General features: G+C 37.3%; 1 protein-coding gene and 1 long non-coding RNA gene across 14 annotated transcripts; both read left to right on the top strand.

Moving 5' to 3' along the window:
- Positions 1 to 41,724: 41,724 nt before the first annotated feature.
- On the top strand, positions 41,725 to 46,835 carry LOC136224046 (uncharacterized). Of its 2 annotated transcripts, XR_010686263.1 has the most exons (6): positions 41,725 to 41,896; positions 42,319 to 42,423; positions 42,870 to 43,343; positions 43,518 to 44,155; positions 44,965 to 45,020; positions 46,164 to 46,835. It is a non-coding gene; the product is annotated as an uncharacterized lncRNA (long non-coding RNA). The 2 variants fall into 2 exon arrangements; XR_010686262.1 differs by having other exon boundaries at positions 42,870 to 44,155.
- A 16,417-nt stretch (positions 46,836 to 63,252) lies between these two features.
- LOC136223755 (uncharacterized) lies at positions 63,253 to 67,291 on the top strand. 12 transcript variants are annotated; one of them, XM_066011910.1, is made up of 10 exons: positions 63,253 to 63,513; positions 64,714 to 64,792; positions 64,881 to 64,966; positions 65,106 to 65,159; positions 65,490 to 65,617; positions 65,884 to 65,983; positions 66,280 to 66,342; positions 66,433 to 66,520; positions 66,607 to 66,666; positions 66,922 to 67,291. In XM_066011910.1, the coding sequence occupies exons 8-10, from the start codon at positions 66,467 to 66,469 to the stop codon at positions 67,123 to 67,125; spliced, it is 318 nt and encodes a 105-aa protein (XP_065867982.1). In that variant the 5' UTR covers positions 63,253 to 63,513; positions 64,714 to 64,792; positions 64,881 to 64,966; positions 65,106 to 65,159; positions 65,490 to 65,617; positions 65,884 to 65,983; positions 66,280 to 66,342; positions 66,433 to 66,466; the 3' UTR covers positions 67,126 to 67,291. The 12 variants fall into 12 exon arrangements, 11 of the variants coding, with proteins under 11 accessions (XP_065867982.1, XP_065867981.1, XP_065867979.1 ...); XM_066011909.1 differs by having other exon boundaries at positions 65,884 to 66,138; XR_010686122.1 differs by having other exon boundaries at positions 65,884 to 66,342; positions 66,607 to 66,835.
- The last annotated feature ends 4,798 nt before the right edge of the window (positions 67,292 to 72,089 follow it).

Raw genomic sequence — 72,089 nt, 5'->3', positions numbered from 1 at the left:
ATTTCTTTATGTCGTTACATAGGTTCCATATTTCTCGGTACGTTATCTATGTTTTCTTTTTTATTTCATTTTTTTTTTCAAAATGACTAAAATAAAGATTTTGTACATTTGTATTTTTTTCTAATATATGTTACTAGGTGTAATCGTTTTGATTGTCAACTCTAACTAAAATTTAGATTTTTGGTTTTATATGAACTTAAAAATTCAGAACCTAGTGAAGTAAACTAATTTTTTTAAATTTGGTTTATATAACTGATATGGATTGTATTTTTTTTTATTTTCATGTATTTTGGTACGAATAGATATAAAATTTCACACAATAGTGGTTCATTGAAGTTGGAGTCATATTGAACAAACTAATTAAAGAGATATCGAAACATTATACTTATAGTGAAGTTTATTTCAATTATAAACTATATTATATCATTATTACTATTCTAAGTTCATTTCTCATTTTTTAATTCTGGATTCTACATTATTATTATTATTATTATTATTATTATTATTATCATCATCATCATCAACAATAAGTTAAGTTTTTTTGCCCACTCCTCTAGACAGAGAGATTGTAAGCCTCTTTTATGACAAAATACTAGACATAACTAATTAGAATACCTTAGCTAGACATGTATATAAAAAGGGGTGACTTGAAATTTATCACAAAATCTCGATCTCAATCTCGCTCAACCCGTCCTTATATTATTAGCAAATAATATTTATTGGACAAAAATACCCTCCGAAATTAACATTAATAAAAATAATTAATTACATACTTCAAATGTTAAAAGAAAAAGTGATTTCGTTCTTTGACACTAATTGTAAAATTTATTGTGACAGAATAATGCTTATTGCTTTTTTTATGTTAAATTAAAAAAAATATTTTTGCTAAAAAGAGCATATAATGCTTATTGAAAAATTACAATTAAACTTAACCAGTGATTAACGAATTACTATATAAAACTCTATTAAATTCATTAAAAATGTTTTCTTAGATATTGAATTACTTGGTGTACAGAAACCTAGCCCATAAAATTTAATTACAAATCTAACCTTAGAAGATAAAGATTATTGGACAGAAATACCCTTCCAAATCTCATTTATGATTCTTCTACACAAACCCTAGCCTCCCAAATCTTGTATACGTGCAGCCATTGGATTCAGGTTGGAGTTAGGATTTCACTGGTAAGAAAACAAAAGCGGCACCCTCATCTTCAGACATCAAATGAACAAGAGCGGCACCCTTTGCGTCAGGTCTGGCCGCTATAGCTTTCACTTCCAGAAGACCCATTGCTCTGCCTGTGCTTTTCCTAAAAAGGTATGTATTCTTTATCTCTCATTACATGTATATATGTTCATTTGATGTCATACAAAACTGTATCTACAAATTCCTTGTAGTTATTTTAAGTTTGTTTTTCTAATCTCCTAATTTTAATGTGCCTATTTTTATATATAAATATGGCTTTTCAATTTGAACATATAATACCTGTCAATCAAAATTTGTTTTGGTTAGGGACTTTGTTCTTTTTCCTTCTGAAATTTGTATTTGACAGAGAGGGAGAGATACTTAAGGTTATAGATATTGAGTTCTCTTTTTTTTTCCATATCAAAACCCATGGAGAAATCTCAAGAGATCTACCTGGTAGTTCAAAAGAAAATTTGAACACGTCAAGAATGATGGGGAAAAATTTGAATCCATCTAGCCAACATATGATTTTAAGAGGAAAACTGATGATTTAACTTAGTTAATTTTGTCCAGGAAAAATGATGGTAAAGAAACAGGAAGAAAATCCATCTCAAGATCGGAGCTTCAGCAGACCATTTAGCACTCATACCAAATCAGAAGAAAGAAAAAAAGATATTCTATCACCGATTGCAAAATGTTGCCGGCGAAAACCATCATGTTTGGGTGATGGTTGTTAAAAGAAAGATTGTGGACCTATGTTTCGATGGAGGAAACAGAAGAAGATAGAGATAAAAGCAAGAAAGTTTGGGCTAATGTGACAATAACACGTGAAGAGGATAAAGAAAAGACATTGAACAAAGGAAGTTCAAATTTATCATGCCTCTCACCAAGAAAGTTGTGTGCATGTGTCATGTGAACCTTTCTTGCTTTTGTATTTGGATGTGTCAATGAGGCTGTTTAGAAATTGCCATTGGTTTGAGCCTATACTTTTTTCGGGTGGCAATGAAAGACATATCAGTATCTGCACATCCTTCTTTTCAAGTATTAAAGTCTGCTAGGCATATCAGCTAACTCATTATTTGATGATGGATTGAATTTACACATTCATTTAGATTTAGATAAAAGTGACAAAAGTAATTATAGTTGGAAGAGAAACAAGAGGTTGAATTCATTCTTTGAATAGTCATAAATGTTAGAAAAGCAATTACAGTAGGAGCATAAACAAGGGTTCATTTCATTCTTTGAAAATTTGTAATTTTAATTTTAATTTTAATTTTTGCATATTTCGTGTAAAGGAATTATTGAAGAAATATGAATTATTTTCCACTAAGATGGTTTCCAGAATTTGAATTCTTTTCATGTATGATTGATTTATAAAGTTTGTTGTAAATTAATCCAATTCTCAAATATCTTCCACTAATTTCTTTCTTTCTTTCTTTCTTTCTAGTTTTGTCAAAGTTATTATTTGTGTGCTAATGGCGTACAACTTCTGTACCACCTTCCAATATTTTCTATGAAGCATTCAATAAGCTGAGATGGTCTTATACAATATTATTCAAATACAAAACATGGCCAGCTAAAACCATCCCTTATGACACTAAGGATGATAAGAGACTGCAAGTAAATTGAATTTGATATCTAATGGTTGTTTCTGGTGAGTCTAAACTCTATATCTCAAAAAAAAAAAATGTAGGGTTGTTCATTTTTTATCCATTGCAAATAATGGAAATTATGCTACTTATAAATCAGTTTCACTAGGTTTAGAGATGATTGAACAATTGGATTTCTCAGATGAAGATATTGCTATTTTTGGTTCAGGAAAACTACTAAGAATCAGTTATGCATATAAGCAGAAACCAATTATTCATTGTTCTTCGAATTTGGATTGCAGGCAATTCCTGCAGAGAAACATGGTGGTGTTCTCATTGTAAGTGCAAATATTGTCGTAGTGAAGGGTCTAATTATCAAAAGAAGTGGGAATCTGAATTCAACTTTGTTGTTGATTTATTGATTCCATGTATTTGACGGAGATGGTGGAATTGTTTCCTTGTATTTGATTTGGACTTTGTAGAGGCATGTGAAGTCAAATGAGATCAACTGAAAAATTCCACTCACCATAGGAAAGAGACTAGTCTTTCGATACATGAAGGAAGTTCAACCAAATCTTCAGCATCTATCCTTGATCAAACATTGACATTTAGCAAGCAAATATACAATTAATCATTTTCTTAGAATATATTGTGCAGAAATCTGTCCAAATCACATGCACTATATTCGAAATTAATCATTGTTTTATGCTGATATGTATAGATGTTAAAGTAAAAATTACACGCTGGAAAGTTTGTTAGGGTGTTAGTGTGAAATTACTTTTAAGCCCTTCCTTATTTGTATATATATCACAGATAAACATCTTCTTAATTCAATGACAAATCGATCTCTTTTTCTTCTATCATTTCTGTTCTAGTTTTCATGGTATCAGAGCAGGCTGAGATAAGCCTGGGAATTTACTGATCGATTTTCTCATCGGAATGCGTCCAAAGAAAACGCGAGCAAAATTATATTCTGAATTTTTGCGTGATTCAGCATCGACTCCAGATCTAGAAGACTCCGACAACAACTCCGGTGATTCTTCTTCTTACCCCGACGATTCATCATACAACCGCGAGCGAAATTCTTCATCTAATTCTGTGAAGATGACTACAAATCAGCAGGTAACAAATGTTACTGATAATCCTAACATGATTTTAGTTTGTACTGTGTTAAATGGAACTAATTTCATCGCATGGAAGAGAACTATGATTTTAGCCCTAAGTGCCAAACGCAAGTTGATTTTAGCCCCGGGAGAATGTAACCCATTCCAAAGAATTCCTTTATTGCACGACAGACATCTCTGCCGATTACTCCCCAATAAGCCTGAAAAAAGCTGCCCTGAACACTATCTTTGTCCATCCCAAACACAAGATCGTGAATTTGAGAGTCAGAAGGGCAGGGCGTTAACATACTGTTGTCAACCCCAGTGACCAAGTGCGGGATAACCGAGCGAATAGGATCCAAATTGCCATGAACCCCCGGGCAGTGAAATAGCTCTAAATAAAAATCCACCACATGATTCGTGATAGAAGTAGGATCCGATACCAAATCCTCTCCAATTAACAAAGCATGTAATCATGTCTGTAGTTTTTTGCCCTTTAGTCGCCCTCTGAAAGTAAGTTGTGTTGCGATCCCCCGCCTCTAACCACTTCGATCTACTCTTATCCCGAGCCATCACTTTCTGTCAGTAAAGCTGCAGATCCAACTCTCCTTGAACCTCAATTTCCTACGCGTGGAGCATCTCAGAAAGCCCAGAGGCGCTAATTTCCGCCTGAACTGCCTCTAGGTTGCTTTGTGCAAGCTTGATGTTTGCTTCCACCCTACTGAAGACACGGGTGTTCCTCTCCTTAAGGATCGGCCTCAGCATTTTAAACTTATGGCATAACAGTTGCATGTGCGATAATGAGATGTTCGCAGAGACCCAGTGATCGGATATGACTTGCTTGAGAGAATGATGCGATATCCACATCGGGAGAAACCGGAACCTAAAGACCCTGTGGAGATTCTGGGAGCAATGCAAGAGTAGTGCGCAGTGGTCGGAGCAATGTCTTGGATGAGCAGTGCAGAGCAAGCTGCCGCAATTATCCGTGAAGCTCGGGCTAACCAAAACTCTGTCAAGGCGGCTTTCCACATGTGCAGTCCCCCGTCTGCTATTAGACCAAGTAAGTTGAGGGCATGTGTTTTCGAGCTCCATCAGACCATAGTGACTAATGAAGGAGCGGAAGTCTGTACAAGAGGTAACCGGAGGTGGGGAGCCAGTTTTCTCGCGAGCCCTCATCACTGTGTGAAAATCACCAATTACTACCTAATTCTGAACCGAACGGATCCCGTCAGACATCAGATCCTCCCAGAGAGCTAATCGACCCCTAGCCTTCGTGCAACCATAAATGAAGGAGAGCCTGGTTTGCACCCCGCTAGCAAGAATATCAAGAGTTATGGTTGCTCGTGACAAGAAACCACTGCCGTGTTACTAGCATCCCGAGCCAAAATCCAAAGGGAGGGGACTGTTCTGTCATTAGTAGAAACCATCGACAAACCCATGGAGGACCAAAACTGAGGGGTTAAACTATTCACGCAGATCATTGGTTCAGCAATCCCCATAAAATCCGGACGGTGTAAAAAGCAAAGCCTCTTAAGGCTCTTTGCGTTTTTGGGTTAACAATCCTGTGACAGTTCCAGAAGAGAACCTTCATCGGTATGTCTTTGGGGGTCTGCTGAGTCTCTTGGCTCTTGGTTCCAACGGTATCACCTGCTTACCCGTGTTTCTTCTTCGAACTGTGGACCATTCTGGTTCATTTTCTTTATTTTCCTCTACCACTAACCCTTGCCCCATATCTGCAACAGCCAAGCTTGAATTCTGAATATTAACTGTATCCCATCCTGGGATATTTGTCGTCGGGGGTCTTAGTATACTCACTGGCATTGTGAAGGCCCAACCTGGTTCTGAAGTGGATCCCGTGTATAATTGCAGAGCCTTGTTTGCCCCTGAGTCCTCCGATTCCGCCTGGCTGCCATCTTCAAAGGCGCTATAATTAGCCCATCTTTTAGGGGGTGATTCTGGGGCAGGAGCTTTTGTGTCCGTGGGCTGCTGTGGAATGTTAATAGTGATTTTCAAAGTTTTCTTAAAATTAATCTACCCTTGTATAAACAACTTAAAGCATTTATAAGAGTCATTATTTACAAATGCAGATCTCAGGTCTCTTAAAATCAAATACACCAGCGCCATCAATTAAGATAAAACATGTATCTCCAATTTCAGTTCTGAAATCAAACACAACAAATCTGAATCGAAACTTAATTTGAATTAAAACATTGAGCTATTATTCTATTTTTCCCTTTGATGAAAAGATCAATTACAATTAATGATGTATAATATGAAAAATTGGAGACAACCGCTCTAGTGTACAAACACAAAGGACTGACACACAAAACAAATAGATTATAAATTACATTAATGCATAAACAACAAATAAATACCAACAATTTGTATACATCATTTTATTGGCATTTATTAATTGGCTTAGAAATTGACAATTGTTTACTAAAAGCTATTGGAGTGTTAGTGTATTTTTGACCCACTCTGGCACTTGTCTAAGATTACAACAAGATAGCCATGTTTCAATATTAAGATAGTCACTTTTCAATATACTTTTGGTAGGAATTTCATTGATTTGAGATGAATTACACACATGGTCCTTAGACTTTAGACTCACTTTCTTTACATGCCTTAAATTTCAAAACCAACATAAAATTACCTAAATTTTAACCCTTGCTAACATAAAATTATCTTATTATAGTAAACGATCCAAATATAAAAAGAATTAAAATATAATGAGACATTGTACATATAGTTTATTAACAATAATAATAAGAAAATAATCCAATTCTTCATACTTGAGATTCCGTCTTGCATTCTTTTTGAAGTATATAGACAAATCGTTGTGCTTTTTTGGTTTGAGGACAATATTCTAATAAATAGTGGTCACTCAAGCCCCTAGAGTCATTACTGCTCTTATATTTTACATATCCAAGTCCAAAGCAACATCAAGTAAATAGAAAACATATATTTTAGTAGTACTAATAATGTAATTTCGAAGATAATAATGCGCGAAACTCATTCACCAGAGATTTAAAGAGAAAAGATTCAAATTGTCATTCTTCAGATTCCCTCTAGCATTCCATCAGTGAAGTTATCCATAAAATGGTTGTGCTTTTTTGTTTGAGGGCAACTCCCTCTATCATTCAATTAAAGAAGGTACCTCTAAAATGCTGAGCATCAATAGGACCATGCAGGTTAAGTGCGAGAGAACTACGCATGAAGGGATAAAAATTTTGGACAACATTATGAATATTTTCCAATACAACTCTACAGACTTCTTGCCTGTTGTGGTCAGGCCTTTTATATGAACTCTACCATCAATGTCCACAACACAAGTGAAATCATCTGCAGTAAATGAACAATAATCTACACCATAAGCTTATGTTTTAAATTTTCCCTCTAGGCTTGTAATAGAATTAAGGAATTGTTTATACATTCCTCAAATGTCTCGCAACATTATTTCTATTAGCCGTCTTGTTGACAACGGTTTTCATATTTCAATAAAAGACAAGAGTTGCAATTTTTATAAAGATTCGATCTTTTATTTTTCAGGAATTTCACAAAATGGGATTTATGTGTTAGATAACAAATTTCCTGCTTTTGCAATTGATACCAAAAGACATAAGCTAGATAATTCAACTTACTTGTGGCATTGTAGTTTAGGCCACATAAACAAGAGACGCATGCTAAAGCTACATTCAGATGGGCTTATAGATCCAATCGATCCCGAATCATTGGAAACATGCGAATCATGTTTAAAAGGTAAAATGACAAAGACACACTTTAGCAATAAAGGTGAGCGTGTATCAAACACTCTAGGACTCATTCATTCAGATGTATGTGGTCCTATGTCAATCCAAGCAAGAGGAGGATTCAGATTCTTCATAAGCTTCATAGATGACCATACCCGATATGGTTACATCTACTTGATGAAGCATAAGTCAGAAGCTTTTGAGAAATTCAAATGCTTCAAGAATGAAGTAGAAAATCAGTTAGGAAAGAAAATAAAGACGCTTCGATCTGATCAAGGTGGCGAATATCTTTCAGATGATTTTCTGAATTATCTAACTGAATATGGGATATGCCCAAAATGGACACCTCTCTATACACCACAACACAATGGTGTGTCCGAGAGGAGAAACCGTACCCTATTAGATATGGTACGATCCATGATGAGCATGGTCTTGCTTCCAAAGACGTTCTGGGGCTATGCCTTAGAAACTGCCCTCTTCACCCTAAATCGAGTACCAACTAAATCCGCTAGTTCCACACCATATGAATTGTTCGTTGGTAGGAAACCCGTGTTTTCATTTATGAGAATATGGGGTTGTTCAGCCTTTGTCAAACGCATTGCGTCCGACAAACTAGATTCGAAATCTGATAAATGTTTCTTCATTGGATACCCTAAGGAAACTATGTGATATTACATCTATCATCCAGATGATCAGAAAGTAATCGTATCCAAGCACGCAACCTTCTTAGAGAAAGAGTTTCTCGAAGAAACACAAAAAGGAAGCATGATTGAACTTGACGAAGTTCAAGAAGAAGAAACACCGACTGAAACAACAGAGGCGGTTGAGGTACCCGAAGGAGTCCCATTAGATGAGACTCTAGTGCCACTTATTCGTAGATCACAAAGAGTTCGTGAACTCCTAGTTAGATATGGTTTTCTAGTGGGAGATGATAATGAGGTTCCCGTGTTAGACGACGAACCCGAAAAAGACGAAGAGGCTCTTACTAGTCCAGATTCTAAAGCATGGCTTGAGGCCATGGATTCTGAAATGGATTCCATGTATACTAACCAAGTGTGGACTTTGGTTGATCCACCCGAAGGGATAATACCCATTGGGTGCATGTGGATCTTCAAAAAGAAGACAGACATGGATGGAAAGGTTAGCACCTACAAAGCTAGGTTAGTAGCGAAAGGATATCGTCAGAAGCAAGGAATTGATTATGACGAAACTTTCTCTCCTGTGGCTATGTCCAAATCAATCAGAATCATGCTTGCAATTGCCGCTCACTACGATTATAAGATTTGGCAAATGGATGTGAAAACTGCTTTCCTAAACGGAAACCTGCTTGAGGATGTATATATGATGCAGCCTGAAGGTTTCATATCGAAGGATGCAAATAAAGTTTGCAAACTTCAGAGATCCATTTATGGACTCAAGCAAGCATCTAGAAGCTGGAATAAGCGTTTTGACGAAACCATAAAACAATTTGGTTTTGAACAAAATTGCAAAGAAGCTTGCATTTACAAGAAAGCAAGTGGGAGCTCTATAGCATTTCTCATGCTATATGTGGACGATATATTATTAATGGGAAATGACGTTGCTCTCTTACAGTCAGTGAAAGTATGGTTATCAGGTAACTTCTCAATGAAAGACCTTGGTGAAGCAGCTTATATACTTGGTATAAAGATCTATAGAGATAGATCGAGAAGACTGCTTGGTCTTTCATAGGCTACATACATTGAAAAGGTGCTAAATCGGTTTAGCATGCTTGAATCGAAACGAGGTAACTTACCCATGTTACATGGAGTAAAGTTAAACAATCATCAATGTCCTAGAACCGATGATGATAAACGACGCATGGCTATAGTCCCGTACGCCAGCGCAATCGGTTCGATTATGTATGCTATGCTATGCACTAGACCTGACGTAGCGTTCGCGTTATCTGTAACGGGTCGTTAACAAGGGAATCCGGGAGACGAGCATTGGATTGCCGTCAAGAACATTCTTAAGTACTTGAGAATAACTAAAGATATGTTCCTAGTGTACGGAGAAGGTGATCTGAAAATAGAAGGATTTTCAGACGCAAGTCATCTCACAGATGAGAATGATTATAAATCCCAATCAGGATACCTGTTTATCTTGAATGGGGGCGCGGTCAGTTGGAAGAGTTCCAAGCAGGGAAGCGTAGCTTTCTCTACGACCGAGTCAGAGTATATCGCAGCTGCGGAAGCAGCAAAGGAAGCGGTTTGGATTAGAAAGTTCATTACAGAACTAGGTGTGGTGCCTGACATTGTCAATCCCATTACACTGTACTGTGATAACAATGGATCCATTGCGCAAGCAAAGGAACCACGATCTCATAATGCATCCAAGCATTACCTTAAGCGATACCACATCATTAGAGAGATTGTGGCTAGAGGAGATGTGAGATCCGTTGACAAAGCCTTTAACCCAGAGAATACATGATCGTCATTTAACTTCTACTGGGATAAGTTTTAGAAACAATTGGCTTTAGTCCAAGTGGGAGTATGTTGGGGTTTAGTGTCCTATAGACAATTGTTCTAGGATACAAACTTAATGTAAATGAATTGTTCTTTATATCATTTTTTTAATGAGATATATGTTTTATAACTATATAAAGGCAATCCCTTTTAAGCACTAAATAAAGTCTGATAAAAGGAAATCCGTAAGTTTCTTTAAAGTGATTATAAAGTGTTCATACAAGCATGAAGTGAGACAAAACTTTATAGTAAACTGATAAACTTAAAATCACCCCAAGTCAAGTGATATGTTTGGGATTGACATATCACCGTTGAGACTTGTATGTGACAATGTCTTTTGTCCGACAGAAAGCTGATCTCACAAGCTTCATATATATACAGATATCTGGACAGTTACATAGATCCGATGAAACGTTGTTCATTAGGATTGGGGATCCGATTTGAGATAACAGGATGGGTAGATTCATCTTTGTCATCTGTTCATCTCATTGGTATTAATAGGTATAACTAATCCTCAGACTCAAAGGAATATTAATTGGTATTCTGGATTACGGAATATGATGTTTTGACTCTGGTGTAACACGATCCTTAACAGAGATGACTGTGGGGTGTGAACAGTAGACGTTGGGTATCATAGGAAGTAATTGCGGAGTCGTTATATATTGGATTGAGCATTTATCACTTCCAATAAATGGGAGATACATCCATGGATCGCTTGTGGAAGACTCGACTCTAAATCCTTGCAAGGTGATAGCTTAAGAGTAAGAAATACAGATTTCACTTAACCTATCTTTTTGAGTTGACTCGGCCTGTACAAGTAAAACGAACGTCTCGCTATATGTGACTTGACATCACCCATAGTCATAAGATTCAGTTCAAGGATGTAGTTGATAATGGATCGAATTATACTGTAACTAATACGGAAAGGTTAACGACAGAATCAACCTGTCTTCTTATAGCTCTGGGAGAATGATTACGGACTTGCTAATCACATACTCTATACATCATTCCGTTATGCAAAGATTAAATATAATTCTTTGAAAATTAATTTAATAACGTTGCATATGGCTAGAAGCAATAAGAACCTAATGGATCACACAAAAGACTTGGAACCTAAAAGAAAGATAGATGTTAATTAATTGATAGAAGCCCAATTGAGCCCAATAAGGCCCATGGATATAAGGGGGTCGAAATTCATGTAGTGATATACATGAATAATTAATTTGATTTTGTTAATCCTAATTAGATTAGGAATATGAATTAAATTAATTAAGAGATAATTAAGTTAGGAGTTTTAATTAGATTAATATACTCCTATTATTATCCAATAAGGTTATTATTATTATTCTTAATATATTAGATATATAGTGAGATAATAATTAGGAATTCTATTCCGAATGGAATTCGTATTCAGTAACCTAATTCTATCTAACTAGGGATTAGATACAAGAGATTATAAATACCCATTCCCTTGAGATTTTCGAAGTCCAAGCAAGCCATACCCTACTTGTGATTTTAGAAATTCACCTAGTTCAAGAGAGAGAAAATTCGACACCCCTAGTTCGAGGATGAGATTTCTCTACGGCTTCGTTTGATCAATTGATTTTCATCTATTTCTTTTATCCTTGATCTTGTGTTGATTAGTTAGAGGCAATCTACTTTGGTTTCTATTCAACGGTTGATACTAAATTAATCTTCCCGTGTTTTATTTCGTGTTTGGGAACTCGAAGAAGAAAAACAAACAAAAGGGGAGAAATTCGTTTTACTACTCCTACATCAGGTCAGTTCACGATTTCGTGGATTCCTGGAGATTGAACCGTAGGATCCTCGCGATGTTTGGACAGGAGCTTCTAGATATATTCTTCCATGTTTCCACCGAAGGGATTGTCGTTCGGAGGTCTGGAAGGTCTGTTTCGGATAGGGGCAGATTGGTAGACAGTTTCTATCTCTTTTGAAGTTGTGGGCACTTCGTTTGCAACGGTAGATAGACCTTTTAAAAGGTATTTCTTCTTATCCTTCTTTATATGAAATAACGGTTAACGGATCTTGTGGTTAAATGGAAATAGGTTAAAAATTTTATATTTCCGCTGCTATACCTTAGCCTAATTTCCAACAGTTAGCTGGGAGAAATCTGCAGTATATTTTGGAGCACATGTCTCGCCCACCAGAGGCACGCATTTGGCGGCAATCTTAGGTATTCAAAGAGAAACTCTGTCGTTTAATTATCTTGGGATCCCTTTATTTGCCGAGGCTCCCCGAGGTAAGTTCTTAAAGCCCATTGCGGATAGTTTCCTTGCCAAGCTCAGTACTTGGAGGGGCACCTCGCTTTCGTTCGCAGGGAGACTGACGTTAATTAAATCGGCTCTAGCAGGTTCACTAATCAACTCCTTCATGCTCTACCGCTGGCCAACCATGTTATTAAACAAGCTGAATAGAGCTGTCCGGAATTTTTTATGGACGGGAAACAAAGACACGCGCAAACTGATCACGGTGCTGTGGTCTATCTGCTGCAGCAGCTTTGACAGTGGCGGGTTAGGGATTAAAAACTTTGCTGTTTTTAATGCATCTTTGAGGGGAAAATTCTGTTGGGAAATGATTCAGAGTAACACTTTTGTCTGCAATTTACTACGGTTCAGAATGCTCACGCCGTCAGGGCTCCCACAGACTTCATGACCAACTCGACCATCTGGGTCTCCTGTAGGGGAATTTACACTGAAATCAGACACCATGTTAAATGGTGGATTGGGCCTCATTCGGATCTGAATTTTTGGATGGATGCATAGATCACCCCTTCAGTGGCGGATCAGCTGGGCATCCCTTTGCATCTGCAGACCAGGCTTTTTAATTCAGTGGAGGATTTTCTAATTGATAATTCTTGGGCTAACATTGAAGACCTCCCGATTAGTATTCAGGATAGTATCAGGAGAACAAAGCGAGGTCTGGATGATAGAGACCCGTGCGTCTAGACTATGGCAGACTCAGGCATTCTTACCGTCAAGCTTTTGTACAAGTCTATGATGGGGCAGCCCATGGCGGTCCCTTGGGGCCGTTTTATTTGGAGCAAGCATATCCCTCCTAGTAGGTCCGCTGCCTGTTGGAAGCTCCTACACAACCGTATGGCAACGTATGATATCCTACAGTCGAGAGGTTTTTCACTGGCATCTAGATGCGAGATTTGCAAAGCTGAAGCTGAAACCGTTGATCATTTATTTCTTCACTACTCGTTCACTTCCAATCTCTAGACTGAAATTGCTTTGATGTTTGGTTGTGTGATGCCAATTGCTGTTACCTTTTCCTCTTTCTTCTTGATTCTGCAGGGCCTCCATCATCCAAGAGACTGCTGTATCCCTTGGAAGGTGGCTATAATCTCATGCCCCTATATCATATGGCGCACCAGTAGCAGGGAAATGTTCGAAGAGGAACTCCCTTCAATCTAAATGGTCACAGTGTAGCTTCGTCGCTGTGTGCAGGAGACGGGTTTCCCTGCTCGCCGTCCGCCGCTGCGTCCGCCACCATCCCCAGACTATGTGTTGGTGCGTTGGGTACCTCCCCTAGCGGAATGGATAAAATGTAATACAGATGGATCCGCAAGTGCAGACAGCGCTGGTTCATGGCGTATTTTCCGCAATTGGAGGGGTTTTGCCAAAGGGTGCTTCGCCTTCCCGAATGATAGTACAGATGCTTTGAGAGCAGAAATTCAAACGGTCATCTTTGCAATTGAAATGGCGTGGGAGAAGGGCTGGCATCAGTTATGGATAGAAATGGACTCGGTGGTTACGATGACGTTACTCCGTTAGCGTTCAACAAAGGTGTCGTGGTCCCTACGACAACGATGGCTTCACTGTCTAGCGATATGCTCAAACATGGAGGTTCAGATCACCCATATCTTTAGAGAGGGAAACCGAGTTGCGGACTGTCTGGCTCGTTATGGTGCAACTGCACATAATCTTATCTGGTGGGCTTCTGCCCCATCGTTTTGTCGTTCTTTTATTTTTGATGACATTTGTAACATTGCTCACCTCCGCCGTCCCTAACTCTTCATTGTTACCTTTTTGATTTATTTATATATCGGGTTAGTCAAGGCATGATAGGGGGTGCCGACCTAGTCGGAATGTCCGACTTCTGTTCTTGGCTACGTCCCAGCTTTTACGTAAAAAATTGATATGTAATTGGTGAATAATAAGGAATAAAATATCTCTATTTTATAATAATGTCTATAATTGACCCAATTTGACAAAGTTAGGTGTAAAATTGCTCGTGGCTGTAAAACCTATGGGTATTTTTGCACTTTTTCACAAAAAAAGGGAAAAGTATAAAAATAAACAATATGGTTTGAGTCATTTTCAAACATAAACTATATGGTTTGAAGTTTAGGTTGATTCCGTTAGCAAAGATAGCCTAAACTAACTAAAGGTGTTAAAAAAGCCAAAAAGATAATCAAAATCAAAAGTCAAAGGGATATTTTTATTTTTATATTTATTTGTTTTATAATTAAATTTTTTATAGTATTCCTACCCAATCACTATACTACACCTCATTTCTCACTCCTCAATCTTTCTTTTAGCGGTTACTTTTTCCTCCACTTCATTGTTCACAGAAATATTCTTTTTCGAGTTATAAATCGATTAGATGTTTGTAGAAGTGTTGATGTAGTAACTCTATAATTGAAGAAGTAGGAAAAAAGAGAGTTCAAGTAAGAAAAATAAAGTAGATGGTTGAAGATGACCTAACAGAATCAATGCTCAAACCACGAAGGTTTATTTTTGTATTTTTTTCTTAAAAAATGGTAACTAATTATTGATTTACAACTACATCAGATTATCAAACTTAATTCTAAATATGTCATCTATTATATATATATAAAATGCGGAACAAAATCAAACATTTGTCATAATTCTAAAGCACTATTTATCTACTTGGCTCAATACGAGAGCAGTCCGTTAAGGTGTCATTTTCTAAATTAACCAATCTTTCTATTATGAAAAAAATCCAATTGATAAGTTTTTTTTAGCCAACCGTGTTCATATAGAACTTCACTTACAAAATGCAATCTTAAATTTAACATTTATCAGAAAGAACATGCAGTTTCAAGCCTCATTAACAAGTTTTTTAGGTGAAATTTAATGTTTTGGTCACCCTACAACCTTTAGTGTTTTGGCCAACCAATATGTCTTGAATTGTAATATCTTTCTCTTAATATGTAACAACTCATTTAGCGTTAATAAGACTTGAAATCGAACTATCTAGTAAATGTTGGAGATAAGATTCCATTGTTTTTGTATGTGGAGGCTAAATTCATTCTTTCCAATAACCATAGAGTCAAACTTGTAACTTATCCCTTGGTATCAATCATCAATGTGCTACGTGCGATGTTGTAAAAAATGCCAACAACTAGTGTATGGACTTGACCTTTGAAAATTAGTTGGAAAGTAAACAAATTTGTATTTTTTATATTTTTTTAATCTATTACATAAATACAACTAAAATATACTTCCTTTGTTATTAAGGCAAAAGAATTATGAAAATCAATTAATTTTAACTAAAATATTTTGTTACCCTTCCATTAATTGCATCCACTAATTATTTTATATTTGGTAAATATCAATTTAAGTGCATGCAATTTCAATAAATTTTAGATTAAAAAATTGAAACTACGTGCATTTCAGATAACATAGTATTTTATTTTTGTTATTTTATTGAAAATCCATGAAGAATTAAACGATTAGTCACTCAGGTACATAAATATAGCAGAATTAACTTCTTTTTTTACCATATTTTTCGGAATCTAGTCACTGTTATTTAACTATTATATCGGACCTTCCAAACAAGTTTATCCTTAAATTGAAACAATTTCACATATTTTTAGTTAGTTTTTTGTAACTACATAACCATAATAAATGTTTTAGACATTTTGACAAAAAAAACTGGTTACTTACTTTTATATAGCATATTTTGTTTTTAACATTTTAAAAAAATCTTTATAATTTGGTTAGTAATACACTAAATATTTTAAACATAACTAATATTTGGAGGGTTTGAAGTGGCAGTTAAAAATCAATCAAACCACTTTTTCTATTTTTTTTTATAACGTATGACTAAATTTGATGGTACTTGGAAAACTTAAGGTTAATTTTGCCCCATTTAATACGTTAAAGCTAAATCTAACATTTTCTTAAATCGTAAGCACTAAATTTAGTTTTATCCATTAAGAAAACAGATGCATGCTTTTTATTAAATTATTGTTAAAACAATATTATAAAGATTTTTTAAAATAGAATTTGAAGACTTAAACTTCACTCAAAAATTTATTAATCCGAATGTTCAAAGTTTATATTGGAACTCCCAGCATTTTATATAATATACTACTTTACCATTTTTTGAAACTCCGTGAAGTTGTTTAATGGGTAGCTTGTTTGGCCCGGTAACTATATACATTGATATTAATCTGGAAATTTAGCTTTTTTCTTATTAAAGTTCATGAATATCAATGTTGATTTGAAATGTCCACTGAAAAACAAACACTAACTAATATCAATGTTTTGAAATATACACTGAATAATAACAAAATATTGACATATTTTTCATATTTTAGCAGTAATGGTAAGAAGATCATATAAAATAGATATATATAGCAGTTAACTAGCAAAAGGATTTTGTTTCTTTTCTAGTAACAAAAGGATTTAGTTTCCTTTTCTAAATAACTATAGTAGTATATAAAAAGAAGGCAGTAGAAAATAAATTGATATCAATAGAGACATTTAAGTATAATTAACAGTGAAAAATGAAGGTGTTTGGAATTTTTATTCTGATATCAATTATGATGGTTTTGAGTCCAAAGATTGTGGTGGGTGAAATAGTTCCCACTTATGTGTGCTGCAACAGCAATGGACCAAGTTGCTCAGATCATTCAGATTGCATAAGCTATTGTTCTGAATGCCCAAGAGGTGGATTTTGCAAGCTTGTCACACAGCCTTATTGTAGTGCTATTGTTGATCAATTCATGAATCATCTATGTAATCTTGCATTACCTATGTGTTTCATCTTTTATTATTGCCCTATGAAATAAAGATATTCCTACTTCTTATGATGTTTTTGGGGTTGTTTGTTTTCTTTCCGGGTTTTTGGCTTATTTTATCCTGTGAATTTGTTTTATTTTATTTCTTTAATAATATTAGGGTTCCGGTGTTTTAAAGGTTTTTGAGCATGTTAACCTAATTGAAATATTCATAACATTGATTTTCTACTTCCAACTTTCACTAAAAAAATATGATATTTTTAATATATTTATGTTTGGGTAAATAATTTAGTAGTCTCATCCTTTTTATCTAACACGATGTTTAATCCCCTATTTTGAAAAACACATTATAAGATATCTATTTTTTTCCAATATTAACTCTTTGTTCCCTTTGTCTATTTTTTAAAGATTTTTAACCGTTATATTTGGCATAAACAGACAAACTAAAAACAACAAAGTAATATGATCATTTTGTATCTACTATGACTTCCATGAGAGCTAAAATATGTTCTGTTAAAAATCTAAAAAAACTAGACAGAATGACCAAATGGTTAATATTGATAAAAGATAGGACCTTATGATTTGTTTTTTAAAATAGGAGACTAAACAATATGTTAGGTAAAAATACAGGGACTAATAAATTATTTACCCTTTATATTTTCATCAGATATGCTATTTCTAATTATGAATTTATTTTCATATTCTAGATAAAAAAAACAACCGATAATAACCCAATATATATATGTTGGTACACTTGGTCGGATTCTATATAAGAGAGAGACTGGATGTCCAAGACACATTTCTAGACAGCAGCACATAACTGCTACCTTTAAGCAGTAGTAACTCATTGGTGGATTAGATGTAGGTGTGTTAATATTTTATTCTTTTTTAGCTTAACAATTTCATTCATATTCAATTAATGTCCAATTAGATTTTATCAATGTCCAAATTCAATGAACCAAATCATGTGAGGAATCCAATTCCAATCAAAACCAATTAAGTACTTATTATATATTTTCTCAAAATAAAAAAAACTTTTTATACATTTATTCTTTTTAATAAGCAGCCAGAATGATAACATGAAATTGCAAATGAGAAATCTTCTACCAAATAAAAGAAGGTTCAGTCGGCAAAAGCAAGAAAAATATACCACAATCATACTATACTGGTACGCCAGTTTTGGTAACTGAATTTCTCTTTGTGAAGAGGTTGAGGAGGTGGAATCAGATGACTGGCCGTATGGTCCGATACTGAGGGCATCACCCACTAAGATGCTATCAGTAAAGCCGAGTCGGCAATCAGCAACACAGCAGTTCCCAACTGAAGAAGCAGTGAAGAAGATTCAAGGTGCACCCGTAAACTCCAAAGGCAAAGGGATAGTTCAGGAGCAGCAACCTGCACAGAAAGGTCTGAAACCAGTAACACAGATAGGGGAATCGGAAAGTCTGAAAACCACAGAGTTCACAATTGCCAGCCCTCTGAGGAAAAATCGCACAGTAACAATTAAGAGGGACAGACTAATACAGAATCAGAAACCTGAGGAACCAAAAGCACTTGCCCAACGAAAGCGCCAATCTAATGAAGAAAATTGAACAGACCTAGAATGATAGTGAAAAATCTGAGTCAGTCTAGAAAATACATGATTTTAACTTAGCTAATTTTGTGCAGGAAAAATGACTATGTTGCGAGTGTTTCAGTAGATCTTCACAAAGATAAAGAAATTCCATCTCAATTTATGAGTGCTTCAAAAGATCTTCAGAAACATGAGGAACCAAAAAGTATGTTCAAGCACTGATTGTAGAATGTCGCCGGCGAAAAAAATCTCTACTGACAACAAGATGTAGGCTACAAGTAAGCTGATGTTTTGAATTACTAAATTCTTGTTTATTTTAACCTGTCTATCCTATATTTAAATGAAAAAAAAGTTTATGTTTACAAACAGTTGGTTTTATTGATTGGTTCATTATATTATTAAGTTGTATGATCAAATGCTTTTGTCAAATGCTATTTATTTTCAAAAATTCATCTATGGTGTGTGCTAAAGTTCTAGTTCTTGTTTCATATTCTTGAAATAATAGAAGAATATTGATATTTTTCTTTTGCTGATTTGTTATGTGTTGCTTAAACTGTTTAAACTTGATGAAAACTATTATGCTAGACATGCTTTATCTGAAGAAAAATAGACAAGACTAGGCAGAGGGATAGAGTGAAATACTTTATTTGACGAATTATCTGCAGTTGCAAACGAAGTGCGCACAACTCTTAGATTTAATCCATGAGCCACGAAAAAATTTGGTTTACCGCCAAACACTTTTTTTTTTCAATGTGCAAGTATTGATATGTGAAGCTTTGGAGAATTTGAAGGGGTATACCTAAAATCATGTGAAGCTTTGTGCTTTGTTGTTGCTGTTTTTATTCAACTGTCTTCCTGAGTAACTCGGCCCTCATAGTTGTTTCTGTCATATTTTTTACCCGAGTTCTCAAAAACCCTGATGTTATCATTGAAATATTAAAGGCAAAGATGGCTAATTTGACATCTTTCTACTCCAATTCTTTGCTTGGTCATAACTTTCTTATGTATTCTTCTACTATTCTGTTGTTTTATTTGTGCAATATACTATTTTTGGATTGCTTTACATCTATCTACTAAGTCTGAACTCATGCCTGCATAGAGATAGCAAATTTCTCTTCTAATATCTCTGCAACTATGCTGGTAAATGGTGAAGAACTTTCAACCCGATTCCTTCCCTGCGGGGGGCGTCGTTGGGTTCGACGGGGGAAGCTCCGATGCCAAAGTCAGTATATGGTGACAAAGATAAACGGTAATGACAAAGTAGGGTTTAGGAGAGCGTGAATGTGTATCTCAATAACTCCCAGTAACTAGAAAGTCTCCATTAATGCTTTATTAATGACGGTTACTGATCTCATTCATTCAAGTATGACTGTTAGCTCATTAATGGGTTATTAATTGCCTTTATTGAGAATCGGTTCAACCGTTCTACGGGCGGATCGAGGCATGATGGCGAGTCTCCCATAGGTTTGACTATGGATAGAGTGTGGAGGAATCTGTGTGATCCGCCACTTTGATGGCTTGTTCGATACGCCGTACCTTTCCTGATCGTCCGAATACGCGGTCATTTGGTTAATTACCTTTTTGGTCCCATAAATAATATCTGGATGTTATCATATGCATATGGTATGACTAATGCGTTTATGGATAGGGAAGTTAACTATTTTTGATGTTGGGTGATATAACTATTACACTTGTTTTATAGATTTGATTTAGTTCACGTTTAAACTGCAACTTTCTGAATCAGATTCTATTTTTCTGTTAAGTCAACTCATCATGATTTGGAAGAGTAGCATAAAAACATTGGCATGCCAAACTGCCTCTGTAAATTTCTCCTTGACAAACCCTCATACTATTTTTTTTTAATTAAAAATCCTTCATTTCTTCCTTTATTCCCACTGAACCAAACCCACCACCCCGTGTAGGTGAATTGCCTGAACTGTATACCAGTTTTGTTTCCAGCAGTTCTGGTACAGCAATTTTCTACTGATATGACAGAAAATTATGAGGCCTTAGGTGTGCCTCCTTTAGCTGAGGTATCTTCTGATAATTGTAAATATATCATTAGTTCCAACTGCCGTCTCGACTAACTCATCCTTGTTAGTTGTTTCTGACTTTTGATTTTGAGTGTTATGTGAGTCATTGAGTTATTGAAAGGACAAGTATTCTGATTATCTATCATGCCATGTACAAGGACGGATCCAGGATTTTTATTTAGTGGGGGCAAACTATATAGGAATAACATGTCCAATCTGTTATGGATGCCTAAATTGATACTTTTTTAAACGTTAAGCCTATATAGATACTATTTTGTATGTTGAACATAAATTGATACTTTCCCAAAAACCTTATTCCTATTTTGTACCTTTTCTCTTAGTTAAAAGATAAATATCAAATTTGACCTTAATGTTTTGTGTGAAGTGCATATTTAGTTTTAACATTCAATTTTGTCTTTTTAAAATTTCAGCAACGTATGGTTAAAATTGGTCTTCTATAAAAACATTAAAGTTCAATTTGAACCATTTTATATGTTAGGGCTAAATTTACACTCACCAAACACATTAAGATCAAATTTTGCAATTCCATTAACTAATTCAACTCAACTCAAATATTAAAATAATGAACTTTGAAAACTAATAAAGAATCAAGAAATTGCATCTTCAACAATTATGTAAGAGAAACAATCAAGATATAAAGAAAATTAAGTTAACTATTAACAATATGTAAGGAATTATAAACCTGAGAAATAACCAAATCTTTCAAAAATCATATTCAATTTTAACCTCATAGAAATAATATAAAAATCAAACCTTAAGTTGGGATTGTGATTTGGGTGGGCGAAACTTTGTTTTTTTTGTTGTTAAAATGGGCTCAGCTAATCAAAGGTTAGGTTCCTTCTATTTTTTTACTGTTTTCACAAAACAAAACGATGTCGTCCCCATTTAAGTAGCACGCCATCGTTTTATTAAAAAAAACAAACAAATAAATGAAAGAAACCCTACAACTCCACTTTCTTCAACCTTACCATCAGTAGCAGCCATCACTATTGTCATCAGGGGCAAAGCTTCAAACTTTCAAACCGTATTAGGGAAGATCAAAGAAATTCTAGAACACAGTGGGAGCAAGTGCCCCCATTTCCCCCACTGTAAATCCGTCCCTGGCCATGTATCAGTAGTTTTGTTTTAATCTTGCCCCTCTTGTGTTCATATGTTCCCACTTGTAGGGGTGTTCAAACTTGGGTTGAGTGAGTTACAATTAGATTTTATCCAACCCATGTAAGTTGGATGTGTTATAATGAGTTGTGTGGATTGCAATAATTTTTTTTTAGATGGGTTGAATTATATGGGTTGGATGAGTTATAGTGGGTTCAAACTTATTTTGTTTTTTTACTATTTTTCTTCTATTTTTTTTTATCTCAAACGTTGTAGGTTAAATAGTAAAAAAGTTAAATTGATTTTTTTTTTTGGTAAGAAGGGAAGAAAAAAAACAAACAAACAAAAACCTAACCCGGGATCACTCTAGGAAGACTGACCCCAATCCTATCCTCAAGAAGAGAAGGTAACAGAAAAGAAGGAGGAACGGAAAGGGTAGAAACACCTAACATCCCCCCATGCCCAGCAGCTGCCAAGCGATCCGCCACGCGGTTTTGCTCCCTATAAATATGGGAGAAGGTAAGAGAATCGAAGGCAGGACGAAGCCTCAAGATGGCTTTAATGAGATTCTGACTCTTAAGACAAACAGCATGTCTATCCGAAATCCTGTTGATAGCCTCCAAGTTGTCAGACTCCACCGAAAGTCTTTTAACACCCATGCGAATGGCGAGTTTAATGCCAGACAAGATCCCCCAGAGCTCTGCAGTAAAGGAGGAGCCCGTACCTAAGTTATGGGTAAACCCAGCCAGCCAGGCGCCACCAGCATCCCGAAGAACTCCACCAGCAGCAATTCTGCCATTACTAAGGCAGGAGCCATCCGTATTCAACTTGACAACCCCTTCCCTGGGCTTCCTCCAACCAACTAACTGGACCTCTTTAACCGGAGAGGGGTGAACCAGGGGCTCTCCTTCAAAACTCTTTGTAATAACAGAGAGTTTTTTCGAGAAGTAAAACCGGAGGTCAGGAATAAAGACAGTCTTCTCAGCAAATAACTCTTCATTCCTCCATTTCCACATTTGGTGACAAATAATAGCGAAGAGAATAGCCCCGTGCTCCATACTGGCCAACAAATTCCCATTAACGCCTTCAGAGAACCAGTCAATATCAGAGAACCCCATAAAGGAAGGAAGGATGTGGTGAGGAAGGACCCCTTCCCAAACCTTTCTACTATTCGGGCAATCCCTCAAAGCATGGCACAAGGTTTCCACATGGCCGTTGCATCTGCTACAGGCACCAGATACAGCCAAGTGCCTTCTGTGTCTATCTGCATTCGTGAGGAGCCTGTCTTTGACTCCCAGCCATAGGAAACTCCTAATGCGGTAGGGGACTTTGAGGGCCCAAATGGACTTCCAAATTTCCAAAGGAGGATCAGCCCTATTAGGGGTAAAAGCTTCATAGGCCGATTTGCAAGAATAAGAACCATTATTAGTCAAGGCCCAGCAGTGTCTGTCCTTATCCTCCTCCTCATTACTAATCTTCACACCTCTAATATTAAGGAGGGTCTCCAGGCTAAGAAAGGAGTCGAACTTAGACCAGATCCAGTCTCCCTCCGAGTCCACCACATCAGCAATTCTCCAGGAGAGGAGATCATTCGGCGGAGGGGCGATGCACACCTCAATCAACGGTTTGTCACCAATCCAGGTGTCATACCAGAAACTAATGGATCTCCCATTACCCACCTCCAAGCCAATCCCTGTACAGAACTCAGCAAAAACAGCACTAAGCCCTTTCCAGAGGAAGGAACAGCTGACAACCCTCTCCTTCGGGCCACCAAAGATTCTATCTTTCCTATACTTGCCGCACAGAAGACGAACCCAAAGGGAGGAGGGGGATTGCCACATTCTCCAAAGAAGCTTCATTAACAGGACTTTATTATTGTCCTTAGCTTGCCTTATACCAAGACCCCCCCTGCTCTTAGGCTGGCAGGCTTCCTTCCAAGGGACCAGGTGAATCTTCCTCCCATCCCCAGACTCTCCCCACAGAAAACGCCGATTAATTTTATCAAGGTCGTTGAGGACCGGCTCAGGGAGCTTACAGGCTTGCATGATGTGATTTGGAGCAGCGCAGTTGATAGACTGGATTAAAGTAAGGCGACCTGCAAGGGAAAGAGAATTAGCTTTCCAGCTAGCACACAAACCGTTAGATTTGTCCAAAATGTCTTTAAAAGAGGCTTTGGACACCCTGTCACTATGAAGAGGGACCCCAAGGTATTTCCCAAACGATTGAGTCAGAGGAATGCCAGACATCTCACTCAGTCTTCTACACAAGCTATTATCCATATTCTTGGAACAAAGCATACGGGATTTATGGATGTTAATCTTCTGGCCAGAAGCCTCACAAAAGCAGTCGAGGATATCCATCACAGCCTTAATTTGTTCCTCATTACCCTCCACAAAAAGCATGACATCATCAGCAAAGAGTAAATGGGTAACAGGGGGGCAATGTCTGTTGATGGAAACAGGGTGGAGAGTCCCTTTGCTCACCGCCTCTTGGATCAGGTGAGACAATCTTTCCATGGCAATAACAAAAAGGAAGGGGCTCATAGGATCCCCTTGACGAATACCCCTGGATGGAGAGAACTCATCCGACATATCCCCATTGATCATAACCTGGAAAACAGGAGAGGAGATACACTTTCCAATCAAATTCCTCCAGTTCTCCGGGATACCAGCTTTGGCTAAACTATCCAGAAGAAAGCTCCAGTTCAACCTATCATAGGCTTTCTCCAGATCCAGCTTGAGAGCCACGATCCCTTTCTTGCCTTTCTTAATCTTCATAGAATGGACAACCTCCTGGGCAATAACAACGTTATCCATTAATTGTCTTCCAGGAACAAAGCTCCCTTGATTTTGGCTGATAATATCCGGAAGGATCTTCCAGATTCTATTAGCCACAATCTTAGTAATAGCTTTATACAAGACATTACAAAGACTGATGGGTCTCATCTGAAGAAAGGAAGAAGGCTTGGCAACCTTAGGAATCAAGACAAGGAGGGTTTTATTAACCAAACTGATATCGTTCGAACCACCAAAGACACCTAACACAAAGCTGTATATACCCTCTTTAACAGTGTCCCAGTGTTTATGATAGAAACTAGCGGGGATACCATCAATACCAGGAGCCTTAGTGGAACCGATGCTGGAGAAGGCCAGATCAATCTCTTTAAGCTCAATGGGATGGAAAGCATTATTAATAGCATCCTCCCCCAAACGAGGAAAGGAAATGCCAGAGTGGGCACTCTCTAGGTCCACAGCTTCCTCTCTGAACAGGTCCTTGTAGAAATCAAGGGCAAGGCGCCGAATGTCCTCCTCCTCAAAAATCCACTCACCACTGGCGTCTTTAATAGCCTCGATCCTATTTCGCTGTCTCCTAATGATCGTTGAGAGGTGGAAAAACCTGGTATTCCGGTCCCCATCTTGAATCCAAGCCTTCCTAGATTTCTGGAACCACAGAAGCTCTTCCTGTCTAAGCACAGCTTCCAACTCGTTCTGAAGAGCTCTTAGGTGACCATTCAGGCTATGATCAAAACGAACCTCCAAGCAACGCTGAACACCTTCCATTCTCCTCAAGAGTTTATTCTTCCTCCTGATAATATGACCAAAAGTATTTTGATTCCAAACAGCCACATTCCTCCTGAATTCCTCAGTAGCGAGGAGAACATCAGAGTGGGGATGCCAATTGCTTTTAACGAAATCCTTAAACTCGGGGTGAGACTCCCAAGCCACCAGATACCTAAAAGGTCTATTACCTTTCAGCCGATTTCCTTTGACCAAATTAATGAGGATAGGGCAATGGTCTGAGTGACGGAAAGGGAGATTAAGTACCTTGACCTCAGAAAACCTATAAATCGCTGCAACATTAGCGTACACCTTATCCAACCTAACAAACACACTATTCCTTTTCCAGGTAAATTTGTGGCCAGCAGCACCCAGGTCCGAAAGCCCGCACATATCCATACTTTGCTTATGATTAAGACACCGGTTCACATAATGATTACCCCCTCCTCTCTGATCACTCAAGAGGGCAATGTCATTAAAATCCCCGGCAACCAACCACGCCTCCACCATGTTAGAGCTAAAAGAATGAAGGATCTCCCACAGCCTTCTTCGGTTAGTCGAAACAGGATCAGCATAGACGAAGGTAATAAAGAAGGGTTTATTACCCGGGTAACACACCTTACTATGGATGAATTGACTGTCCATAGTAACAATATCAATATTGACTTGACCTGGCTTCCAAAAGAGCCAAATCCCCCCTGCCCGGCCAGTAGCCTCCGACCTGACGCAATTCCAATTCTTAAACTTTCTAACCACCTCATCTGCTTTGGCTCCACTAACCTTGGTCTCAAGAAGGACAAAGCAGGAAGGGTTAAACTGTTTAATGAGATCATTGACATGAATGCGGGTAGCCTTGCTCGCCGCACCTCTAACATTCCAAACGAAGAAGTCCATCAGAGGGGGAGACTACAGACGCAGGCCCAAACCCTAGATCAGGTATTTGTTTGGGGCTCTGGAGAGCCTAGAGGCGGTCCCAGAAGGACCCCTTTTATCCAAAGAATTCAAACCATGAAGGTTCTTTTTAGGTTTCCCTTTGGGATTCTTCATGTTTAACTTACTCACTCCTATAGTCTTACCAATAGGAGCATCAACAGGAGGATGTAGAGTACTCGCCTCCCTACTCAAACCCTTCCCAGCTGACAGGATAGACTGGGGAATCTCTTTGCCTTTAGCAGAAGCATTAGAGACAAAGAGAGGATTAATAGAATTACCCAGACTAGAGGCATGCTCTACCGACTCCAGACCAGGCATGCTTAAATCAATCTGCTTATCAGAAGGATCCGAGTCTTGATCTTCCTCCATAGACAAAACACCGAACCTTGACCCGGAACCCGAAGCTGAGTCCACTCCAGTCTCAATCCCCTTCTTAATATCCGGGGGTCTGACCTTGATCTCAGGAGCAATCTGGAGAGTAGTCATCTTCGTACTGATATCTGGTGAATGATTAGCATTAACATTAGCCCGTGGCTTCCTTCTCACTGGCCTCTTGGCAAGCATCCATGGGCCAAAGCTCCTTACTTCCCCTTGACTCTTCTCAGCTTCGCCTATGATAGGTTGCACCAACTCCTCCACGTCCTTCCTCCTCTTAGGACAACCCTCAAGGGTATGGCCAAACATACCACATTCATAGCAGATGTTGTGTATACCTTCATATTCAATATGATAGACCTTGTTTTGAGTACAGAACTGAGAAAGAAGAGGCTTAGCGAGATCAATATCGATACAGACCCTGGCAAACTTGCCTCTCACTGCCCCAATGGTAGTCTTATCAACATGGTGGACTTTCCCAACAAGGCTACCAATCTTGTTCAGGAACCTATCACTGTAGTATTCAAGAGGTAGGCTCGGGAACCTAACCCAAGTAAGGATCCTGTTAACAGAGCAATCATGGGGATCAAAATTTGGGACCCAAGGTCTCAGAGCCAACACATGATTGGAGATAATATACGGACCACCATTCACAACAGCATTGAAATCCTCAGCCCTTGTGAATTTAATGACATAATAGTCATTTTCAAGGTCTGTGATAGTAACCTTTCCTTTCTTTGCCCATTGAGCCTGGATCCTCTGGGCAAAATAATTGAAACTGATCCTTTTCCCCAACACAGTGACGATTAACGCCAATTTCCACTTCGATCTCATGACCCGCTTGTCATCTGAGGACAGCCGGATCCTAGGACACAGCGGGTTATCAGGCTCTCCATCCTCAGAATCGGAATCAGAGAGAAAATCCCCGGAATCATTCTCAAAAGCATCCACCTCCATCATGGGATCCTCCTCTGACACCCCTAGCAACTTATCCCTCCAGGAGGGGCCTCCCAAATCCACGGAAACTTCCGCTTGAGCGGCTTGCGTAGTCTGTGCGACTTGCGCGACTTGCGCGGCCAGCACGGCCTGCGCGGCCTGCGCGGCCAACGAAAGTCGCACGGCATGCTCATCCTGCTGGGGAGAGACGGCCGGTCCTCCCTGTGGCCCAAGCACCGGAAGCGGCCCTCTAACTCCGGAATCATACGCGCGTCCCTCCGCGAAAAACGAGTCCAAGGCCGCGGCCGCGGCACCAACACCTTCCAGCCCCCGATCGGCCGCCGCATCCCTAGAAGCCCCCAACGGCACCGACGCACCCCTAGCACCCCCCGTCGAAACCGTCGAATCTGCCTCCCCACCATCCACCCACTCCGATCTACTCCTATCCCTCGACCGATCCCTCCGAATCCCGCTGCTCCGCCTCCTCCCCCGAGGAGATCCCTCGGATCTCCCATCATCCGCCGCCGCCCACGCCTCATCGATCCCGGAGCCATTGCCCCGCCCGCGCCCCGCCACCACCAGATCCGACACAGGCCAGCCGCCTGCCTTCACCGACCCATCCCCCTTAACCTTCACGATCGCCTTGGTCATCGCCGAGAGAGAGAGAGAGAGAGATTTACTTTTCTTAAATTCTACTATTAGTTATAGTTAATTTAGTTATAACTAATTGAGAGAGAGAGAGAGAGAGAGAAAATTGAGTTATAAAATTGATCCTGTGTTTTAGAGAGAGAAGAGAGATCTGAAAGAGAGGAGATAGATCTAAAAGAGAGAAATAGATCTGAGAGAGAGAAGATAGATCTCAAAATTCTCCATCTTCATAAAAATTCTTCACCATGACAACAGATCTGAGAGAGAGAAGCCAGATCTGAAAAAGAGAAGATAGATCTAAAAGAGAGAGAAAGATCTAAAAGAGAAGAGATAGATCTCAAAACTCTCAATCTTCATAAAAATTCTTCACCATGACAACAGATCTGAGAGAAAAAAGACAGATCTGAAAAAGAGAAGATAGATCTAAAAGAGAGGGAAAGATATAAAAGAGAAGAGATAGATCTCAAAAAAAAAAGTTAAATTGATACTATGTGGTTTAAAATATTATTATGTTCTTTTTATTTTATCGAACCACAAATCTCAAATAATAATAAAATATAAAGATATAAAGATTAAAATTTTTGGAATTCCAGAATTTTTAAAATATGAGAATTTCTGGGATTTCTAAAATTTCAGAATTTCTGGAATTCCAAAATTTTTAAAATTTTAGAATTTTTGAAATTTCAGAATTTCTGGATTCTGGAATTCTGATATTCTAGAATTTATAAAATTCCAGAATTTTTGAACTTCCATAATTTTTGGAATTTAAGAATATCTAGAATTTCAGCATTTTTGAAATTCCATAATTTTTGAAATTACAGAAATTCTAGAAATTCCAAATTTCAGAATTTTCGAATTGCTAGAATTTTCAAAATTATAAAAATTTTGAAATTTTAGAATTTTCTGATTCCGGAATTCCAGAATTTCAAAATTTTTTAAATTCCAGAATTTTCGGATTCTGGAATTCTAGAATTTCCAGATTCTGGAATTTTAAAATTTCTAAAATTTCAAAATTTTTAAAATTCAAGTTCCAAAATTTCTAGAATTTAATAAATTTTTAAGTTAGAGAATTTTTTGAAATTCTAGAAATCTGAAAGTTCAAAAATTCCAAAGGTCTGAAATTCCAGAAAAAATTAGGTTGGGTTGGATTGGTGGGTTTGGTACATTTTGTACAGTCCTACACCGAACCTTTTAAACTATATATATATATATATATATAATGCGTTACCAACATTAGTAAAAAAATTTGTTAAATTTTAATAACTAAGTTTGTTACATATAATCAATTAAAGTTGGCCTGAGTGGTTAAAAGCCTCGAGTGGAGAAAAAAAAAAGAGTTAGGAATCGGAAATAATAAAAATTTTAGTGTCTTTACTTAACGTAATAGAAAGAGTGTCATAGTACATGAATCGCTAGAATCGGTGGACTCGCTCGATTCACTACCGATTCGGGCGTCATGTCCGATTCAAGTACGTTTTTTCCGTTTTAGAAATTTTTTTATTGTTTTCTCAGTTGTCCGATTTTACAATTCATTTTTTCAATTTAAAAAATATCAAACGATGAATAACCATATTTTTTAAAAATTTAAATGAAATAAATAAAAGTAAAAATGAGAATATAGAGAATTATACGGGTTGAATGGGTTAGACGGGTTGTTAAATGGGTTATGATAAACCATAAAAAAGGCTTAATGCTTCTCCAGCCCCCTTAACTTGTCCAAATTGGTCATTTTACCCCTTCAACTCATCGAATGTCCTATTTACCCTCTTAACTCCACAAAAATGGTATTTCTCACCCCCTTTAACTTGTCCAAATTTGTCATTTTACCCATTCTCAACTCATCGAATATCCTATTTACCCCCTTAACTCCATAAAAGTGGTATTTCTCACCACTTATGATCTTATTTACCCTCTTAACTCTATAAAAATGGTATTTCTTATCCATTTATAGTAGTCAAAAAAGTTGAAAAGAGAAAGAATGAATAAAAAATACAAATAACAAGAACATTAATATAAACAAGCTAAATACATTATATGTAGAGATAATGTACCAAAATAGGCCTATGATTTTTAGGAAAGTATCAATTTAGGTTCCACTTACAAAATAACATAAATATATTAAAAAAGCTATCAATTTAGGCTTCGATAACGGATTGTAAGGGGGTGAAAAATACCACTTTTATGGAGTTAAAGGGGGTAAATAGAACATTCTATAAGTTAGGGAGATAAATGGACAAGTTGAGGGGGTGAGAAATACCACTTTTATGGAGTTAAGGGGGTAAATAGGACATTCGATGAGTTGAAATTTGGTGGGTTATAATAACCCAACCAATTTTGGACACTCCTAGCCACTTGTAACAACTCTAGTCATGTCTAGTTATTGGATGAAAAAGATGTGATGTCATTACTAATCTTGATTAACAGAGACAAATTTGTTGTTCAATTCAGATTAATACTTTCATGGACTTGATTGTAAAAAGACAAATACTTCTCTTACAGTTTTTGTTCATTTGAACAACATTATTTTCAAATGCAGGTCAGTTTCTTCCAGGAAGGCACCATACCTAGTGTATCACAGGATGGCAGATTTATTATGAAGACTTTATTCAAAGGCAAGTTTAATCAACTGATGACTAAAACGGCTTCTGTCGTGAGTCATGAGATAACACTTAAGTCTATTCCTGAACATAGCTCTCAGATGGAAAGCCAAGAGAAGGAGATGCGAGGGCCGTGCCAGAATCAAAATCAAGAACAGACTCACTAATCTTGACTGAACTATGAAGTACCATCTGTAAGTCACAATTATTAGGTTTGTCCGACTCTCCTTTGGCAGGAGCCCCTTTAGAGGATTCACCGATATTAATGTGAACTCCTAGCTTCTGTTTCCAAATCCGAGTAACAGACCTACCTGGAGGCTCGGGAGATCCCATCTTTTGCTTCCCATTTCTTTGCTCTTCACGACGAAGGTTCCTCCTACATGCTCGAGCAAAATGACCAATGGAATGACAAATGGAGCATAAGTCAGGGAGCCTTTCATATTCAAGGGAAATTCAATGCATTGAGTTGTCAGTATCCACCCTTAGTTTGTATTAAATTTCCTTAGAAAGCTCCACATCAATCAAGATACGAGCATAATGACCTATTTCACCCTCCACAGTATTTTTGTCAAAACGAAGGGGCACCCCAATGGCACTTGCAATGCTTGTCATGATCCGGTTATCCCAGAATTCCCAAGGAAGATTGTAGAATCGGATCCAAACTTGAGCAGATGTGGATTTGTGTGAGTCTGGATTAAATCTCGGGCTATAAGGAATGAAATGCATAATCCCAAGCCTAAGAGCAATGGAACAATGACTCCAAATAGATTGGAGAGCCTCTGTAGACGAAAGAATGATGTGGTAAAAACCTCTACACAGAGAAATCAATTTCCAGTTAGGAGAACAACCCCAAATAGATGAAAGTTTTGCATTCAAGTCCGGCTGCTTCTAAGGAGATTCCCTTTTAGCAAGAGTGATACGCCCGATAATAGAATGCTTACAAAGATTGAGCCTTTCATGGTAAATATCCTGCTGAATTTTGACGGCTTTAAAGCTTTAAACACAGTGGTGATGAAATCATAAAATAATAGATTTTAGATGTTATTTATGCTTTTATGGTGTAAATTGTTAGTGATCTCAGACCTCTATCACCGGTGGAAAAGTTATCCGCACCACACCGCCCAATTTTGCTGCAAGGCTCGCTTTGCCTCCTCCTCAACACCTTGATGAATCATTCCTAAATCATAATCATTTTTTAATTCGACTTTATTTTATTTTAACTTAATTAGCTTCACATTTTGTTTTATTGTACTCTTAAAATTTGAATGTCATAGAAGAAAATTAACAAAAATTGGGGAAACAGCTCATGGAACTTACTGAATTTGAGTCTAAAATATGATTATAATTATATTAAAATATTGTATAACACAAGAAAAGGTAAATTTTATTCACACAAAAAAACAAATTCTGTGGTGTCAATTATATATGTAACTGATGGCAGGCATACATGCCTTATTTTAAATGGTAAAAAAATATAAAAGTAATAGAGAAAATAATTACATGTAACAGTCACCAGGATATTAAAAGTTCTTTGCACCTCAAAATGAGGCTATAAATAGAGGAGGTAGCCATTCATGAAAAAACACACCAAATAAAAAAAGTTGTGAGTTGAGTAGAAGTAAGATTAATGGAGATGAAAATTGTAGGTTTCTCGGTTTTATTTGGATTGATGATATTCAACAAAGGAAGCAGTAATCTGAATGAAATCTCATGTGGAGATACCATATCAGCATTACACCCTTGCAACACCTATTTGGCAGCAATTGACCCAACACCATCTCCTCCTTGCTGTTTGGCTGTCCAGAAAGTAAATGAAGAAGTAACCACTGCTCAAAATCGTAGGGAGTTATGTGCCTGTTTTAAGGAAGGTGCTCCTATGCTTGGGGTTAAGCCTGAAAGGGCTAAACAACTTCCTAACTTATGCCATGTTCAAGTTTCTGTGCCTATTGATCCCTCAATTGACTGCAACAAGTATGTTATAACTTGTATTTCTTTTTTTTTTAGTTTTTGTACTTAAATTATAAGGTTCTGATTTATATTTGTTTGTTGTGTCCAGGATTACAGTGTAAGCAGCCATAGAGAGTTGGAAATAAATGCTGTTGCAGTCTATGCCGAATAAATTACTAAAATTATTTGATAGATCTATATATGGATATATATGCATTGGATAATTGAGAATTATTTTTATATGAATGAGATGAGATATGATTCCTTTGTTTTCTCTATATGATTTCTTCCTATTCACTAATTTCACTGTCTCTACTCTTTAGGCACAACACCGTCACCCATTTTTATTAAGAAACTGAAAGATATATATATATATATATATATATATATATATTACAATAAGAAACTATAAAATCATTTTGGAGAACACATTTAATAACGAAGTAAAAGAACTTTAATTACTCATTTCTCATTTTATTTTTATAATTTTCAAAAGTAAAGTGAAAGATATACATATGTTTCAAATAATGAAGCTGAGGAATATGCTCCTAATTTTTTTTAAAGCATTATATGATATTCAGAAAAATATACTTTTTGATCAAAAGAGAAGAGAGAAATTACAAGTTAAAAAAGAAGTCAACAGTAATAGTGGCCTATTACCATGGATATAATTTAGTATAAATTTGAGTGGGGTTTTGAAGTTCAGTGACGATACTGTGAAAGCAAGCAAAGTCCACTAGTCATGGGTGCAATTTACGCCTTCAAATTAGCTTCAAAAGCATGTATATAAAGTTTGACATAATTTGCTTTCATATTAGTTGTCTGTTGCTTATTTTGGTATTAAAGTTTGACATAATAGTTTGAATTTTGTTAAGTGTTTGGGAGATTTTGTAAGGTTCATATGCAATTGGTTAATGAAAACAAATAACTGTTGGAAAAGATATTATTGTCAATTTGAACTAATGGTTACAAGATTGTAAAGTTTCTACTGTAACCTAGGTTGAATAGGCATGGATCACTTTATGTTTGACCAAGGTGCTCAATTGATAATTTGCAATGTTATCAGAACCGGACCGGACATCAAACCGGATGACGTAATAAATAAATAAATAATATATATATATATATATATATATATATATATAAAATTAAAGGATAAGCTACAAAAAAAATACCTCTAACAGGACAATCAGGAGTAATTTTATCCCTAACGTCTAAAATGGTGCAATTTTATACCTAATGTTTTTTATTCTTTAACAATTGCATACTAATTGGTTCCAAAAAAACAAATTGACATTTTTTGTGATTTAATAAAAGGATTTGTGATTAATATTTTTAAATTCGACGAAACATCTGTATTTTTTTGTCCAAATCGTACAAAATACAGTATAGTTTTTTAATTTTTTTATTAAAAAAATTCATATCTATTTATATTGTTGTGATATATTACTAATGAACGGCAAATATTAAAAGTAAAACTACATCATCTTAGAAGTAAGATTACTGGAGATGAAAATTGTAGGTTTCTGGGTTTTATTTGGATTGATGATATTCAACAAAGGAAGCAGTAATCTGAATGAAATCTCATGTGTAGATGCCATATCAGCATTACACCCTTGCAACACCTATTTGGCAGCAATTGACCCAACACCATCTCCTCCTTGCTGTTTGGCTGTCCACAAAGTAAATGAAGAAGTAACCACTGCTCAAAATCGTAGGGAGTTATGTGCCTGTTTTAAGGAAGCTGCTCCTATGCTTGGGGTTAAGCCTGAAAGGGCTAAACAACTTCCTAACTTATGCCATGTTCAAGTTTCTGTGCCTATTGATCCCTCAATTGACTGCAACAAGTATGTTATAACTTGTATTTCTTTTTTTAATTAAATTATCCATAGGGATCATATTCTGATTTATATTTCTTTGTTGTGTGCAGGATTATAGTGTAAGCAGACATAGAGGGTTGCAAAAGAATGCGGTTGTAGTGTATGCGGAATAAATTACTAAAATTATTTATGTTTAGGTCATTTGATATATCGATGTAATGGATAATTTAGAATTATTTTTATATGAATGAGATGGGATATGATTCCTTTGTATAGATTTCTTCCTATTCACTAATTTCACAGGTTTTTCATCCATAATTATGATTTAAATGTTCTATATTAATATAACACATGCTTAAAATTATGGCAGCTAACGAACCATGTCTATAACTAGGTGAACTGAGTGTCTCCAAATTTTGGACGACATATCACATTGATTTTAATAACCAAATAACCAAATCTGAATTGTAAGGAACAATCAAATTTCTAGCAAGTTCAGAGCAACAAAACAAAACTATGAAGAAGAGCGAGAAAAATATGTTCAACATCTTACTCTGAAGGGTCCATATGAAGAAAAATATGTTCAGCATCTTAGAAAGACAACCTATACACCAAGGTCAAAGCATCAAGAAATTTAGAACATTTATCAGCTTAGAACTCTTGATGAGATATGATTCTTTTGCTTTATCCATTTTAACATTGTGACCACTTACCTTCAATTCTTAACAGTATGGTCACTAATTTTTAAATTTTTAAATAAGGATTGAATATAAGAAGTATTGTTGGAAAATAAAAAAAATGTGGTTTCATGGTAAATATGGTTCTGAACAATTTTAAATCTTGAATATTTTCATTTTGAAGTAGTTAAAAGTCATTTTGAGGAGTTAGTTAAAATTAAGTGGCCACCGATGTTAAAAAGTATAAGGTTAAGTGGTCATACAGTTAAGAATTAAAATTCAGTGGCTACTGGGTAAAATTTAGTGGCTAATAGTGTAGTTTACCCATACTTTGAGGTGTAAAAAATGAGTTTTGAAACAACAACTTATTATTTCTCAACCAATAATTTTTATTGATTAAAATTGAAAAATATATAACTTATTACATATTATCTGGTAATGGTTAATTTCATACTATATATAAGAAAACCCTAAGTTCTTCTTACACACCCCAGCAAAATGGAGTTGCTGAGAGGAGAAACAGAACTGTATTGGAAGGACCTGAGTTAGTCCAGGAAACTGTTGAGAAGATCAATGTCATAAAGAAGTATTTAAAAGCTGCACAGGAACGTCAGAAAGCCTATGTGGATCAGCACCGAAGGGAAATGGAATATAAAGTTGGAGATAAAGTGTTTTTAAGAATATCCCCATGGAAAGGAATAGTTCGTTTTGGCAAAAGAGGGAAGTTGAATCCAAGATACATCGGGCCTTATGAGATCATTGAGAGAGTTGGACCATTGGCTTATAGGTTAGCTCTACCACCAGAATTGTCTTTAATACATGATGTATTTCATGTGTCAGTATTAAGAAGATATAAATGAGACCCAAGTCATATGATTCCTGAACCTGAGATTGCAATAGTGAACACAGACTTGACTATTCGTGAGCAACCTTTGGAGATTTTGGGACGAGAAATGAAACGACTCAGAAACCGTGAAATTCCGATGGTTAAGGTGAGATGGAGTCATAATCAAACACTTGATGAGGCAACTTGGGAGGTGGAAGAAAATATGAGGACACAATATCCTTATCTATTTGAAGCTTCTCGTAAGTGAATTTCGGGGACGAAATTCTTTAAGGGGGGAACAACTGTAACATCCCTAAAACCCTAACATATACATCTTCCCACATTCATATATGTTTTCATGATTGAATACATACATTTTAGATTCATCGCATTGTCATTAGAAAGGTTGTGCCGTCTTGTTTAATATCTGCAATTCAAGCAATCAGATGGATTAGAAATGGGTGTGAGGCATATTTAGCTCATGTTGTGGACACTAGGGAGGATGGAGGCAAATTGGAGAATATTCCAGTGATGAGAGATTTTGCAGATGTATTCGTAGATGAACTACCAGGATTACCACCTCATAGGGAGATTGATTTTCCTATTGAGACCATGCCAGGAGTATCTCCTATATCAATTGCTCCATATAGAATGGCTCCAATGGAATTACAAGAATTGAAGAAACAAATAGAAGAACTACTTGAGAAGGGGTTTATACGACCTAGTACTTCACCGTGGGGAGCACCTGTATTATTTGTGAAGAAGAAAGATGGAAGTATGCGATTGTGTATTGATTACAGACAACTGAACAGAATGACAGTGAAAAACAAGTATCCATTGCCTCGGATTTATGATTTGCTAGATCAGCTTAGAGGAGCTCGTCATTTTTCAAAGATTGATCTACGATCGGGCTATTGGCAGTTGAGAGTTGCAGAAGCTGACATACCTAAAACTGCTTTTCGTACAAGGTATGGTCATTTTGAGTTTCTTGTGATGCCTTTTGGCTTGACTAATGCTCCTGCAGCTTTCATGGCATTAATGAACAAGACTTTTCAGCCATATCTAGATAAGTTTGTTGTGGTGTTCATTGATGATATCCTAGTGTACTCAAGGACTGTGGGTGAGCATGAACAACATTTGAGAATTGTTTTGAAAATTTTACGAGATAATCAGATGTATGCAAAGCTGAGCAAATATGAATTTTGGATGAATGAAGTTGTATTCCTTGGTCATGTGGTGTCAGGTGAAGGGGCTCAACCCGACCCTTCCAAAATTAAAGCTATTGATGAATGGGAACCGCCAAAGAACGTTGAGATATATGAGTACGTGAGTTGAGTGTAACTCCTCCGTAGCACAGATGATAGTATTCCGAATTTAGTGAGCCGGAATACAGATTGGGCCCAAGGACCATTTTATATATATTGTTTAAGTACAGCAAGGCCTTTCTAAAATAAGTATTACTATAATAAGTGAAACAGGTGAATAAATTCTAACTTGGTATTGATGATATATTTTGATTTGTGCTCTTTATATTACTTTTGTATACATATATGCGTAATATGATTATTGAGTAGGCAGCTCACCCTTTGCCAACAGATTTTACAGGTTAGGAGGAGTTCTTCTTGCTTAAGGTCGCACCGGCAGTGTCAGTCCATTCTCATCCAGGCATTTTGGAGTCTTGTGATGTACTTTTGTTTTGTAAATCCTCTATGTAGGATAATGACTTAAATGTGTATTGTAAATGCTTTCTCTTATGTATAATATGTAAAGTTTATATAAGATTGAAGTTTATATCATTGAGAATTGAAAGCATGTCTATAACTGATATTGTGTGAGATATCATGTGATCCAAGTGAGGGGGTTACAAGAACAATTATGAACGATGTCTGATCCATGTTAAATGAAAGAAGAGTCCCAAAATTTTCTGGTCAAAAGCTATAAAATGGTGTGTACATATTCAGAATAGATGCACAACAGCAGCTGTTGAAAACAAGACCCCAGAAGAGGCATGGAGCGGTGAGAAACCAATGGTGGAATACTTTCGAATTTTTGGATGTGTAGCACATGTCCACATTCCAGATCAAATAAGGAGCAAGTTAGATGACAAGAGCAAAAAATGTGTCTTCCTGGGAGTAAGCGATGAATCAAAAGCATGGAGATTATATGATCCAAACTTACAAACGATCATTGTCAGTAAAGATGTTGTCTTTGAAGAAGAAAAAGATTGGGATTGGGGCAGATCTGATGAAGAATCAAGAAAGGATGTACTTGAATGGGGAGATGAAGATGAAGGCAATGATGTAGCTGATCAAAATGATGAAACTGATGGCACAATTTCAAACAACAGTTTGAGCAGCAGCTCCAACAACTCCAGCAGTCCCAATAATTCAAGTACCAGCAACAACTCCAGTAGAAGTAGCAAATCAAGTAGTCTGACAACCTCACCTCCAAATGAATACAACTTTGATGATAGTGATATGGATGAAGGGAGGGGTGTGCGAGAAAGAAGGACACCAGGTTGGATGGCAGATTATGAGACTGGGGAAGGTTTTTCAGATGAAGAAAACTTAAATGCTTTGATGATGGTGACGGAGAATGATCCGACTTCGTTTGAAGAAGCAGTGAAAAATAAAAAATGGAGGGAAGCAATGTCGTCTGAAATTGAAGCTATTGAGAAGAAACAAACATGGGAGCTTAATGTGGCTCCTAAAGGAATCAAACCTATAGGAGTCAAGTGGGTTTTCAAAACAAAGCTTAACGAAGATGGCGATGTGGACAAATTCAAAGCGGGGCTCGTAGCGAAAGGGTATGTGCAACGGTATGGAATAGACTACACCGAGGTATTTGCTTCGGTGGCAAGACTTGACACTATTCGCATGATTCTTGCAGTAGCTGCTCAATTCAGTTGGGAAATCTTTCAGCTTGATGTAAAGAGCGCATTTCTTCACGGAGAGCTTAAAGAGGAAGTTTTTCTCCAGCAGCCCAAGGGATTCATAAATAAAGGAGAAGAGGATAAAGTTTCTAGGCTGAAAAAGGCTTTATACGGCCTTAAACAGGCACCCTAGCCTGGTACAGCAGAATTGAAGCCTATTTCGTACGCGAAAAAATTGAAAGATGTCCCAGCGAACATACTTTGTTCACTAAATCAAAAGGAGGTAAAATCTTAATAGTGAGTCTTTATGTTGACGACTTAATATTTACTGGGAATGATAAGAACATGTGTGATGAGTTTAAAAATTCAATGATGTTGGAGTTTGATTATGTCTGATTTGGGAAGAATGAAGTATTTTCTTGGAGCAAAAGTGAAACAAAGTGCAGGTGGGATATTCATTTGTCAGCAGAAATATGCAAGAGATATTTTAACAAGGTTTGGTATGGAGGACAATAATGCTGTTAGAAATCCGATGGTGCCGGGAATGAAGCTACGCAAAGATGAAGGTGGTGTTAGAGTTGATGAAACTAAATTCAAGCAGGTGGTTGGAAGTCTCATGTATTTAACTGTTACTAGGCCTGATCTGATGTATAGTGTTAGTTTAATAAGCAGGTTCATGGATAGTCCTACCATGTCAAATTGGCTTGCATCAAAAATGATTCTAAGATATGTGAAAGGAAACATTAATCTGGGAGTTTTCTATAGGAGGGGAGAAAGCAGCTTGAAGCATTTGAAGCTTATGGCTTTCACTAATAGTGATTATGCTCGCGATTTAGATGATCGAAGAAGCACCTCTGGTTTTGCTTTTATGTTGGGGTCTGGGGCAATTTCTTGGGCCTCAAAGAAACAACCAGTAGTTGCTCTCTCAACAACGGACAGCTCTATGTGCGTGTCAATGTATTTGGATCAGAAGAGTATTGGAAAATATTGGAATTGAAGAGAAAACAGGGACTGATCATGTCTGATAATAGTTCTATTATACAACTGTCCAAAAATCCAGTGTTCCATGGGAGAAGTAAACATATTGATGTGAAATTTCATTTTCTCCGAGATTTGGTGAATGATGGACTTGTTAATTTGAGTTATTGTGCATTTGAGAATCAACTTGCAGATATTATGACAAAGCCTTTGAAGTTGGAGCAGTTTGAGAAACTTCGTAGCATGCTGGGATTAATGGAGATTACAGAGATAAGCTAAGTTCAGATAAATTAGCTACGGGTTCTGCCTCCATCATTTGATACGCTAGATTAATTTATACCCATTTGTCTAGAAAATATATTTTTTCTAATCAATATTATCTCATGTTTATTTAGAAAAAAAAGGGACAGTGTGTATGAGATGAGAAAGTAATATATGTTTCAATTTCCATTGATTTGATAACTAATAATTAGTTTTCTAAGGACATGTTTGGGTTAACTCTTAGCTAATAGTTGTTATTGTTGTTGTTAGTTTTTTGAAGTTACTATTATCCAAATGTTATTGGATGTTTAATTATTAAGGTTTGACAAAATTATCTTAAAATATTCTTTTTAGTATGTTTTTTATTACAGAAATTGGGATGAGACAGAACTTGGACGGGGTGAGCACCCGTGGCCCAAGAACTGATAAACCCGCAATATATTAATAAACGAAAAATGAGTGTTTGAACAAGAGAAGAGGAAGGAGAACAAACAAAAGGAAGGGGGAGGAGAAAAGTTTAGGAAAGTCAAGAAAAACGTAAATGAGAAATACTACAAATGATATTCTTTTTAGTATGTAAAATCTCTAATATGATAATATTTTAATTTGATTAACAAAGAAATTATAAAATAAAAAATATATTACAAAAATTAATAAACACAAGTTAAATAAATAAATAATTTAAGATAAAATTTTATTGGACGAAAAAACATGTTGTGTGTGCAAATAAGAAATAATGTTGAAAAAAACATGTTTTGTGCAAATAAAAAAGATAATCGTATGAATATCAAATAATTAAAAAGAGAATGTTAATGAAAAGTTAAAAAAAAAAATTGTGGAAAACATTGAAATTCAAATGTTTCATAAAAAAAACTAAAAGTTGCTGTTTTGTAAACCCGGTTTGGAGTAAAACCTTAAACATTGTTCCGACGAGCTGAAACAAACACCCCTTAACTTATACTTCCTTAAATTAATGGCTTGATACATCGGTGACTAACCTCTTACACTTTTCGAATGACGTCAATTGTTTCCTTGTAGTTGATGGGTCAAATACATAAATATCATAATTAAGTACAAAATTATAACTAAATCATATTATTAAACTTAATTCTTAATATGTTACTATTCTCTATATATTATGATTTTACACCATAATTTAAAAATTGTAGACTCAAAATCATAAATCATAAACCCTAAAAAATATATTCTAGACTTCTAATTTATAAATTTCAATCCTTAAAATATATTAAAAGTACTGATTTTACTAGTTTGAAATAATCTAAAATTATGACTTACATAGTTTTAAATAGTTTTTAAAAGATGAATTTGTGTGTAATTTTTCCCTAGATTAATTAGATAAAGAGCCCAACCAAAAAAAGGCTCCTAGATGGTTTAGTCGAGCAGTGGCCAGTGGGCTTGCTTGAATCCAGACTTGTATACATCCTGCGACTTCTACAACTCCAGCCGCCGCACTGATATTCTTTCCCTCTGCTCTCTAGGGTTACTTTGTTTCAAGCATATATATAAGCAAATGGATTGCGATTAGAAAGAGCGAGGCTTGAGTGAGATCTCACCAATCAAAAGCCATTTCGATTCAGAATTTCGGAACTCTCTCTGCTTGAAATGTAAGGCTTTTGTATCTCTAGTTCCTTTTTCTTTTACGTGTTTGATTTCTCTTCTTTCTCCATTTTGATGTTCCACGATGAGGCTTCTTCCAATTTTTACACTTGAAATGAATACATTTTTTCAGTTTGTTTTCCTGTTTGTTTAATTTTGATTTGCATATGTTGATTTTATGAGGAAACAGTTATGCTCATCTATTTTCTGATTGAGCAAGAATTCAGAAAAAAGAATAGGAATTGAATTGATTTCCACAGTGGAAACAAACATAATGATGGTTTCCACGGATCATCATACTATAAGTTTTACTTTACAGAATTGTAAATGTATGTTATCTAAATGAATAATCCTTTTCATCAAATCTCAAAATAGAATCATGTAAAATTTCTTTAATAAATTATCTTTTTATTTTTGAGAATGGATGCAGGGAAACTAATAGTGAAGAAATAGAAGTCAATATCTTCCTAAGTAGAAAGGATATTCTAACTGATTGCAGAATGTTGCCGGCGAAAACTTTGATAAAAGATTGCAAGTAAGTTGCGGTTTAGTATTACTAATCTCTTGCCTATGTTAACTATGAAGTTTTTGTTTCCGAAGATTTGGTTTTATTGATTTGTTTATTATTTTTTCTTATAATTTTTTTTTTCATTTTGTTTATTATTTAATATACTATCTTTAACCTAAAGTGATCGTTTGGTCTCTTGAGCTTGGTTTATGTTGTCCTTATTTCAACTTGTTCAAATCTCCTCTTTCACAAGGATAATGGGATATTTTTAATATTCTCGATGTCAATCACTTTTTCCGGCCAAGTTTAAAGGATCCATAATATATTCAACTTTGTTTTATAAATTATAAGAAGCAAAATGGCTAACAACTAATTATGAAAAAGGAGTTGAGACCAAATAAGTGATTTCTTATGGCGAGATCTTAAACTAGATGATTTAATGTTCTCAATTGATTCCTGGTTTTTTATTGCAGCACATCCCGAGTGGCTATGGCTGGAAACATTTGACCACGTTCTCAGACTTCATCACAATTGAGGTTTTTGAAGGGATGGAAAGAATTTGCATGCGGAAACAAATTGGGGGAAGTAGATGTTTGTGTGGGAATGGGACTAAATTCAGCCGTTAAGGAGCCTTTTCAAATTTCTGAATTTCAGCACAAGACCTATTCAGAAGAACACAGAAATCGATTCCCAGAAACACACAAACCAACCAGAGTCTGTCTGGTGTGGTTGTGGGAATGGGAGAGCTAAGTTGTGCAAGGCATGGACATATTTTGTATGGGGAAACAAATTGGAATAAGGAGATGTTTGGGTCTTTGAGCTGGTTAATATGAAGGATGTCATGAAAGTTACCATATTTCGGTTACATGAAGAGGAGGCAGCAGCTAATGGCCAAGTGAATCACCTTAGTTAAGCACGATTTTGATGTCCCTACAAAAATCTTTCAGGTGCAAATTCTAAATATAGGTTCAATATTCACTAAGTGATTATTTATTTAGCAACTCGGTAATCAGCTAAATGTTTTTATGTGGTTTCACTGAATCCAGTCTTATTTTCCAGACAAGACATGCATCTATCATTTCTTCTAACTGCCATTTCATTGCCCATTCTGCTAAATTCAGTGGTGGGTCTATACCAGGTCTTACACAAAGAACCTCGAACAAAACAACCCTGAATAAATACGCCTTCTGAAGTATTTGGGACCCATGCACCCTAAACTTCCTTTAACAGCTGTACTCACATGGTTTGATCAATTTCTGGTCCGGTCTTCGAAAGTTCAAAAAATCAGCAACTTTGGCCATTATCTTCAGCCTTTGCTTGCAACCCAAGCTGGGATTACCAGATAAACTTGAAGACCTTTCGCGATGCCACTATAATGAGCTTATTAGTGCTTTGCCTTTTCAAGAACATAGTGATCCCAAGGCTGGTATTCGCAACATTGCCTTGAAATAACAAGGCTTTCTTCATCTGCCATATGAACCTTTCTTGCTTTTGTTTTTGCACCAGTCAATGAAGAGTTTGGATATTGCCATTCCTTTGAGCCTATATTGTTTTTGGGTGGCAATGAAAGGCGTATAGGCTAACACAATGCTTGTCATGCATCTCCAAACCATTCTTTTCAAGTATTGAAGTATGCAAGGCATATGGGCTAACTCATTATCCGATAATGGACTGAATTTACACATTCAAATTTAAAGTGACAGAAAGAGAAACAAGAGGGTTCATCATTTGGAAATACGGATTAATCCATACTATTGAGGTACTCAGTTCACGAGCAAGAAGCACCTAATTATGGTTGTGTGCTATAATCTTCACTTGATAATTTATATTGGCATATCAACCGTAAAATATTGTCGAAATTGAATTTGTTATTAGCATACTATTTTTATTTATGTTATTCTTAGTTAAGTACAATTTTTAAAAATGAGACTTATATGAACTTTATACTTTTTGTCACACTGCGTTTATTACAATCATAATAATAATAATAATAATAATAATTATTATTATTATTATTATTATTATTATTATTATTATTATTATTATTACAATTTGTATTTATGTGTATTAGTCTGCAAAGGCAATATAAGGCGAAAGAAATTGGTAATCTTGATCTTGCAATTTTGATGCTTGGTAGAGAAATATATATTTTTCCTTCTACTAGAAAGTCTTTGGACTTGAAGAAGTTAGAAGAAGCTAAAAATTGTGATGTTGAAGTGAAATGGGTTGTTAACCGAAAAACTTTCAAATCTTTATCATTAACAACAAGTTACATGTATAACAATTACAAAACACTAAGACAAAGATATAAAAAATGAAGACATCCCTCCATGAGCAAGCTAGACTGCAATAAGCTGAACAGGAACAATGGAACTCTGTGATGCTATGTCACATCAATCGGCTGAGTTCTACATTGTTTGTGTGAAGGTTTGTGGATTTACTTTATTTTTCAAAAAGAAAATGTTTTGCATATCTTTTTAGACCATGTATTTCAGATGGCTGGAAAGTTCCTGGCATATATGGAAAAGATTATTTAACATATACAAAACTGATTCTGGCCGTTCTTAGGCGTTCTCCATTCCGGCGTGTTAAGGCACATTCTTTCTAAGAGGATTTCAGTTCAGGTATATATGACTTTCTTTCTGTATTTTACTGCTTCACCACTTGAAGCTGCATTCCTATTCTGGAATTGAATTTTGTTGTACACGAATTTTGTAGACTGATCTATTGCATTTTCTAAGGATTTGATACTAAAATATGCTAACATTATTGCCTTTTGGCAGTCAATTATTATAGATATAATCTTATGTCAGATATGTGGTCATTGGTGTGATATGTTGCATTCTTGCTTATTATGTTTTCTGTTTGGTGAAATACTTATGTTAATAAGATAACATTTTGTGGCAGGGGAATAATTTCATTATTAATGGTCATTATATAGATAATTGATGTTAATTTTTGCTTGATGCTTTGAAAAACACATTTTAAGGTCTCTATATTTTGTCAATATTAACCATTTGGCAACTCTGTCTAGTTTTTTTAGATTTTTAATCGAATATATCTTAGCTTTTAGGACAGCCATGGTAGATACCAAATAACCATGTTACTCTATTATTTTTTGTCTCTCTATTTATGTCAAATATAACGGTAAAAAATCTAAAAGAAAATAAACAGATGGAACAAATAATTAATATTGACAAAAGTTAGAGATCTTATAATGTGTTTTTCAAAATAGGAGGACAAAAGAGCCTGTTAGATAAAAAAGATGGGACTAATAAATCATTTACCCTATGAAATATATACATGCATAGGTTAGCTATTTCCATGTAACAAATTGAGATAATTGTACACAATTTTTTTTTAATAAGCTAAATTGAGATAATTGTAAATAATGTAGGAATTGAGTTGATTATTTTCTTGCAACTGATTTTATCCAAATAATGCCTAGGTGACTCCATGAATCATCTATCTCTATGTGTGTGTGGTTAGCATGTGAGAAGTCAAACTTTTGATTGATCTGATTGAACTGTAAAAGCTCAAAGTTCGACTTGCACCCTTCTTTTATGGACCGCGTTCTATATCTTATGCTTTTGATTAATTATACACAAGTAGAGCTTGCATTGCTTCATGGAAGAATTCAATATTGAGGCATCAGACATGTCCTTTTTCCTTGTGTTTTTTAAGCAATTAACTTTACAAAATAATTAATTGCAAGATTAATTTTCATCTCTGTTTGTGCTTAATGTAAATGCAACATGGTCTAGCAGGATACTTGGACGGGCTGTTCCTCAAGACACTAGCAACTCTGCAGCAACGACCCTCAGCCTCAACTTCCTTATTGAAGTCACTCCGCCAACGGCACATCCGGTCCTCTCATAGCTGGGCTGCAACCATCTACTCTTATCACCAACCCGCAATAGCCCAACTGACCTCGAAACCATAAACATAGGCTCTGCAGGAAGTTGAAGACGTACTAGAATCAAATATTTAGAGACTCCTTGACAAACGAGTTTTGGGAGGGGTAATGAACGGAAACGTGATGTTAGTGTACCAAATCATTGACACTCGTTTTCCAAATGATTGCAAGAGCACCAGCCTAACCTTCTACGACGGCACTGAAGACAATAATGACTATGTGGATCCATTCATGAGCACCATAACCTTATATTCCAAAAACGAGGATATCATATGTAAAGTTTTCCCACCACTCTATCTGTAAGTGCACATTAATGGTATAGGGGTTTAGCCCAGTATTCATCGACGCTTTTAACCTCGTCAAAGATCATTTTCTATCATTCTTAGCGGCAACAACTAAGGTAAGAAAAATCAGTTGGGATCTAAACAACTTGCAACAGAGGCCGACATGGCCACTTATAAATTTTGTTTCTAGCTTTCATCACCTGACCTCCCAAGTTAAGTGCTTCAACCTAGAGGTTGTCCATGACGCTCTAACCAAGAGAACTTTCTATGAACCCCTACAACATAAATATTTCCGCAAACTACCCCGATACATCAAGGAACTTTATTTTAATTTATACATATCATCTTGTTACCAATTTAATTTACGAGATTCTAATACGATTTGATTAGTAGTGAAATTACAATTAAAATATTACACATGTTTCACACAAATAAAGTTTACTCCAACAAGTTTAATATGATCAAATATTTTGATTAAACATATACGTATTTTAAAATGCAATTTAACCCTAACGTTTTGATGAAAGTACAGATTTAGCGTGAATATTAAAATTGTTCAAATTTAAACCTAACATTTTCAAGTAAGATCATTTTTAGCCCCTACATTATCGAAAAAAATTGGTTGGCTGTTTTTTAACTATCACTTCATACCCTCCAAATACTATCAATTATGTGTAAGATATTCAGTGTATTACTAACAAACTTAAAAAATTTCTGATGTGAGAATTAAATAATAGTCAAACAAGTTTTTTCAAATTTTCGATAGCGCATGGCTAAAATTTATCTTCCTTGAAAAAGGTAGTGTTAAATTAGCGCAAATGTCATATTTGGTTCAACTGTTAGGTAATAGTTGTTGTTGATGTTAGCAGTTTGGTGTTGTATTAATTTGTTTGGTGTTGTTAGTTATTTGCTATTAGTTATTTAATTCATAGTATTTGGTAAAATTATGCTGAACTATTGCTATTTGTATGTAAAATGTCTAATATGAGCATATTTTAAATTAATCAACAAATAACTAATTGCATAAATTAATACAAATAATTTATAAAAAAAGTAAAAAAATTAAAAACAATTTATTGAACGGAGCAAAACCTAGTTTTTCGAATAATATTATATAGATATAAATAACGTTAAAAAAGAAACATGCTTTTTGTGTAAAATAAAAAAAATATATAATTTTATCAATCTCAAATAACTACGAACAACTGTTTATAAAAATCTCAAAAAACAAGTTTTTCGTGAAAAGTTCAGAAACACACCTATTTCCATCAAAAAAATTTAAACGCTATTATTTTGTAAGACTAGTAAATATTATATTTTCTACGATTTAGAGTAAAAGCACTAAACATTTCAATCCCCCAAATTTTACATGGGAATAATAAATCCCTAATTGATAAGGATAATCCAATTGACTGTAAAGCACATTCCAGTAGCTTTTATCTTATTTGGAAAAGGTTTGGAACCCTGTCTTCTGATGTGCTTCTTGATTTCAGGCTCTCTCACCAAGGACCGGCAATTCTCTTCTGTGACAATCAAGCAGCTTTCCACATAACCCGTGTTCCATGAACGCACAAAGCATATTAACATTGACTGTCATATCGTGCGTGAAAAGGTGCAGCAAAACATTGTCCACCTTCTTCCAATTCGATCTGAGCACCAAATTACAGATCTCTTCACAAAGGCTCAACATCTTCCCACCATTATCAAATTCAAATCCAAACTTGGACTGTTGAATATCTACACTCCACGTTTGAGGGGGGCTGATGAAGCCCATTCACCAAATGGACCACCAAAGAAAAACAAGCCTAGAGTTGTTATGAAAGACACTGAACCAGCCCACAAAGTCTGAGTCACCAAGGATAAGATGCTGCAATTGTTTGTGTATCTTTTAGTACAATGGTACAATGCTGTTATTTTTTGTTTTATTGATAGCTGTCATTACTTTTTTTGATGAGCACACATTGATCCTGTGTATATAACAAATAGTGCTGTAAGTTTTCTTTTGAGATAGAAATACAATTTCTAATTTCCAAACACCTCTTGTATGATCTTCTTTGCTATCGATCTGCTTCCCTACCCCTCAACAAAGGAGGAATTCCCCTGCTCTCTGCGTATTGATTCAATTAAACATTTACAATCCCCAAAATTTGACATGGAAACATAAATCCCTAATATATAAGGATAACCAATCCTCTACAAATTGGTTCCTCTCCATCTATAATTCGAAAATCAATTATCGAGCTTCCGTCTTTAACAATTCTAATTCTGCAAATACCAGGCTGTAGAGTTGTATAATTCAATTTTAATTATCGTTCTTAAAAAACTTTCAAGGTCTTCAACAATGACTCGTAAGTTACTTGTAACGGAGGAGGAAAGTGAAAGGTTGAAGTTGGAGGAGAAAGAAGACAGAATCAGTGATTTGCGAGATTCCATCATTCAGCATTTCCTCTCCCTTTTGCCTTCAACTGAGGAAGCTATCAGCACTGGAATTCTATCAAAACAGTGGAAGAATCAATGGACTCGAGTTCCTGTCAAATGTTTCTATCCGGTTGTGATGAGGATGAGCAAGAGCGAGTTTTCCTTAAATTCATGGACAATACCTTGCTTCTATATCAATGTTCCAAGATCAAGAAATTAATATTTTCTTATAACTTTGAAATGGATACTAATTTTATTTCCAAAATCCGTTTTGCCACAACAAAACATGTGGAGGAGTTATTTTTGAATTATTATACAGATATTGGTTACGTGTTACCGAAATGCATTTTTGAGATTGCTTCCTTGGTTAAGTTGGAGTTTCACAATTGTAATTTGCAGCCTAGTTGAAGGATAAATTGGCCATATCTCAAAGTACTGCAAATTGATTATTGTATGATTGAGGATGGGCTATCTATTGAAGAGGTTGTATCTGGCTGCCCGTCCCTTGAATCTTTGAAATTAAATGTCTGTTGGGGGAATGTTATTATTGCTTCTAAATCTTTGAAAATTTTGACTTTGAGGGAAATTGAATTTGATCAACATACTACAATTTTATGTCCAAATCTTGAGAAATTATCTCTCCATATTGTGAATACAGATTATGTGGATACAGTTAGTATTCGTATAACTATGAGGGAAATTGATTTGATCAACATACTACAATTTTATGTCCAAATCTTGAGAAATTATCTCTCCATATTGTGAATACAGATTATGTGGATACAGTTCGTATTCGTATAACTATTTCAAATGTTTTATCAGCAACTCCATCACTTCGTTCGTTGAAACTAAAGCACTGCTAATTCCTCCATCAGCTTGATATTGCTTCAAAATCTTTGAAAAAATTAGTTTTAAACAATATTTGTGTAAGTTGTGCAGCTGAAATTTCTTGTCCAAACATTGAGGAATTGTATTTGGAATCTTTGAACATTGAAAAATATGAGTTCATAAATTTTCCGTCTTTATCTTGTGTTACTCTTGGTTGTATGAGCGAAGATCCATTAAATGGGTGTGTCGAAAATTTGGTGAGGAGGATTCTGATGCAGCTTCAACAAGTGAAGGAGCTAAGAGTTGAGAATTGGTTTCGAGAGGTAATTCTCGTCTTTTTACATTTTTTATTTGTCAACTAAGTATGAAGCTGAATTACTACAATATCATCTAAAATTTATCTTTTTATTAAGTTTGAAGATTCTATCAGCCGTGGAGATTGGATGGCTATCTTATCCATTGTTAAACATCAAATGTTTAACTCTAGATGATCCTAATTTTAAGCACATTTTGGGAATTGTAAATACACTTCGCTGCTCACCTATGCTTGGAGATTAGTTATAGATCAGGTAATGTTTGTTGCAGTCAATCTTTACTTTAAATTTAATTCAAGTATAATTATGGTGTTTTTTGTAATGTATTTCGATTTTTGACCAGCTCGTGTGGAAACTTTTGACTATATCTCTACAAGTTCTGCAAGCAAGAAGCAAAGCAAAATTCTTACACTACATTTCTCATATCTGTGTAAAAGTCTAGAGTGATTGTTAATCGTCTAAAGTGTCTTAGCACATCTTTGTATTAGGACAAAACACTTATCATTTCTAGAGATAGAAAGGAGAGGCTGAGTACTCGGTTTTAAGTACTCAGCGGAGAGATTAGGATTGAGTAGAAGTATAGAGGAAGGTACTCTTGTCATACTCAGTTGCTGATATTGTAAAAGGTTTGAGGCTCTACCTTTAAAGAGCTCAGTAGAGTATTTGAAATCTCGGAACGTGTTCCGGGGACAGGACGTAGGCTTAGAAGAAGCCGAACCTGGATAAATCTGCTGAGTGAAGTATTTCTTACCTTAACTCCTTATTTATATTTCTTGCTTTAAATAATCAAAACTGACCAAGTAAAGATGTCAAGTTGAGTTGTGCGCGTTGAACGTCTGAGCTCAGGAATAGACTCTAAGTGCTATCTCCTGACTCAAGCTAAGAAACTGACCTAGTCACCTGTTGACTAAGCCAGTATCTTACTGTTTACTCAACGCTGCTGTTCAAACCTTTTTCTTTAGAAAAAGAAGTCTGCCTAAATTGCAAAAAAGTTTAAATAGTTCCTAACCCCCCCCCCTTGGAACTATACTTACAACTAAACAAGGGACCAACAAGTGGTATCAGAGCTTAAAAGCTCACTTGAAAAGGTCTAACAACCTTGAGCTGATCCCTACCATGGGCGAAAACAGCACTCGGTTTCTCCCTGGAAACCAAACAACTCAAATACTGCCTGAGGGGCTGTCCATTACTAGGCCTCCCCTATTCTTCGGGTCAAACTATACCTTCTGGAAGAATAGGATGAAAAACTTCATTCAGGCTACAAACATGAGTGCTTGGCTATCTATAGTCCAAGGCCCGTTTGTACCTGTCGAGGTTGTGGCTGGCCAAACAGTTATAAAAGCTGAGGCCAAATGGACAGAGGATGATCTTAAGAAGCTTCAAAACCATGCTTCGGCTATCAATATGCTTCACTGTGCGCTCGATGCTGCAGAATATAACAAAATCTCAGATTGCGAGTCGGCACAAGAGATCTGGAAAAAGCTAGAAGTCACCTACGAGGGAACAAACAAAGTAAAAGAATCCAAGGTGAATCAGCAGATGAGACTGTACGAGCTGTTCGAGATGAACAATGATGAGGGCATTTCAGACATGAACACAAGGTTCACCAACATCATAAATGAGCTCAAGAGACTTGGGAAAATCTTCACTGAGGAAGAACAAGTCAAAAAGATACTCAAGAGTCTTCCGAAGGACTGGCAAGCAAAGAAGACAACAGTTGAGGAAGCTCAGGATTTAACCACCTACAAATATGACGAACTCATCGGTTCATTGCTGACCCATGAGATATCCATGAAAAACTTTGAGGTGAAGGAAAAATCTGATGACAATAAGCAGAAGTCACTTGTCATGAAAGCTGACTCCACTGACGGGAGTTCAACTGATGATGAGGAGATGGCTATGTTCACAAGGAAGATGAAAAGGCTGTTCAGGAAAAACGACAAATATTCTAAAAAGCCTTACAAAAAGTTTGATAAGTATAAGGCTGACTCAAGCGACAGCAAATACAGAAAGGACAGCTCAAAGCCCATTACATGCTTTGAGTGCCTTCAAACTGGCCATATTAAGTCAAACTGCCCCATGCTGAGGAAAGACAAGAAGAGTGGGAAGAAGGCAATGGTGGCTACTTGGAGTGACCGTGATGAATCTTCATCAACAGAAACTGAGGCCACCGAGTCAGCGAAGATATGCTTTATGGCTGACGAACTTGCTGAGCCATGCGTCTCTGAGCATGCTGACCCATCCATCGCATCAGATGATGAAGAGCAATCAAATGAGGTAATTTCTCTTCCCCAGCTCAGAAACGATATGGTTAATGCCCTGAGTGATCTCTATACACTTGTTAAGAAGTGTAATAAAAAGGTTAGAGCACTCAGCAGGCGCTGTGACGAAGTGGAAGAGGTCAAACTGAGTGACCTCAGATACCTTCTTCAGGACAATTCGACTCTGCATGATAACATGAAGATCATGCATGAGTATGTCTCTGAAGTCCAGTCAGTTTCAAAGAAACTGAGGAAGGACGTCACAACCATCCAGAACCAACTAAAGGTTCCTAAGACAAATAACATTCCTCTGAGAACTCAGTACCAAGGTACTCAGCAGAGATGGAATCCCAAGCGAAAAGTCCAGTGTGATTTTTGTGGGAAGTTAGGACACACCACTAAGGTGTGCTGGCACGCTCAGCACTGGGGTGCTGACAAGTCAGTAAAAAATCCTAAACAGAAGGTCAGCTGTGACTTCTGTGGAAAGAATGGCCATACTGTCCATGTATGTCGCCATAAAATAAAATATGATGCTATACCTGTTGCACCTAACAAGTCAGGACCCAAAAAGAATTGGGTACCTAAAAGTAACTAGCTACAATGCAGGTAAGCCTGAGATGTGCCGAGAAGTCAAAGATGTGGTATATTGACAGCGCATGCTCAAGGCATATGACGGGTGATGAAACTCAGTTCATCACGTTTGAACGTAAACGAGGAGGGAGCGTAAGTTTTGGAGACAACAAAAAGGGTAAGATAGTAGGATCAGGAACCATCGGAGGTAATCCTACTATTGAATCTGTCTCCCTAGTCAGCGGACTCAAATATAACTTACTCAGCGTAGCTCAGCTATGTGACAATGGGAGAAAAGTTATATTTGATGCTACTGGATGTAAAATATACGAGGGTAAAACAAATGAGTTAATTTTAACTGCCCCTCGGATAGATAATGTCTTTATACTAGACTTAGAGAAAAAGTTTTCAAAAACTGTGTGCTTAGTAACAAAGGAAGAAAATTCCTGGCTATGGCATAGGAGACTTGGTCATGTAAGCATGGACCTCCTGGCCAAACTAGCAAGAAAGCAATTGGTTGAGGGACTGCCCGAACTTAAATTTCAAAAAGATCAATTATGCCACGCTTGCCAAGCTGGAAAACAAACCAAACAATCTTTTCACAGTAAAAACATTGTCTCAACTAAACGTCTGTTAGAGTTGCTACACTTGGATCTCTTTGGTCCAGTCCAGCCGCGGAGTCTGGGTGGAAGAAGATTTTCCTTGGTCATTGTAGATGACTTCTCTCGGTATACGTGGGTCATCTTGCTGACCAGCAAGGATGAGACTTTTGAGACATTTTCAAATTTGGTTAGAAAAATTGAAAATGAAAAAGACCTAAAATTAGCTCATATCCGTAGTGATAACGGTGGAGAGTTCAAAAACCAAAAGTTTGTTGAATTCTGTGAAGCCAGCGGCATTGACCACAATTTTTCTGCTCCTAGAACACCTCAGCAAAATGGGGTTGTAGAAAGGAAGAACAGAACTCTGGTTGAAATAGCCAGGACAATGCTGGATGAGCATAGGCTTCCAAAGTATTTTTGGGGAGAGGCTGTGAACACAGCATGCTACATTCTTAATAGGGCTCTAGTTAGACCTATACTCAAGAAAACCCCCTATGAACTTTGGAAAGGACGAAAGCCCAATATTGGATACTTTCGTGCCTTTGGCTGTAGATGTTTTATTTTAAATACCAAAGATAGCTTAGCAAAGTTTGATTCAAAAGCTGATGAGGCTATCTTTTTGGGCTACTCAACAAACAGCAAAGCATACAGAGTTTTTAATAAGCGAACTCAAGTTTTAGAAGAGTCAATACATGTAGAGTTCGATGAAACTGACCCTGCAGGTAGATACCAGCCGCTGACGGAAGATGATCCAAACTCAGTAACCATCGCTGACCCAGAACCAGCTACTGAGTCATTCACGAAAAGGCTGACCAAGAGTAAGAGTGAACCTAAGATTACTTTTACTGACCCATCTACTTCTGCAGAGATTGTTGAAACAGGAACAGCACAAGACATAAATCTACCCAAAGAAATAAGGATTCCAAGAGGGCACTCCGAAAGTGCAATCCTTGATTCTACTGGGAATACCCTGATGACGAGGAATCAACTCAGGAAGTACCTCAGCAATGTTGCTTTCGTCTCAGTACAAGAACCGAAGAATTTCGCTGAAGCTGAGTACGATGAATTCTGGATGAACGCAATGCAAGAGGAGCTCGATCAATTTCGAAGAAATGATGTATGGGAGTTAGTGCCTCATCCAAAGAGTCAAAAGACCATCGGAACAAGATGGGTCTTCAGGAACAAGATGGACGAACAAGGAAACGTAGTCAGAAACAAAGCAAGGCTTGTAGCTCAGGGCTACAGTCAGCAAGAAGGTATAGACTACGGTGAGACCTTTGCCCCAGTGGCAAGGCTAGAGGCAATTAGAATATTATGTGCATATGCATCTTACATGAATTTTAAATTATTCCAAATGGATGTCAAAAGTGCATTTCTTAATGGAGTTATAAACGAGGAGGTTTATGTAAATCAACCTCCAGGTTTTGAGGACCATAAGTTCCCAAACCATGTTTACAAACTCAAAAAGGCTCTGTACGGTCTCAAACAAGCACCACGTGCTTGGTATGAGAGGCTGACCAGTTTCCTGCTGACTAGAAATTACGTCAGGGGTAAAGTTGATACAACCTTATTCATTAAGAAAAAAGGGTAAAGATACCCTGCTGGCCCAAATTTATGTTGATGATATAATATTTGGTGCAACTAACGAATCAATGTGCAAGGAGTTTAGCAAACAAATGCAGACTGAGTTTGAAATGTCTATGATGGGAGAACTCAACTTCTTCCTCGGTCTTCAAATTAAACAGGGAAAGAATGGCATCTTCATCAGTCAAGCCAAATATGCCAAGGAGATCTTAAAGAAATATGACTTGGAAAATTGCAAGCCAATATCCACTCCTATGGGCACTGACACTGTCCTCTGCACTGATGAGAATGGTAAGTCAGTAGACAGCAAGTTATATCGAGGTATGATAGGCTCTCTACTATACTTAAGAGCCAGCAGACCGGACATTCAGTTTTCAGTATGCTACTGTGCAAGATATCAATCTAACCCTAAGGAATCTCATTACATTGCTGTAAAAAGAATCCTTAGATATTTGCAAAGCTCAGTGAACGCAGGTTTGTGGTATCCAAATACTCATGATTTTACACTCATCGGATACACTGACGCTGACTATGGACGAGATAAACTGGAACAAAAAAGCACCTCTGGAGGATGCCACTTCTTAGGAAGCTGTCTTGTATCCTGGTTCAGCAAAAAGCAGGCGTCAGTAGCCTTGTCCACCACTGAAGCTGAGTACATTGCTGCTGGTCATTGTGTTGCTCAAGTCCTATGGATCAAGCAACAGCTTGAAGACTATGGTATTCAAACGAAGACAATTGAAGTTAAATGTGACAACAAAAGTGCAATTGATCTTTCCAAGAACCCAATTCAACACAGCAGAATGAAGCATGTCAGCATCAGACATCACTTCATTAGAGACCATGTACTTAAGGGTGAGATCAAGCTGACCTTTGTCCCAACGGACGAACAGCTTGCGGATATCTTCACGAAGCCACTGGCCCGTGAGCAGTTTAGCATACTGAGAGAAGCAATTGGTATGTTTAATCCTCTTCAGTAAATTCCTGTGCTAAATGAATATGAATGCTGAGTGAATTACATGCTGAATGATTTTTTTTGTTTGCTGAATATCTCATTGAAACTGACTGAACATACAATACTGAGTAAACTTGCACACTGAGTAAATTAGTTTAGAACTTGAACTTAAAATCATCTTTAAATAATGCACTGACCACTCAGAATATCAAACGCTTGACATTCTAAATACTGAGTGATTAATCCGTTAGCATAAATGCAAAGCACGCGTATAGCCTAGGATGACGTATTCGCCGTAATGTGTCATAAATGCCAGGATCATTGTCGGTACATGATCCCAAGGCAAAACTGACACATGGATTCGATTAAGATCCACACTGTTCATTTCGTCTATAAATTATGGGTATTTCCCCATCTTTTACTCTTTACGCTTAATCAATTCTTAAGGCAAAGAAATCACTTAGAACTTCTTTTCTCTCAAATTCCTCTAATTCCTCCATCTTCGAAGAATGACTAAGTTATCTTTCAACGTCTCCGGTGCCGGCCACCAAAAGTTCAGCTCCGATGAACCTTCACAAAACCCCTCTACACCGAGCAAGGGTAAAACTGGCCAAACTTCTGGAAAAGGGAAAGCTGTTAAGATCAGGACCTACTCCAAGGTCTTCGAAAATGTCCGCGAATGGAAGGTTGAGCCCTCCAGATGGGTCTCTGAGCATTTCGTACAACATGAACAACCATTTGCCGAATGGATCTCCAAGAACGAATGGACTGGGCTGTTCTCGGTCAGAGATGAGACATATCCTGACCTGGTAAGGGAGTTTTACCACAACCTCAAGGTTGCCAGTGACTCCGCCGACTACCTAAGCACTGAAGTAAGAGGAAAAAGCATCTTCATCAACCCTCTGTACATAGCAAATCTCCTCCAGCTCAAAACTGAGGGACTAAGGCTGAGGAAGTCAGGAGATCAGGACAAAACCAACTACGTCCATACCTTCTGCAAACCTGAGGGTCACTCAGGAGAGATCTCAGCATCTTCAATGGGACAGCACCAGAAGATGGCTCACTACCTGCTGAGCTATTTTATTTACCCAAAGATTAACTGCCCTACATCAGCAACAAACTTTGAACAGTGCTTCATATGGCACATGCTGACGTACACCCCCATCAACATGCCGGTCTTCTTAGTTACTGGGTTCCTACGCAGCACGGGTACGCTGAGGCTTGGGTCACTCATAACTCGAATTCTTTTTGACCACAAGATTGATCTCGAAGGCGAGGAATCCTTCAAAGGAACTGAGATCACAGCTGCCTCGCTGAGGGCACTGAAATTTGGGCAGCCCTTGAAGAAAGGAAAAGCTGCTGCTGCTGGCCAAGCTGGCCAAACTGAGGAAACTGTTGCTGAGCCTAAGAAAGGGAGAAGAACTAAGGCTCCAGCTTCTCGCAAGAGAAAATCTACTGAGTCACCAAATGTTGAGTCTCCTGCAAAGAGGCAGAGGTCAGCTGGAAAGTCAGCTGAAAAGAGAACCAGGCAAGATGAGCCTGGAACTGAGGAAGCTGCTGAACTCACTCAGAAGAAGCAGAAGACTTCATCTATGACTCCTCTAGAGGCCATACCAACTGATTTCATCATAACGAGTGATTCTCATTTCACTCAATGCCAGGGTACTGATGCTGAGGAAACCGAGGTCCAGTTAGATGACCACTTCATCTCCCAAGTTGAGGAAGAACTTGATGGAGACAGCACTGCTAAAGAAGAAGCTGAAACCATCGATCAGGATGTCGCTGATGAATCTGAGGAATATGACAGCGAAATTGAGGTTGAGGATGCCAACACTGGGTTAGCTGGTGGAAATGTGCAAACTGACACCGAGTTAGCTGCTGGAGTTGAGCAAGTTGAGCAAGTTGAGCAAGCTGACCAGACCCATACTGAGCACAAGGAACCTTCTCCTACTCACTCAGAAGAACATGCTCATCATACCACTCCACCACATAGAAGGCGGAAGCTGGTTAAGGCCAGTGAGGTGATGGTCAGTGAACTTCCTGTGCAATCACCATCTATTCCTGAACTTGTCCTCTCTAAGACAACAAAGGACCCTTCTACTGTTCAACTAAAATTTTTTAAACGGCCATCAACTTCCTCTACTACAACGCCGTTGGAAAAACAAGCCTCTGTTTCTTCTCAACAGGAACATGCCGACCATAACACTTCAACCACTTCAACTAGTCAGGTTGAACCGACCACTGCTCATGCTGTCTCCTTAAGTATGGTGTTGACTCCCCATCCTTCCGCCGTCAGTACAGATAGTGTTCGGGTTATTACTTCTCCAACAACCCTCTCTGCTGATCAATCAACAATTCCTCCAACTCAAGTGCAGATTGAGCCAACTCATCCAGTCACTGACCAGGGTACTCCTTTCACTCCACTTTCTTCTGGTCATACTGATGTACATCGGGATGCCACTGAGTCCAGCAAAAATCTCATTGACTCAGTACAAGCACTCATCCACGATCTTCAACACTCCGCTTCGCCTGCTGCTGGATCTTCAATTCCTGAGACAACTCAGCTCTCCCAGGTCACTCTACTTCTCAACGAAGTCAAGAGACTCAAGGATCTGCTGAATGTAGTCTTGTCATTCCAAGCCCAGCAAGCTAAGCAGGATTCACTTGCCAAATTGGCAGAGATACAGCTGTCAACAATTCAACATCTGAACTCTCTCCATCAGCAAGTTCAGAAGTTATCTGCTGTGAACACTGACTACGCCACTTCCTCAGAACTCAAGATGCTTTTTGCTCAGCTTCATACTGAGCAACTTAAGACAAATGAGCAAATGGTGTCCTATAGTCAGTGCTCAGTCGAGCAAATTGGTGAGGTCATCAGGCTACTTAACCTCAACAAGCAAGAGATGGATACTGACGCTTTGAAGCAGAATGAGTTGCTGTCTCTCGCACAACAATCTTTCAACCACATCCGTCATAATAATATCCAGCGTCATCATTATGACTCCGCTCTCTTGAAGACTTTCCACCAAGTCTTTGCTGGCCTCTCTGAAGCTCTCATCTGGCAAGCAAAAGCTCAAGCTTTCAGTGTAAATATGCTCAGTGCTGCTGATCTTCATATACCAGTCGAAGTATCAGCTGATGGAGTTGCCATTTTTGATGGCGTCAATGAGAGTGCTGACAAGCTAAAGGAACTTTCGCAGGAACTGACTCGCGCTATCTTAACCGATGCGTTTAAGCTCCCTGAAGTTGACAAAACGGGGGAGAAAGCGCAAGCTGCTAGAGCTCAGCATGAGCGACGTCAGTACGAGCAAAGTCAGTCACAGGGCAAGAGAAAAAAATAGATAGGCTAGCATAACTTAAGCTATATCTATTTGTCTAGTTTATTTTCCTTCCTGTGTAATTGCTGACTTCTTTCAATATATATCATACTTACTTTTCTTATTCAAATACTGAGTTATGATATATGCTATTAAGTACTGAGTTATTATGTATCTTCATTTATATCAGCTATGTTTAACACTTATAATATTTATTGACTAAATAATATGCTGATAACATGTTTGACATTAACCTATGTACTTGTGAAACATTCTGACAAAAACTCATTGAACAACAAATTACTCAGCGCGCTCTACATGTCTAAAACTTCCGCTTAACACTGAGTAAATAGAATATGTGATATAGCTGACCTATATCTGAAAACTGACCTTAGACTTACTCATTTAAACCCTTAAATGTTTTAAGTAAAACTAAGTCAGTAGCTCAACCCTTACGGGGGAGTTTGCTAAATTATATTAGGTCAACTATCATGGGGGAGCTCATACTGAGTTCCTTGCTGAATAGTTTTGCCAACATCAAAATGGGGGAGTTTGTTGAAACACTTTTCCACATAATTTTGATTTGACAAAATTGTTTAGGTATAATTAAAATACATATTCTAAACACACTAAGTTTAAATGCTTTGATTTATTCTACTAATGTGTTTGTTCAATGTTGAGTTATAAATGTTATAAGCCATAAGGATTGGAAGGTCCAAGCCCAATACGGAAGCCAAGGCCCAAGTCAAACAACTTAGTACACTCGGCCCGCGTATGTCAAGACGTTGCCGTTTTGAACAAAAACGCAACTCAGCAAACGGAAGGATCTAGAAGACCTTCGGGAACAACTTCACAATGAAGCTGCTGAGTCGTCTTGACAAAGCGTACAAGACAGCAGCTGGCAAAGGAAAACTTCCAGACAAAGTGTTTCCTATGTTGGCAAAGTTCAGACGACACAGTATACTGTCCAGTTGACTTTACCATAAAAGGAGAGACCATCTGCTGAGCTGACCGAGGACAGAAGATACACGATTGTGATTGGCCGATAGCTCTGAGCAAGTCAGGATGACAACGACACATAGCCGTTTCCCTCCAACGGTTATTTCGAAATTCGAAATGACCGACGCCCAGACATCCTCTACCAGTTCTGCAAGCAAGAAGCAAAGCAAAATTCTTACACTATATTTCTCATATCTGTGTAAAAGTCTAGAGTGATTGTTAATCGTCTAAAGTGTCTTAGCACATCTTTGTATTCGGACAAAACACTTATCATTTCTAGAGATAGAAAGGAAAGGCTGAGTACTCGGTTTTAAGTACTTAGCGGAGAGATTAGGATTGAGTAGAAGTATAGAGGAAGGTACTCTTGTCATACTCAGTTGCTGATATTGTAAAAGGTTTGAGGCTCTACCTTTAAAGAGCTCAGTAGAGTATTTGAAATCTCGGAACGTGTTCCGGGGACAGGACGTAGGCTTAGAAGAAGCCGAACCTGGATAAATCTGCTGAGTGAAGTATTTCTTACCTTAACTCCTTATTTATATTGCTTGCTTTAAATAATCAAAACTGACCAAGTAAAGAGGTCAAGTTGAGTTTTGCGCGTTGAACGTCTGAGCTCAGGAATAGACTCTAAGTGTTATCTCCTGACTCAAGCTAAGAAACTGACCTAGTCACCTGTTGACTAAGCCAGTATCTTACTGTTTACTCAGTGCCGCTGTTCAAACCTTTTTCTTTAGAAAAAGAAGTCTGCCTAAATTGCAAAAAAGTTTAAATAGTTCCTAACCCCCCCCCCCCCCCTTGGAACTATACTTGCAACTAAACAAGGGACCAACAGAAATGTCCATGATGGGCGAGCTCAACTTCTTCCTTGGACTTCAAATCAAGCAAGGTAAGAATGGCATCTTCATAAGTCAGTCTAAGTACGCCAAAGAAATGCTAAAGAAGTTTGATATGGAGGAATGTAAACCCATATCAACCCCAATGGGTATTGATACTGTCCTTTGTGCTGACGAGAAAGGTAAGTCTGTAGACAGCAGGTTATATCGAGGTATGATAGGCTCTCTACTTTATCTTACTGCCAGTAGACTGATAGGGGTCAAAAACCCCTATCTTTGGGTACGGTTTTAGGACGGGTTTTAGCGTTATTTAGTTAATAAGCGAGCAATTCTCGCATTTAAATGCTTTTGTGTGAGTTAGTTAGAAATTGGAAACGTTTTATTTACTTTTCGTTGTTTAGGCTCGTTTTATGATCAATTTAGGCAAATACGGCCAAAATGGCATGCGTATTATAATTCCGTTATCTTTTGAAGCTAACTGATCCGCCAAAAGTCGCACCGAATGAAGCGTTTGCTCAAAATAAGCGATTGGCGGATCAATTTAGCCTTTGGACTAATGTTATCTGGAGTTTTTGTGCATGCGCAGGGATAAGTTCGGGCGAAAGACGCAATTTTTGGCATTCGGCGACCGCGCGGGGGCGTATCAGGCAAGACTGCTCGACGAACTGGCCTATTTAGGCCAGCTCGCCGAGCAGGCCCTTAGGGGCCTGCCCGGGCAAGCTGGCGCGGCCAGCTCGCGGCGAGCTGGCCTTCGTAGGCCTGCTCGCCTGCTCGCCTGCTCACCGAGCAGCTCGCCTGCTCGCCGAGTAGCTCGCCCTGCTCGGCGAGCAGACCTGCGGGAATTGGTCAAAAAGAACAATTCCGCCCCCACGACTCCACGACCGGCCCCACGACTTCCTACCTACATAAGGACACGAAATAGGTCATCAAAAGGGCCCGAACCACGGCTATAAATAGGATTTTTCCAATGTAAATTATCATCTTTCATTAATTGTAAATTACTTTAGCTTTCCCCTTTAATTTCCTCTCCATCTCCTCCATCTTCATCGACCTCCATTGAAGCTCCTTCAAAGCTGTTCTTCGAGGAATATTCAAGGTCCGTCCTTAAGACCTAGGAAGCCGATTGCAGAGTAGACAGGTTCCTTGAAAGGGATTTTCGTATCTCCTTTTACCTTTCTTTGTTTGTACTCTTTGATACAATCTATGAATCCTAGGCTAATTGTATCCTGTGACATTATTGTTCATCTTTAATAATATTTTAGCTCTTATTCTGTTCTATGCTTATTCGTTTAATCTTTGTCTTACGCTTTATTCAATTAGTTTAACTCATTCAAAAGCCCCAAAATCTAGTAGGCACATATTATGAGCTGAATCTGACCTAGTCAGAGCCTAGGAGATTGACGACCTGTTAGTTGATTAAGCCCAAATTGCTGAGCCTTAGACCTAGTTTCGGCCTTACAAGGGAATCACGCACTAGGAACTTCAGGAGGGTAAGTAGGATTCATCGCCTTGAATACACGTGACTTAGATTAGGTTTTTAATCAATAGACCTAATAACCTAACTTCATTATTATCGTTCATACCATGTTCCTTCGGATAATTGCATTAGTGAAAGATCACCTAGGAGTAGTATAACTTAATTAGGAGTAGTTTAACTTAATTAGGCATCACTAGTACAAAAACGACCTATAGCCACGCCTTATTAGCTACGGTTGTTAATAACAACCGTAGCTAATGGTTATTAAAGTCGGTTATTTCAAATAACTGACTCTAATAAGGCCTTACTAGCATCGGTTATTTTTAATAACCGACTCTGAATATAATATTTTAATGGACGCGTGTTTTTGAAGGGTTATTGCGTCGGTTTTTATAAAAACCGACACCAGTGACCCAAATAATAAGGTCAGTTTATTTCAAACCGACGATAATTAGGCACATTGGCGTCGGTTTGATTAAAACCGATGCTACATATATGGGCATTGGAGTCGGTTATCTATGGAACTGATGATAACCATCTTGCGCGAGCCTTTCTCTGCTTCTTTCTTCTTCTTCTTGCCCTAAAAAACTGTATTGACGCTCAAATCTATACTCCATGTTCGTTGGAGTTCGAGTGCCTGTTGGTGTTCTGGGTTGAAATTAGATCGGTTCGAGTACGTTTGGTGGATTTGAGTTCGTCTTGGCGTTCCTTGGAGTTCGAGTTCGTCTTTCACCATTTGAAGTTCGAGTTCGTGTTCGGAGGCAGGTTAGATTTCTATTGCTGGGATTTTGATTTCTTATGCTTATCATCTGCATTGCTTCTTCTCTCATGTTTTTTCGGATATTTCTTTATCCCTGTTAACTCAATGCTTCAATCATAAATGTTGGTGTCTATTTTTCATGATACTCGGGACGAGATCTTTCAACGGGAGATGGTTTCCATCATTGCTTTTGTGTTTACAACAGTTGGATATAGTTTTAATTCTATTTTTCTGTATGTCAACACTTGTTACTGCTTTAGTGAATTAATGCTATCCTAAATTTGGTTTAGTTTGTAACTTCCTATAAAATTTATTTTCCTGCTTTTATTGACATTGTTGGTAGTTTTTACTCAATTGAATGACCAATGGACCTTGGTGGACATAAGAACTAATAAACTGCATAAGGCTATGCAGATTCTTGTTCTGGAGCTCTAGTTTACTTATTCAAATGCATAACTTCTACCAGGATATAACTTGAATTTTTGCTGAGATATACTTCTTAAAGCTTTCTTTAGAAGTTGAGATGTTTTAGGTGTTTCATAGTACTTATTCAAAGTGTTTGGATACCTCGTTTTGGGGTGGAACTCAATTCAATTGAGTTTTCTTTTGCCCAGTTTCATGTTTGTTAGCAAAAGAATTGAATTCTCTCATATATACTAGTAGTTTGTGATGTGAGAACTGGAGACTGGAAAGATGACTGATTTTGTGTTCAATTGAGAGTAGAGTAGTTTGTGAAGGACATATTTGCTCAATTTATACTTGAATTCCTTAATATCAATAATATTTTCCAAATATAAGAAACGATATGGTACATCAATTCTTTTGCTCAATTACTAGCATGATATGAAGGTGGACAGTAGGTGATGAATATGTTTTTTTGGATACAATCATGTGCACATTGAGAACTTGCCTAAGGTAATTTGGTATGGTTTTTGCTTTTGGCACTTTGATTTTGTGTGAACTGCCCAATTCCAGCTTCCATAATTTGCTACTAAATGAATATGTCCCTACTTCCTATTAGCAATCGAAAAGTTAGAAGAGTCTAAAAATGACCTTGAAATTTAAGTCTAAAATTTTGGTTGAGCTTTTCATCTAAGTGTTTGTTTAGGTGATATTTAAGTCTAAAATTATTGGTGGCATGGCTTGTATTAATTTATAAGTGACCTTGAAATCCCATGAAATCTTATCTCTGTTTCTAATTGCAGATTTTTTTCTTTTTAAACACTAGAGTCCTTGAAATCCCACAAATTGCTGCATTTTTGGAAGTAATACTGGGAGGCCTATGTAAGTTTTTCTTTTGATTTTTCATAAGATCTGGGATAGTTTTTAATTAGGCTAAGCTAATTATGTTTTGAATTATTCAATATGTAAGGCATTGTTCCAAGTGGATTGTTGTTCCCATTTATGTAATAGGGTGGAAGAACCCATTTTGTGTTCATTATCCGTAACCTTGCTGAGGTGGGTTTGTACTCTATTCCTTTCTAAAATTCTTATTTTATTTAAGTAAATAAATACCTTTGGTGTTTAGCTAATTCATCATAACTTGAATGGTTAATTGATGGTTACATTGATTCAATTATCCCTTTAATTTTTGTAGGTTCAGGAATTGCCATCAGTTTTTATAACCTTTCTTGTTTGGTCTCTAGTTCAGGTGACTATCCCAATATTCACTTCATATTTGGGAAATTATATTTATGTTTTATGGCTTGTATTCACATCATATTGCTAAACAAACTAAAAAACTTCCCTGCCATATTTAATATACATTCTGTTTGTCTTCATCATTTCATGCTGAGACATGTCCGTTTAAACTCGTTTGTAATTAGCAGACATGCTTAGAGGCTACAGAATTGGAGAATTATTGAGCATCTTGAACTTGTTATAAGTCATTTTAGTTACATATGCTAACTGAAATTTTATTATGATATTTTTTGAAACCAACAAAATGTTATGTGATATGATACTGGTGAGATGGTTGTAGATAGAGGCCGACTAAAACCTGTAACAGAGCGATGACATAAATTCTTGTTGACCAAGGAGATGGAGATTTACTTTCGAGATGGTAAAATTAACCGGCCGGAATCCTACGGGAAAAGATAGGTGATTAAGGTTTGTGGCTCTTCTCTCTCTCCCGACCTCGGGGTATTTGCGATTTCTAAATTTTGTTGCCTGGGTTGAGATGCATATTGTATTTTCTTTGATGGAGATGAGTGTGTTACTGGTTGTTATGTTTGTTCGATTTTATGTTTGTTCTCGTTTTTCTCTTACCATTTTTTATTGCTCTTTCTATTCTTCTTCTTCATTTTCTCTTTTACTCATTTTATCATGCACATGCCCTGCATTTTATTCATACAAACTTCTACTGCTCTTTGTAGAGAATGAGTTTCAGGGATGACTCTGAGGATGCCAGAGGGGATCTATGGAAACCCTTTCTACATACTGGTAGCTGGTACCAGATGGGTTCTACTCAATCAAGTATGATGGGTTCTTCTATGTTTATTCGTTGGAACTCCATTTTTATTGTCGCTTGTGTTTTGATCGTCGCCTTGGGCCCTATTCAATTCGGTTTCACTGTACTACTATCTCCTTCTTTCAATTCACAGTTTTTTTGGGGGTTTTAACTTTAATTGGTAGGTGAAGCAATTTCAAGCAAGTTTAAGAGAGCATGATTGATTTTTTCTTTGATTGTTTTGCCTAAAGCACCATAACGCTAATTAATCTTGTCTCTCCTTCTTCTTTGTTCCTTTTCAACTTGGTTGATTGTTAATTAGTCTAGTTACTCATCCCCAACCCAAACCGCCATCACTGAGGATCTCAGACTTACTGTGCCAGAGGTATACAATAATACAGTATGTGTTTGATACTAATTCTATTAGCTTGCGTTGATTGGGCTTGATTTCTAATGCTTTTTAATTCTGGTTCAGTATTCGCTTTGGTTCATTATCGAATGTGGGTGCTATGGTTGGGGCCATAGCAAACGGCCAGATTGCTGAATACATTGGACGAAAAGGGGTAAGAACAAGCAGTACTTATGATTTATCTTTTTGTCCTTTGCTTTTAAATTCTGGATTACTGAGTTTTGCTTTTTGCATTCGCAGTCTCTAATGATTGCTGCTATTCCTAATATTATTGGATGGCTTGCTATAACTTTTTCCAGAGTGAGTTGAAACGATAAAGCATTTCTATTTTGAATGATTCTAGGTTTATGTAAATTTCTTACATTACCATGTTAATTATATCTAAGGGCTAGTCTTTTTGTAGGATACTTCTTTTCTCTAAATGGGAAGGTTGTTGGAAAGTTTTGGGGTTGGAATCATATCATACACTGTAAATTTTGAGGATTTCCTGATTGTTTAATTGGGAAATATGTGCCATTTATTGCTTACTGTGCCTGTCTTGCTTATAATTTGCAGGTGCCTGTTAATATAGCACTCAAAACCCGAGAGAAGATATCTGAAATCGAAAAGATAGCAGAGATGTATTCAATTCTCAAGTCTGTGATGGGGAATAACATGTTAGTAATAAAAGCGGCAAGCAAGGAGCTGGAAGGTTCACTTATGGAGCTAGTGGAATTGCAGAAATGGATGGGAGAGGCGGAGAAGCGGAGAAGCGTATAAGTGCAATGAAGCTGGTGGTGAAAAAGCTTAAGAAGTAAAAAAGTTCTTTTTTGTAGACATTAATTTAGGGCAGCCACACAATTCAACTAATGTGCAGGGTTGTAAATGTTGGATGTGATTATAGTTCAATATTAGAGCTCCATTCAATCCAAAATATTTTATTTTATTTTTTTAATTAAAAACATATCATTGGCCACGGTTGTTTCAACAACTGACTCTAATGGTCAAAGCATTAGAGTTGGTTATTACAAACAACCGTGGCAAAAACGCAAGGTATTAGAGTCGATTATTTATAAAAACCAACTCTAATGCCCCTTTGGCCACGGTCGAACAATCGTGGCCAAACGCCAAGCATTTGCCACGCCCGCTTTGGCCATGCTCGTGAAACCGTGGCTAATGACGGTAAACGACCGTGGCCATAGGCCATTTCTGTACTAGTGCATAGAATAACTTAGTTAGAACTAGTATAACTTAGCTAGGAGTAGCGTAATTTAACCTAGGAGTAGATTAACTTAAACAAACAAATTCAAAACCCACAAAGCCTAGATAACACTTGAGACCAAGTAATTCGATACTTGTGGTAAATAAGTCCTGTGGATTCGATACCTGGACTTTTCAGATTTATTACTTGATAATGACGAGGTACACTTATCCCGTAGTGAGTCTCCTTTACGGGAGGCGCATCAAGTTTTTGGCTCCGTTGCCGGGGATTTATTTCTTCTGCAATATCGAACCAAAGGTCGATTTGTTAGTTTAGGCATTCATTGTAAATATCCTTGTTTATATCATCTATACTTGTTTATATCATTTACACTTGTTTATATTCATACTTGTATATACAAATACTTGTTTAATCGTTTATACCTAAGTTTATATGACCTTTCTATACTTGTTTATATCTACCGTGTTTTCTCATAACATGCGTAGTTGTCCATACCTATTCTTATTTATACTTGTTTATATAAACGTATATTTGTACTTATACTTGTCTGTTTGTGCCTGTTTATACCTTATATACTTGTTCATTCTTATTTTTATATTTGTTCATATTCTGATTCATACTTATACATACTTGCTATCTCTACTAGTTTGTACCATGTACATCAATCGATATCTGTCAATATAAACCAATAAGAATACTTGTATAAAACTGTGCGACCTTGTATGATGTGTATAATTTTCTTTCATAGGAAAAATTTCTGCTTTCATTTATTTCTTGTATTTATTTCTTCTCAGCATATGCCTACAAGATCAGCCAGAATACCGTGTGTCCCTCTTAACCCTGAACTTGAACGTACTCTTCGCAGGAGCAAACAGATTGGAAAACTGAAGCAAGATGAGATCATCGAGCCTATCAAAATGACTGACAATGAACGGAACAATGAACGGAACATTGAGAACACCGGGCCAGAAAATGACACTCGTCTGATGAGTGAGATCCTGGCACAGCACCGACACCAGCATTTGTCCGGCATTGCCGCTCCGAATATTCCGGCCAATACATACGAAATCAAGTCTGGTATAATTCACTTGATCCAACAGACCGGATTGTTTGGAGGGGAAGCACATGAGAGCCCGAATGATCATCTGGATCGCTTCCTAATGTGCGCAGACACTGCGAGAACAAATGGGGTTCCCCAAGATGCTGCTAGGCTGAAGTTGTTCCCATTTTCTCTAACTGGGCAAGCTTTGGAATGGCTAAGAACAGTGGAGCCCGGATCAATCACGACTTGGGCAGGATTGGAGAAGGAATTCTTTTCCTACTACTTTCCTCCCTCGAAGACAGCAATGCTCAGGGGTGAGATCACATCCTTCCACCAACCTGAGCACGAAGCGCTCCATACATCTTAGACCCGATTCAGAAAAATGATGCGCATGTTCCCTCATCATGACATACCCAAGCATCAATTGGTGAGCGTCTTCTATCACAGATTGACACCCACCAACAGGGCTATTGTAGACTCCGCAACGGGTGGAGATTTGTTTAGGAAGACAGCAACAAAGGCGTATGACATGATTAACGAGCTGGCTAGGAAGAGCGTGCAGTGGCAAAAGGAGAAACTCGCTGGCCCCACAAGGCAGCGGGTGTTTGCTGTGGAAGAACAAGAACAAAATCCAAGTTTTGCGGATATAAGTAGGAAGATGGACGTCCTGTTGGCTAAATTCAGCCAACCTCCCACCTGTGTGCACTATGGCGGCGACCACCATGGAAAGGACTGTCAGGCAGGGAGCCCTTTCGCTGGAGATGGGGTGGAGATGGTCAATTATGTTGGGGGGAAACCGAGGTACAACCAGAACTATAACAACTACAACCACAACAACCACAACTCCTACAACAACAACAACAACAACAACTATAGGAGACCTCAGCACCCGAACCTATCCTACGGGAATTCAAATCAGAATGTGCTTCGACCTCCCAGCGGTTTTGTTCAAGAACATAGAGAGCAGGGGCTTGGCATGCCCCCATATCAACAGCAGAACCAAGGGCCAATGCAACCTCCTAAGGAATCTGACGAGGTGGTTACTCTCTTGAAGGAGATCTCGGCTAGGCTTGCCAACAATGAAGCTTTCTGCAAGGATCTGAGCAATTAGGTAGCCCAGATCAATAGGGACAGACAGGAAAGGCCACAGGGTTCTCTCCCAAGCACAACGGATAAGAATCCAAAGATCCTGAGAAAGGATTGAGTAAGGGGGAGAAATCGAGTTCTCCTCGGTTTAAATTCAAAGCTTGAACAGTTATTTCAGCATTTTTCTTTTCTTTTTGTTTTGGTTAAATTTGGTTGTTAGTTTTTAATTCGTATTTTTATTACATTGTCAAGTTTTGCACCCCATATTCTCTCTAAATTTAAAAAACAACGCCCCTGCTCGCCGAGCTGGTCGGCCGAGCCAGCTGCTCGGCTGACACGGGCTGTTCGGGGTTTTTAATCCCGAACTAAAAAAAAATACATAAAATAAAGATAAGGATAGGGGATGACTCATCATCCCCTTCCTTACCTTCTTCTTTCTTTCTTTCTTTCTTTTTATTCTCTTCTTCCTTCTCTCTTTTTCTTTTTCACAAACCTAAACCCCAAATCTTCCATACTAACCCGAATTCAACAACTAAGGTATGCATTCTTACCTATGTTTGATTTCTAACATGTTTCTAGTTTTAGATTTTATTTTAGGGTGTTAATTTTTGAGATTTGGGCTAAACCTAAGTTTTGGATTTTTTATCCTTTTTCTCAAATAACCTCTTATTTGCTTTTAATTCTTGATATTCTTGCATTATATAGTTACATTATGATTAATATGTGGTTTGAATATGATTTTTGTTCTTAATTTGTGAATATTTGAAGAAATTGCTCAATTTGGGTAAAATCTCCATTTTAGCTCAAAGTTCAACTATTCAGTTTATAGTTGAAAACTTGCCAATAGAATTCTATATCACATTCTTAACACATTTTAGTCACTGGGCATCCCTAATTTTGCACGAATTTAGAATTACGGGTAAATTACTTAGGGACTGGAAGCTTATGGTTTTGGTCCCTAAGTTTCTAAACTATGGTTTTACCTATTTATTGGTTATTTGGGGGTTTATGTTTATGTTTGTGAAGAAATTCTAACTAGTCCGTTTGGTCTATCTCTCAGGCACTATGGGAAGGAAAGGCAAGGCCAAGATCACGGTTGACAATGAAGCCGACTCTGACATCGAATTCAGTGACGCTTTGCAAGCTAAGTATAACCCACCTTTTGGACTGGTCGATGAGAGAGAGGGGTTGTTGTATCATTGGTTTTCTAGGCAAGAACTTGCCACTCTAATCATTGTTGACTACAAATATCTAGCATCTATAGGTCTGGAAAAGGATTTCAATGAAATCCTAAAATTCCACGGTGGCATAGACTGGCCACAAAAAGGACCCTAGTGTATTACGATTTCACTATAGAATTTCTGACCACCTTGAAAAAGGAGCTGCATGTGGGGTGTGGTAAGCATTCTTTCAGACTGAACGGTGTACCCTATCGTCTCAGTGACACTACGTTAGCAGCCTTGATGGGAGTCTATAACCATCCAGAGGCAGTCTCGGGTTTTGAGGAACCCATGACAAAGGATAAAGCTTGGGAACAATTAACAGGCTTATCAGAATTTGACTCCCGCACTGCTAGCCCAATCCACCTCTTAGACCCAGTGTTAAACCTTGTACACAAGTTTGTGGCTCACAACTTGTTAGGCAAAAATGAGAGCAATAAGATCTCAAAGACAGAATTGCTCAATCCACGCGGGTCCGTTGGCCTCGGACATTTGGTTACCATCTTCCTTGATAACCAATACAAAGATTTGGACATTCAGGAAGATGGTTTCCACCCCACCTTGCTTAACTCCACATTTTTAGGGAAATATACTTTCCATTCAGTTTTGAACAGGAACTCATCTGGAGGAGCAAGCTCAAGTGGGAGGGCAAGAAAACGGGCAAGAAACCCACCACGACAAAGAGAGGGAGAGCACGACGAACCTGAGGAAGAAGAAGCTGCAGCAGCAGATGACCAAACGGAACACCAAGGGCTAGGGACGGAGGCCTAATTCCAAGCCATTAACACCATGATGGCAGATATGAGAGACCTTAACCTTCGTACCTTCAATACTGTTCAACAAATGGACCAACGGTTCACTACCTTCGAACAGAATATGGACCAGAGGCTCACGGGCCTTGAATATGTAGCGGCAGACTACTGTCAGCGCTACAACATGTCGTGGCCACCTCCCCCGGCCGACCAGTAAGTTGTCTGCTCCACCCTAACTTTTTGCACTTGTACTTTATGGTTTGTGATGCAATGTTGGAACTTATTGCATATTTTTAGTGTGAGGATGAGGGGTAGACAAACTTACAAAAATTGTATAAATTTTTAAATTTTTGTTGCGTCGTGTCTAGTTTAGTTTAGCGTTTTTCGGGTGTTATTTATGTTTTGCATGTTTAGGACCTAAA

This window comes from Euphorbia lathyris, chromosome 3 (assembly GCF_963576675.1).
Source record: "Euphorbia lathyris chromosome 3, ddEupLath1.1, whole genome shotgun sequence".
In the NCBI taxonomy this organism is placed as follows: domain Eukaryota; kingdom Viridiplantae; phylum Streptophyta; class Magnoliopsida; order Malpighiales; family Euphorbiaceae; genus Euphorbia; species Euphorbia lathyris.
The sequence above is the reverse complement of the archived record's forward strand: the minus strand, read 5'-3'. Positions and strand labels throughout refer to the sequence as shown.

Excerpts from the sequence above, each read along its gene's own strand:
- LOC136223755 (XM_066011911.1), top strand. The coding sequence starts at position 66,467 with ATGGTTGGGGCCATAGCAAACGGCCAGATTGCTGAATACATTGGACGA. Across the intron at positions 66,521-66,606 it reads AATACATTGGACGAAAAGGG|TCTCTAATGATTGCTGCTAT; the intron begins GTAAGAACAAGC and ends TTGCATTCGCAG. Across the intron at positions 66,667-66,921 it reads TTGCTATAACTTTTTCCAGA|GTGCCTGTTAATATAGCACT; the intron begins GTGAGTTGAAAC and ends TATAATTTGCAG.